Raw genomic sequence first — 57,138 nt, 5'->3', positions numbered from 1 at the left:
AGAATTTTAAGAGATGCAATTAAATTCCATTTGATGTTTTGGAATTTTAAAATATGCAATTCCATTCCATTTGATGTTTTGGAATTTTAAATGATGCAACACATGCAATTCCATTCCATTTGATGTTTTAGAATTTTAAAAGATGCAATTCCATTCCATTTGATGTTTTGGAATTTTAAAAGATGCAATTCCATTCCAATTGATGTTTTGGAATTTTAAAAGATGCAATTCCATTCCATTTGATGTTTTGGAATTTTAAAAGATGCAATTCCATTCCATTTGATGTTTTGGAATTTTAAAAGATGCAATTCCATTCCATTTGATGTTTTGGAATTTTAAAAGATGCAATTCCATTCCATTTGATGTTTTGGAATTTTAAAAGATGCAATTCCATTCCATTTGATGTTTTGGAATTTTAAAAGATGCAATTCCATTCCATTTGATGTTTTGGAATTTTAAAAGATGCAATTCCATTCCATTTGATGTTTTGGAATTTTAAAAGATGCAATTCCATTCCATTTGATGTTTTGGAATTTTAAAAGATGCAATTCCATTCCATTTGATGTTTTGGAATTTTAAAAGATGCAATTCCATTCCATTTGATGTTTTGGAATTTTAAAAGATGCAATTCCATTCCATTTGATGTTTTGGAATTTTAAAAGATGCAATTCCATTCCATTTGATGTTTTGGAATTTTAAAAGATGCAATTCCATTCCATTTGATGTTTTGGAATTTTAAAGATGCAATTCCATTCCATTTGATGTTTTGGAATTTTAAAAGATGCAATTCCATTCCCTTTGATGTTTTGGAATTTTAAAAGATGCAATTCCATTCCATTGATGTTTTGGAATTTTAAAAGATGCAATTCCATTCCATTTGATGTTTTGGAATTTTAAAGATGCAATTCCATTCCATTTGATGTTTTGGAATTTTAAAAGATGCAATTCCATTCCCTTTGATGTTTTGGAATTTTAAAAGATGCAATTCCATTCCATTTGATGTTTTGGAATTTTAAAAGATGCAATTCCATTCCATTTGATGTTTTGGAATTTTAAAAGATGCAATTCCATTCCATTTGATGTTTTGGAATTTTAAAAGATGCAATTCCATTCCCTTTGATGTTTTGGAATTTTAAAAGATGCAATTCCATTCCATTTGATGTTTTGGAATTTTAAAAGATGCAATTCCATTCCATTTGATGTTTTGGAATTTAAAAGAAGCAATTCCATTCCATTTGATGTTTTGGAATTTTAAAAGATGCAACAGATGTAATTCCATTCCATTTGATGTCTTGGAATTTTAAAAGATGCAATTCCATTCCATTTGATGTTTTGGCAATTTTAAAAGATGCAACAGATGCAATTCCATTCCATTTGATGTTTTGGAATTTTAAGAGATGCAATTCCATTCCATTTGATGTTTTTGAATTTTAAAAGATGCAATTCCTTTCCTTTTGATGTTTTGGTATTTGAAAATATACAATTCCATTCCAATTGATGTTTTGGAATTTTAGAGATGCAATTCCATTCCATTTGATGCTTTGGAATTTGAAAATATGCAATTCCATTCCATTTGATGTTTTGGAATTTTAAAAGATGCAATTCCATTCCATTTGATGTTTTGGAATTTTAAAAGATGCAATTCCATTCCATTTGATGGTTTGGAATTTTAAAAGATGCAGTTCCATTCCATTTGATGTTTTGGAATTTTATAAGATGCAATTCCATTCCATTTGATGTTTGGAATTTTAAAAGATGTAATTCCATTCCATTTGATGTTTTGGAATTTTAAAAGATGAAATTCTATTCCATTTGATGTTTTGGAATTTTAAAAGATGCAATTCCTTTCCCTTTGATGTTTTAGGAATTTTGAAAGATGCAATTCCATTCCAATTGATGTTTTGGAATTTTAAAAGATGCAATTCCATTCCAGTTGGTCTTTTGGAATTTTAAAAGATGCAATTCCATTCCCTTTGATGTTTTGGAATTTTAAAAGATGCAATTCCATTCCATTTGATGTTTCGGAATTTGAAAATATGCAATTCCATTCCAATTGATGTTTTGGAATTTTGAAAGATGCAATTACATTCCAATTGATGTTTTGGAATTTCAAAAGATGCAATTCCATTCCATTTGATGTTTTGGAATTTTAAAAGATGCAACAGATGTAATTCCATTCCATTTGATGTCTTGGAATTTTAAAAGATGCAATTCCATTCCATTTGATGTTTTGGAATTTAATCGATGCAACAGATGCAATTCCATTCCATTTGATGTTTTGGAATTTTAAAAGATGCAATTCCATTCCATTTGATGTTTTGGAATTTTAAAAGATGCAATTCCATTCCATTTGATGTTTTGGAATTTTGAAAGATGCAATTCCATTCCATTTGATGTTTTGGAATTTGAAAATATGCAATTCCATTCCAATTTGATGTTTTGGAATTTTAAAGATGCAATTCCATTCCATTTGATGTTTTGGAATTTTAAAAGATGCAATTCCATTCCATTTGATGTTTTGGAATTTTAAAAGATGCAATTCCATTCCATTTGATGTTTTGGAATTTTAAAGATGCAATTCCATTCCATTTGATGTTTTGGAATTTTAAAAGATGCAATTCCATTCCATTTGATGTTTTGGAATTTTATAAGATGCAATTCCATTCCCTTTGATGTTTTGGAATTTTAAAAGATGCAATTCCATTCCATTTGATGTTTTGGAATTTTAAAAGATGCAATTCTATTCCATTTGATGTTTTGGAATTTTTAAAGATGCAATTCCATTTCCATTTGATGTTTTGGAATTTTGAAAGATGCAATTCCATTCCAATTGATGTTTTGGAATTTTAAAAGATGCAATTCCATTCCATTTGATGTTTTGGAAGTTTTAAAAGATGCAATTCCATTCCATTTGATGTTTTGGAATTTTAAAAGATGCAATTCCATTCCCTTTGATGTTTTGGAATTTTAAAAGATGCAATTCCATTCCATTTGATGTTTTGGAATTTTAAAAGATGCAATTCCATTCCATTAGATGTTTTGGAATTTTAAAAGATGCAATTCCATTCCATTGATGTTTTGGAATTTTAAAAGATGCAATTCCATTCCATTTGATGTTTTGGAATTTGAAAAGATGCAATTCCATTCCATTTGATGTTTTGGAATTTGAAAAGATGCAATTCCATTCCATTTGATGTTTTGGAATTTTAAAAGATGCAATTCCATTCCATTTGATGTTTTGGAATTTTAAAAGATGCAATTCCATTCCAATTGATGTTTTGGAATTTTAAAAGATGCAATTCCATTCCATTTGATGTTTTGGAATTTTAAAAGATGCAATTCCATTCCAATTGATGTTTTGGAATTTTAAAAGATGCAATTCCTATTCCATTTGATGTTTTGGAATTTTGAAAGATGCAATTCCATTCCATTTGATGTTTTGGAATTTGAAAATATGCAATTCCATTCCATTTGATGTTTTGGAATTTTAAAAGATGCAATTCCATTCCATTTGATGTTTTGGAATTTTAAAAGATGCAATTCCATTCCATTTGATGTTTTGGAATTTTAAAAGATGCAATTCCATTCCATTTGATGTTTTGGAATTTTAAAAGATGCAATTCCATTCCATTTGATGTTTTGGAATTTTAAAAGATGCAATTCCATTCCATTTGATGTTTTGGAATTTTAAAAGATGCAATTCCATTCCCTTTGATGTTTTGGAATTTGAAAATATGCAATTCCATTCAATTGATGTTTTGGAATTTTAAAAGATGCAATTCCATTCAATTTGATGTTTTGGAATTTTAAAAGATTCAATTCTATTCCATTTGATGTTTTGGAATTTTAAAAGATGCAATTCCATTCTCTTTGATGTTTTGGAATTTTAAAAGATGCAATTCCATTCTCTTTGATGTTTTGGAATTTTAAAAGATGCAATTCCATTCCCTTTGATGTTTTGGAATTTTAAAAGATGCAATTCCATTCCCTTTGATGTTTTGGAATTTTAAAAGAGGCAATTGAATTCCATTTGATGTTTTAGAATTTTAAAAGATGCAACTACATTTCAATTGATGTTTTGGAATTTTAAATGATGCAATTCCATTCTCTTTGATGTTTTGGAATTTTAAAAGATGGAATTCCATTCCCTTTAATGTTTTGGAAATTTAAAAGATGCAATTCCATTCCATTTGATGTTTTGGAATTTTAAAAGATGCAATTCCATTCCAATTGAATTCATTGGAATTTTAAAAAAGGCAATACCATTCCATTTGATGTTTTGGAATTTTAAAAGATAAAATTCCATTCCCTTTAATGTTTTCGAAATTTAAAAGATGCAAGTCCATTCCATTTGATGTTTTGGAATTTTAAAAGATGCAATTCCATTCCATTTGATGTTTTGGAATTTTAAAAGATGCAATTCCATTCCATTTGATGTTTTGGAATTTTAAAAGATGCAAATCCATTCCATTTGATGATTTGGAATTTTAAAAGATGCAATTAAATTCCATTTGATATTTTGGAATTTAAAAAGATGCAATTCCATTCCAATTGATGTTTTGGAATTTTAAAAGATGCAATTCCATTCCATTTCATGTTTTGAAATTTTAAAAGATGCAACACATGCAAACCTATTCCATTTGATGTTTTACAATTTTAAAAGATGCAATTAAATTCCATTTGATGTTTTGGAATTTTAAAATATGCAATTCCATTGAAATTGATGTTTTGTAATTTTAAAAGATGCAACAGATGCAATTCCATTCCATTTTATGTTTTGGAATTTTAAACAAATACATCATACACACTCTCACTGCAGATTCGTCACACTGACTGCAGACACAAATACATCACACACACTCTCACTGCAGATTCATCACACTGACTGCAGACAGAAACACATCACACACACTCTCACTGCAGATTCATCACACTGACTGCAGACAGAAACACATCACACACACTCTCACTGCAGATTCATCACACTGACTGCAGACACAAACACATCACACACACTCTCACTGCAGATTCATCACACTGACTGCAGACACAAACACATCACACACACTCTCACTGCAGATTCATCACACTGACTGAAGACACAAACACATCACACACACTCTCACTGCAGATTCATCACACTGACTGCAGACACAAATACATCACACACACTCTCACTGCAGATTCGTCACACTGACTGCAGACACAAACACATCACACACACTCTCACTGCAGATTCATGACACTGACTGCAGACACAAACACATCACACACACTCTCACTGCAGATTCATCACACTGACTGAAGACACAAACACATCACACACACTCTCACTGCAGATTCGTCACACTGACTGCAGACACATACACATCACACACACTCTCACTGCAAATTCATCACACTGACTGCAGACACAAACACATCACACACACTCTCACTGCAGATTCATCACACTGACTGCAGACAGAAACACATCATACACACTCTCACTGCAGATTCATCACACTGACTGCAGACACAAACACATCACACACACTCTCACTGAAAATTCATCACACTGACTGCAGACACAAATACATCACACACACTCTCACTGCAGATTCATCACACTGACTGCAGACACATACACATCACACACACTCTCACTGCAGATTCATCACACTGACTGCAGACAGAAACACATCACACACACTCTCACTGCAGATTCATCACACTGACTCCAGACACAAACACATCACACACACTCTCACGGCAGATTCATCACACTGACTGCAGACACAAACACATCACACACACTCTCACTGCAGATTCATCACACTGACTGCAGACACAAACACATCACACACACTCTCACTGACGATTCATCACACTGACTGCAGACAGTAACACATCACACACACTCTCACTGCAGATTCAACACACTGACTGAAGGCACAAACACATCACATACACTCTCACTGCAGATTCATCACACTGACTGCAGACACAAATACATCATACACACTCTCACTGTAGATTCGTCACACTGACTGCAGACACAAATACATCACACACACTCTCACTGCAGATTCATCACACTGACTGCAGACAGAAACACATCACATACACTCTCACTGCAGATTCATCACACTGACTGAAGACACAAACACATCACATACACTCTCACTGCAGATTCGTCACACTGACTGCAGACACAAACACATCACACACACTCTCACTGCAGATTCATCACACTGACTGCAGACACAAACACATCACACACACTCTCACTGCAGATTCGTCACACTGACTGCAGACACATACACATCACACACACTCTCACTGCAAATTCATCACACTGACTGCAGACACAAACACATCACACACACTCTCACTGCAGATTCATCACACTGACTGCAGACAGAAACACATCATACACACTCTCACTGCAGATTCATCACACTGACTGCAGACACAAACACATCACACACACTCTCACTGAAAATTCATCACACTGACTGCAGACACAAATACATCACACACACTCTCACTGCAGATTCATCACACTGACTGCAGACACATACACATCACACACACTCTCACTGCAGATTCATCACACTGACTGCAGACAGAAACACATCACACACACTCTCACTGCAGATTCATCACACTGACTCCAGACACAAACACATCACACACACTCTCACGGCAGATTCATCACACTGACTGCAGACACAAACACATCACACACACTCTCACTGCAGATTCATCACACTGACTGCAGACACAAACACATCACACACACTCTCACTGACGATTCATCACACTGACTGCAGACAGAAACACATCACACACACTCTCACTGCAGATTCAACACACTGACTGAAGGCACAAACACATCACATACACTCTCACTGCAGATTCATCACACTGACTGCAGACACAAATACATCATACACACTCTCACTGTAGATTCGTCACACTGACTGCAGACACAAATACATCACACACACTCTCACTGCAGATTCATCACACTGACTGCAGACAGAAACACATCACATACACTCTCACTGCAGATTCATCACACTGACTGAAGACACAAACACATCACATACACTCTCACTGCAGATTCGTCACACTGACTGCAGACACAAACACATCACACACACTCTCACTGCAGATTCATCACACTGACTGCAGACACAAACACATCACACACACTCTCACTGCAGATTCATCACACTGACTGCAGACACAAACACATCACACACACTCTCACTGCAGATTCATCACACTGACTGCAGACACAAACACATCACACACACACTCTCACTGCCGATTCAACACACTGACTGAAGGCACAAACACATCACATACACTCTCACTGCAGATTCATCACACTGACTGCAGACACAAATACATCATACACACTCTCACTGCAGATTCGTCACACTGACTGCAGACACAAATACATCACACACACTCTCACTGCAGATTCATCACACTGACTGCAGACAGAAACACATCACACACACTCTCACTGCAGATTCATCACACTGACTGCAGACAGAAACACATCACACACACTCTCACTGCAGATTCATCACACTGACTGCAGACACAAACACATCACACACACTCTCACTGCAGATTCATCACACTGACTGAAGACACAAACACATCACACACACTCTCACTGCAGATTCATCACACTGACTGCAGACACAAATACATCACACACACTCTCACTGCAGATTCGTCACACTGACTGCAGACACAAACACATCACACACACTCTCACTGCAGATTCATGACACTGACTGCAGACACAAACACATCACACACACTCTCACTGCAGATTCATCACACTGACTGAAGACACAAACACATCACACACACTCTCACTGCAGATTCGTCACACTGACTGCAGACACATACACATCACACACACTCTCACTGCAAATTCATCACACTGACTGCAGACACAAACACATCACACACACTCTCACTGCAGATTCATCACACTGACTGCAGACAGAAACACATCATACACACTCTCACTGCAGATTCATCACACTGACTGCAGACACAAACACATCACACACACTCTCACTGAAAATTCATCACACTGACTGCAGACACAAAGACATCACACACACTCTCACTGCAGATTCATCACACTGACTGCAGACACATACACATCACACACACTCTCACTGCAGATTCATCACACTGACTGCAGACACAAACACATCACACACACTCTCACTGCAGATTCATCACACTGACTGCAGACACAAACACATCACACACACTCTCACTGCAGATTCGTCACACTGACTGCAGACACAAACACATCACACACACTCTCACTGCAGATTCGTCACACTGACTGCAGACACAAACACATCACACACACTCTCACTGCAGATTCGTCACACTGACTGCGGACAGAAACACATCACACACACTCTCACTGCAGATTCATCACACTGACTGCAGACACAAACACATCACACACACTCTCACTGCAGATTCATCACACTGACTGCAGACAGAAACACATCACACACACTCTCACTGCAGATTCATCACACTGACTGCAGACACAAACACATCACACACACTCTCACTGCAGATTCGTCACACTGACTGCAGACACAAACACATCACACACACTCTCACTGCAGATTCATCACACTGACTGCAGACACATACACATCACACACACTCTCACTGCAGATTCATCACACTGACTGCAGACACAAACACATCACACACACTCTCACTGCAGATTCATCACACTGACTGCAGACAGAAACACATCACACACACTCTCACTGCAGATTCATCACACTGACTGAAGACACAAACACATCACACACACTCTCACTGCAGATTCATCACACTGACTGCAGACACAAATACATCACACACACTCTCACTGCAGTTTCGTCACACTGACTGCAGACACAAACACATCACACACACTCTCACTGCAGATTCATCACACTGACTGCAGACACAAACACATCACACACACTCTCACTGCAGATTCATCACACTGACTGCAGACACAAACACATCACACACACTCTCACTGCAGATTCATCACACTGACTGCAGACACAAACACATCACACACACTCTCACTGCAGATTCATCACACTGACTGCAGACACAAACACATCACACACACTCTCACTGCAGATTTGTCACACTGACTGCAGACACAAACACATCACACACACTCTCACTGCAGATTCGTCACACTGACTGCGGACAGAAACACATCACACACACTCTCACTGCAGATTCATCACACTGACTGCAGACACAAACACATCACACACACTCTCACTGCAGATTCATCACACTGACTGCAGACAGAAACACATCACACACACTCTCACTGCAGATTCATCACACTGACTCCAGACACAAACACATCACACACACTCTCACTGCAGATTCATCACACTGACTCCAGACACAAACACATCACACACACTCTCACTGCAGATTCATCACACTGACTGCAGACACAAACACATCACACACATCTGATGCATTTTAGGATTCACCTCTTTAAAAACTACATCAGTCACCTGGACAAGGTTACTTCCCCAGAAAAGGAGTTCAGAGCAGAGGAAGCGACCGACTTAACTACATACTTTTACATTCCTGCAGAGCAACATGTACAAACTCTGCAATGTGGCCACATCACCAGAGAAAAGAAGCCACAGATCAGATTTTACACATCAAACCTTTTAATTCTCAGCTGTGCAGCAGACTTGGACAGTAAACTGTCAACTAAAACATTCCTGTTTTTCTCAGGAATCTATTGTAGAGAAATGTCTGATTCTCTCATTACTGGGCACATTGTGACATGAACCTGATGAATTTAAAAGTGAGTCAGGTGACTTACCTGGACTTCCCTGCAGCTCGGACAGTCGCTCCCATTCCCAAAAGGACACGGACTCACGTTCTGCAACTAAACACACACATAAGAGACAAACTGTACATGAACAGTGAATGTGACTAATCTGAATTAGTCCTACAAGACCTGCTGTCCTGAAGTAAAGAAGTGACCTTCTAAGTGAATCTAAGTGAGATATTAATCATGTCTGATGTTATTGTGTTTTATTGCTTTATACTGTATGAAAGGTCTGTTTTGGATTCAAGCTTAAGTATGTCTGACGTGTAGTGAAGGCTGTAGTGCAGAGTAAACACAGATATACTGAAATACAGCTGATTTATGTCTGTGTTCAGTAAACACACTTCTACATTCTCTATCATCTGAATTATATTCTGTTTAGATTGGTAAAAAAAAGTCTAGCAACATGTAGGGTGAATGTTAGTTTAGCATTTAGATACGTTTTAGAAGCAGAATATTTTTCATTAATAAAAACATGACCTTAAAAAAAACACTTTTTGTTGTCATTGTTTAACGTGAAACTTCCAGCTTAACAAATTTATTTAAAATGTACAAACATATATGATGAACTGAAATATTCATCCAGCTTCAATCACTTATCCAAGGTGGGGTTATGAGGGAGGCAGCTCAAGCAGAGAAGCCCAGACTTCCCATCTCCCGGACAATTCTTCTTCCTCCTTCCACCTCACTTCCTCAGTGAGCCATATCCAGTATTAAAAGTTTATTTTAATGCCGAAACAGTAAAGCAGCAACATTCGTTTTCATGACTGGGAATTGGGCTATTTAACTGCTCGGTAGACTGATAATTATAATACATTGATAACTGCTGGCTTCTCTTTTGGCTCTCCTGACTCAAATGGGATAGTTTAATGTTCATTCTTTGAATATGGACTATTTTGTCTGCGCTCCACAGCAGCAGCGTCATCTGACCGCAGTAACGTGCCGTCTATCAGCTGTCATGTCAGCTACACCTGCGAGGCGAACCGTAATAGCTACCAAAGAAGAGACAAACACAAAAGATGAATTAAGGGGGAAATAAAACTCAGAAAGTGGGCCCAACACACCGTCAACAGTGATGAGGAGGCGTTTATGCTCTCACATGGAACCCACCGGGCGGCAGGTAATCTAGCGGATGTCAGGTCCGTCAGGTTTCCCGGGAATAACAGCTGATGAACGACACGTTACAGCGGTCAGATGCTGTAACGTGTCACGTGAGGCAAAATGCAGATGAAATAGTCTAAATAAAGATTAAATTATCATTTTTGAACCATAATTACCCTAACGTCTACTTAATAATAAGCTGTAGCGGCCATGAAAATGAATGGAAATTGGAGTTTATTTAGGCCTAATAAATTACCAATAAATCATATCGATCTCACTTTACAGTCTAAATAAAAGCAACCAAAACAGTAAAGCTTGATACCATTTCTGATTACAGCAAACCTACTTGTCTGCACTTGTAATTAATCCGTTAAAGCAGGAGTTACAACAACACACTTCCTCTGTTAACGTGGAAATAACATGACAGACTACATGCCTAAAGAAACTTACCAAAACGGCTAACGCAAAAGTACAGCGTGCTAACGCAAAAGTACAGCGTGCTAACGCAAAAGTACTGCGTTAGCACGCAAACAAAAAACGTGACCCCTGGGGGGCTCCATGCCTAGTTGTTTACAACGAAGCAACCAACATGGCGATCGACCCACAATACACTGCGGCTATTTTGACTGTTACATCAACTGACAAAGAAATTATCATACCTTTCATTTTAGTTTTTAATTTTATTTGTATTTTGAACGTGTTGTTAACGTAACAACTGATTTTCCCTCCGGGTATTCATAAAGTATTCTGATAAGTCAACATATATTTGGTGAACTGAATTTGATTCTAAATAAACGCTGATTAGAGTGTCATGGTTTCGTTCATGCCCACTTTATTTGCAGTCTGGACACAGATGATTTCTCTGACTTGAAGAAGAATTTCAACGGTTTATCCGAATGTCAGCTGTTTCAAGTGCAGAAGCATTTAGGAAAACATTTTCTTTAGATATATTTAAAAATCCTTCTAACGTTTACAGACAAAATCTGAGTTTTGTTCATTAAAAACAGTTTTAATCAAACAAAAGGAGTTTAAGGAAAATAGTAACATTTTCTTAACTCTTACTACAGTTTTCTTATACTGAATCACTTATAAGCAGTTTTTTTTTAAATGTACAAAACTTAATACCAACAGGCCAAATTTAAAAATTTTAGTTGTCAAAGTCACATTTTCTCCTCCAAATGAGTTAAATTCAGACTTCTACACAACTTAATTCTCTTTAATTGACCATTTTACCTCATTAGTTGGTGTTAAAAGTTTTAAAGTATAATCTGGAGAATTTAAATGAACTCAAATCTTACATTTTCCATGTTTGACGCTGTACTTTCCAACTTGACAGACTCAAGATGCAACAACTTGTCTTCAACGAGGACTTGTTGAGATAAAATAGAACATTTCAAAAAACATATTTATCCGTAGAAGCTTTGTTTATTTTTAAATTATGATGCACCTATGGAGGAACCATAGCGACCATAAAATCCAGGTCAGCCGTTTTGTTCACTACTTTTATGCACATGTGGACAAAAGGGTGTCTCATGAAAGTAAAGAAATGATTTCTGGACTGCTCTGGTTTCAGTTTTTGCTGCAACATTTTTACATTTAACAGTGTTGAGTAAATTAAAAAGTTGAATAAGTGAAAAACACATGTTGATGTTAATTTGGCTGATGGTTAGTTTAATATGACTAACTACAATTATTGTTCTAAAATATAAAATTTAGTAGATGTAGCTAAAGTCCAAATTCAAAACAACAGTACACTCATGTTAAAACCATAAAATCACATTTGAAAGGGCTGCACGGTGGTGTGGTGGTTAGCACCACAGCCTCACAGCAAGAAGGTTGTTGGTTTGGGGGGGGTTCAGACCTTTAGGGCGGTGGCCTTTCAGTGTGGAGTTTGCATGTTCTCCCCGCGTATAGGTGGAACAGAGTGACAGCCAATCAAATGGCAGCATTTATGTCGCTGTCCAAGGTGCTGAACCTGAATGTGTTTTTACCCTATTTTACAAGTTAGAATCCCATGTATGACAACCTTCTACTTGTTTATTAAAGCAGATGTTTTGACTCTGTAAATGAAAATTCTAGATGTTAAATTAATTTTTCATCGTTTATATTTTTATTTACTAGTATCCATCAGGCAAATGAATAAGTATTAGTTAAAAGTTAAAATATTAGTTAATAGTTATGAAAAAAGACTTCAAACATGTTTAATGTTATTTTACAAGTAACAAACTTAAAACAAACATTCCTTTCATCAGTTATTATGAAGTACGAATACAAATGACTAAAGATAAATAAGACTTAAGATGTAACAAAAAATATTGTAATATTTTGCTGGTAGTACAGTTTGTCACTCATTAAGTCCAGGCCTTCTGCTTAAATATTGAGTACCCATAATGAAATGATTGTATCTCAGTAGCCCCAAGGTCTATTTGAATACATTAGGAAAAGGAATATTTGTTAGACAAGGCAAGGCAGTTTATTTGTATATTTATTTGTTTATTTGTGACTGAGGGAAAGGTTGTCAATGACTGAATGATTGAGAAAGGGTGTAAAGAGGATAAATCAACATCAACATGTATTCATATTAATAAAAAAATAAAACAAGTGTGTAAACACAATGTTGTAGTAAAAATAAACACATTTCCAGATATTTACAATAAAAAAATATTAGATAATGAAAGAAAGCAAATGGTTGTAAGCAAAAGAAAACTTAAAACTTATGTAGAGCACTCTATGTAATTGAACATGTATGTAAATATAAACATGTTCAAGACGAAATAACTCGATTACCTTCAATAACTCTACAATAACTTAATACTACGCAACATCTTTTACATGAACAGAAAACACCCTTAAATGAGAATAAAATATCTACAGTCTGATTATTTTCTTTCTTCCACCCATCTCTTTTTCTCGAGGTCATAAAATGGAGACTTCTGGAATTCTTTCCAGGTCATTTCTTTTTCCATGCCCTGGCCACGATGCAAGGCATGCACCTTGGAGGGGCAGTATATATATTTCCACACCAGGAAAGCCCGTGTGGATGTGTGGGCTGTTTGGTCCTTGCTTAAGCTCATTGTGGCAGAACCTGCAAAGTCGGCCAGGCCGTTGACTTGTCTCGGGCCACTTCCTCTTCTTCTCTAACCGCTCCTCCCCCCGCTGCTTTGTGGTGTCCAGCTCCCTCTGAAAGAACTCGGTCTGAGCAAACTTCTCAAAGGGCAGCTTGGAGTCTGAAAGGCCCTCAGCAGCAAACAGCTGATGGACTTTCTGGGAACAGTAGAAATAGCAGACTGGCCCCTGTTGATAAAAAAAGTGGATGGATGATCCATCTGTCTTATAACGAGACTTGGGCTGTCCACAGGCGAGACAGGTCTTAGTTTGCCTTTTCTTCTGTTCCTGCTCCTGCTGCTGACGATACTGCTGCTGCCTCACCAAGATGCCCTCCACAATCCTCTCTACGGACTCCTCTGTCAAAGGGATGGGTGGATTAAACACAGCTGGCTCCATGGTGACTACAGGAACGCTATATGTTATATCTACTTACCCATCGCAGCTGGAATCTTCTGAGGCGACTCTGGTGTGTCCTCTTGTTTCTGGACGGCAACACGAGGAGACAACATTTGAGAGGGTGGAGCCCAGCTGGAAGAGGGAGCCGTGACTCTAGCTAATGGAGCAGGAGCTGGACGGGTTGGAGCTGGACGGGTTGGAGCAGGATCTGGACCTGTGAATGGCACACGGACAGGAAGTACTGCTTCCTCATCTCTCTTCCTAGTCCAGTGCTTGTCCCAATCCAGAGGGACTGGACGGCAGCCTGGCTCATGGTAATCTAGGCCGAACCTCTCGCCCGTGTCCCTGTCTGAGGCGAAGCGCAGGATATTTTGCTTGTCCAGTCACTCGTCTGGAAGCAGAGTTTATCTCAGCAATGAGAGCTGGATCAAACACAGCCGGCAGGACCAGGGATGGCTGCTTGAGGTCTACCAACCGCTGGTAGTTCCGTCGGGCTACACCAGTCATACCCTGTGCCTGGAAAAGCTCGGTGGATACCTGTGTGCCGGTGATCCACTGGGTTTGGTGAAAGTGATAGTCCTCCTGCTGTGAGGTGCCTCGGACCGGGATCCAGATTGGCACTTTGGCACCCTCACCAGGCACATGGTTGAGCTGGATCATTCCACCGTTCCTGTACATGATTCCCTCTGACAGCTCTGGGTCACTCAGGCAGCAGCGGAGCATACGGACTCTCTGGATACACCAGGTCTTCAGCATTGATGACTTGAACAAAGGGACATTGTCTGGGTCTGTGGCCAGATGAAAGTGTCTCAGGACTTTTTCCACTCTGTCGAGAAGCTCAGTGGGTGGTGGGATCCGTGTCCTACAGTGCTCACGGATGTGTTGCTTTGTTGGAGTGGCTGGATGGATCCCACAGAACTTGTAGGCGTCCTGAAGCCTTTTCAAATCCTCCTGGTCCACAATGCTGAAGGCCGCAGAAAGCATCTGGCAGAAGGAACTGTACAGGGGATGATGCTCCGAGATGCAGGCACGGGAAAATCACCTCATGCAGTGAAAAAGGTCCAGCTTCATGACAATGTTGCTGTTGTAATGGGAGCGGGAGGCACAGGTGTTGTGAGGTGGTCCAGAAGTGGCCCAGGCCACAATTCAGATATTGTGTTTGCATTGCATTATACTGTACAGTATGGCAAAACATTGCAAGGTCACATTTCATGTACAAGACAATCCAAAAAGCTTTATATAAAATATTAAATGCATTACAAATGGTGCAGAAGACGCATTGAAAAGTAAAAGAATGAAAAACACAGTTTAAAATTAAAAACAAAAATCAAAAAGAGAACAGAGACACAGTGCAGATTTGGACTTTTAAAAAGGACTTTGTGATGCCCTTAATGTGGTTTTCAAATTTTAGGTCTGAGTCCATCACTACATTCAGATTTCTGGTCTGGTTGGTGGTTTTTCTACTGTGCTACTTGTATGTCAGTGTGAATGCATGAAGGAAACAGTCTCACCTGTCCACCCATTGGTGACCAGCCTTGTCCACGCCAGAATCTGCGTACCACTTGGCCAAACCCTGATACATGGGCTGCAAGGACTTATCTGTCTTAGACTGAACCATTACCCAGCACACTATCATCCAGTTCTCATTCATGATGGCGTAGCTGGACATAACCCCAGAGGCCAGTGTGACTTTCCGTGCCACTTTGCTCGTGTGGTCTGATCTGAAGACCTGCCCAAATGTGCCCTGGAGGAGCTTTGAGATAGAATAGAATAGAATAGAAATACTTTATTAATCCCTTTGTAGAGTCCTCAGGGAAATTTGGGTACCAGCAGCAATACAACACCAACAGTAAAGCAGGACAAGCACGAGACACAATATATACAGGTACAAAGCAAAATAGAGGCAAATAGAATGCAATAAATATAACAATAATAACAATAAGATAAGTTAAATAAAACAATATAAACAAGCATTGATAAACAAGGTGGTTGGCTCCTGACGTTTAAACTCATCAAGCAGACAGTCTGTCAGGTAGTAGCTGGACACAGAGACGCCGCGCCAACCATTGGGGTCATCAAAAGGCCAGAAGTTCCGTGGTGTGTTGTCCTTCCTGACAAACTGGCTGATAGTCCTCTGCTGCCCATACCTGCCTGCCTCTGCGTCTTTTTCAATAGCATGCAAGTAGGCCAGGTGAGCTCGTTCATACTTGAGATGTATGAGCTCATTTATCTGATTTGCTATGTCTGCAGGAGACTTGCCGGTTCACCGCAGCTCGTCCATGACAGACCTACAGATGGCCTTTTTGTAGGTCACAAAAGCAGGCAGAATGTTGGTGAAGCGCTGAGGCAACTTCTCCAGCCAGCACGGGTTTGTCTGCAAACCAGCACCTCTGACAGACCCTGCAACGGAGCCGTGAAGCCAGGATGTAGTACTGCCCGCTGGTGCCAACAATTACTCGTGGTCTGCCCACACCAGATGACACCACCTGTGGATGGGTACAGCCATAGAGGCAGGGCAGGATGTAGTTGTTCCGTAGCCTCACCATGATATCACTCTCTGGCTTCCAAAGGAAAAACGGATGCAGCTGGAAAAAGTTTGGTGAAGGCAGGTCAGCCATGAGCTCTGGTTGCGGAGGGAGACGCCACAGTGAGATGGTGTTTCCTGGTTTACGCACTGGGCCTGACCCAGGCCACAGCCCAAAGTCTTTAAGCTCCATCTTCATCCACAGCTTTTGTTGTGGAGAACAGTTCCAGCTGCCCATGTCATGGTCAGGCGGGGGAACAACAGCTTGTGGCTGTGCTGATGGAGTTATTATATAAAAACAATAAAGATATAACACAAGAAAGGTATTAGACTCAAAAGATCTAAATATGTTTCAAAGACAGAGTGGAAAATACTCAGTTCTTACCATCTTCACTGGTATCCTCTATAACAAGTTCTCTCTTTGCAGAGGAGGCAGCAGTGCTTGTGCTGGGACCTGAAAAAACAAATGCAACCCTTCTGTTATGTATATGGGACGAGAACATCAGTCAAGAAAATTGTACTGGCTTCTAAAAACTGTGTGTTGATCAGATGTGTCAGTAGAGGTACCTGTGACTGACTCAGGTTCTGACTGACTAGTTCAACTCTTCCTTTGTAAGGAACACCAGCTGTGGTGGTAGAGGCACAGCGGCTCTTTGCTTTACAGTTGTTGAGGCTAGAACCAAAATAAGGTAAATAAATAATCATATTTCACTTTATATCACAATACTGACCCTACGTTTGATTACACAAGGAAGAAATGAGCTTTTACCACCAGCTGTTGATGCCCGTGGTTCGGTTACTGTGACGCAGGAGGTCTGGACAGCAGTGCAGCTAAAGAGAAAAATAAGTCATCCAGCATTCAGTGTGTCCAAATGTTGGTGTTAGTAGGAACTCAAACAGCAGAAATAGTCTTAGTTCTCCTGCTTGTCAGAGCTTCTCAGTTTTTGTTTTTTTAGGTCTAATTCCAGCAGATGCAAGGAAAAGATCATTTAACCTTTCTAATTAGTATCGGCTCTAAGCAGGAGAAACAATATGACTTCATGAACAAGCATTTCAGTGTTAGTACCTGACATTTATACAGAAAAGAAATGGTTTTACTTAAACTCGTGTTTGAAACCTGATCATCACTGCAGGGATCAATTCATAGCCTTTATGGCAATCAATTCACGGCCCGTAAGGGAATTAGGCCAAACTGAAACAGGAACTTGGCTGGAACGTAGCCAGAATGAAACCAGAACGCATAAACAACAAAAAGAAAACCACAACTTATGTCTCGGTTTAGGAGGGATATTCGTCATGTGAGGGAATCAAACTCCAGCCCTGAAACCTCTTATTTAAAAAAAAACCTGGTTCTGCTGCCGGTGACACAGCTGCTGGAGCTGGGGTTGCCAGAGGTGCTGCAGGTGCTTCTACTGCAAAACAGTGAGATAAATATGGGAAAATGTAATGCAAAACACACTAAGTAGGATTCAGTTCTATCATAATAACTTTCTACTCACTGCTCAGTAGTTTGGAGGGTGAGATGTTTAACGTGATGCTTTCCAGCTCCAAGGGCCTGCGAGCTGAATCCTCCTACTTCACAGTCATTCTGAACATGGTAGCATGTTGTGTAAACCTTTATAAAGCGACAGCAGCTTGTGTGCAGCTGTTCTGACCGTGGACACGACCACTCCGAGAGTGTTTGCAACCACGGTCAGAGAAGTTTCAACCGTTCCTGGCAGCGTTTACAACCACAGTCACCAAAGATCACGGAATCACTTCAAGCTAGTGTAGCAAAGTTAGCTTGATTCAGCGGGCAAGTTCACACGAGGACAAAGCCTGAGAGCTGATTGGTTGACACGGAGGTTAGAAACGCCCACCTCATTAGCATACACTCAAGGGAATAACACGCGAGGAAAAGTAAAAATGTGGAGTGTGTGCATTAGGAAAAGTGGAAATGTAGGAAGGTAAAAATAAATGCATAAATAAATTAAGGAGGGAATAAAGTTAATGGGGGAAGAATTGAATAAAACGGACATAGGAAAAAAGAAATAAATGTGGAAATAAAAAAGTGTAAAAATAATAATTTGCTGTGGAAATAAATAAAAATATGGGAATAAAAATAAAGTTGGCTAAATAAAATAGATGAATAAATGGATAAACTAATAAAAATTAAATTTAATTATTTCCTCATTTATTTATTTATGTATTTATTTATTTCCTCGTTTATTTATTTATTTTTGATTATGGCAGTTTCGGCCCTCTATAATCATTAACAAAGAGTGATCAGTGATGAACACACCTTCAGCTTTGCTTAGCAAGAGGCGTCATGTATCTATGCCGGACTCGTTTGTGACGTAATCTTTCTGCGCCGTAGAGAGAAACGTGGAAAGCCAGTGAGGCAGAGACTCCACGTGAAGCTGGTGAGATGGCGTCTGTTCAGGAGCCAGAGGTCCAGCTGGCTCAGAGATTAGCCTCCAACGAGAAGTCCGTCCGGACCAGAGCAATAAAGAAACTACGGAAGTACATCGGTGTGCGTTCAGAGGCAGAAGCAGGTCAGTTAGCATGCTAACAGTAGATGTCACGAGACGTTGTTGGTCATTACCGATGTTTACTTGTTAACTCAATGCGACGATTTGGTACAGGAGAACAGATAAATGGTCATTTGAGAGGACAAACATTTGAAAATATGTGATGGAAGTAAACCCAGCCGGTATTGAACCCTGATGAAGTCCCTTTGTGGGACTCGGTGATGTCTTTTCTTCCAGGTGGATTCACTGGCGATGAACTGCTGAAGTTGTGGAAAGGTCTTTTCTACTGCTTGTGGATGCAGGACAAACCACAGCTCCAGGTCTGTCTACATATTATATTGGGACTTGAGGTGGGATGGTGGGATCGTGAAAGTCTGAGGAACATTTTTCTGAAATTGTTCCAGTTTTAGATCCAGTTTGTCTCAGATTGGTGAAGCTCTGTCCATCTTTCCATCTGAGAGACTCTGCCTCTCTGAAATGCTCCTTTTATACCCAGTTAGGGATGTTATGCTCGAGCCGATCTGCTCGATCACGTGTCGAGCATGTGACACGGAAGTGTTTCGAGCATTGTCTCTGAGCATTGATTCAGTATGCCAAAAGTGACTTCCGGCTGAAATGTCCGCCTGAGAAGACGCATGCAGAGACGCTCTGCACCAACTTCTGCTGAAAACTGTGCTTAAGTATCTGTAACATAAGTCAATCTTATCTTTTTGCAAGTTTATGTGATTTTAACACTTTGGTGAACTTTACTACGCTTGAAATGGGGAAAAAAAGAGAGCATTCTTCCCACTCTACCGAGCTAGCTAAAACTAGTCCGACATGTGCGTTAGCTTCTGGAGGCCACGATTACTCTTTGAATATTGGGGCCGTCGAGGAGTTCGTCAGTATCGAGGAGGATTTCCCCCCTCTGCAGACAACACCAATTAATTCGCCTGCGGCAAAGAAAAAACCACAAGATCCAACTAATCCTCCATTGTTGAGTGATATCCACTCGCAGTTAGCTAACTTAACAAAGCTCATCAACAACAGATCTGATGTGATTGAGAGCAAAATCATGGATCTGAATGAGAAAGTCAACCGTGCTTTTGCTGACTTGAAGGAAATCTCTGCAAAAATGACCAAACTTGAGGAACGAGTTGACAATGTAGAGGCACCCATTAAAACTTTACAAAGGCGAATGGATGAGTTGGAGTCCTACACAAGAAGATGGAATCTAAAGTTGGCAGGAGTCCCTGAGTCTGTCCATGAAAATATCCGTAATGAAGTAATCAAAATCTGCCAGGAAGTTGCTCCAGATATCAAAGGAAAACTTGCTGATGTGGTTGACTCGGTTCATCGTCTGGGGAGAAAGCAACAGGATCCGAGAGATGACAGGAGACCCAGGGAAATCATTCTTCAGTTTTCCTCAGGCATCTGTAGGGACGCTGTCTGGAAGGCAGCAAAAAAGTCTCCCTTTTTGACCAACAATGGACTACGATTCAAGGAGGACTTTTCCAAAGGGGACAGAGACAGGAGACAGAAGCTGTGGCCTGAGGTGCAGAAGGCACGCGCTGCAGGGAAAATTGCGTTTTTTGCTGGTGCAAGAGCTTTCATCGCAGGAGAAGGTGAAATAAAACTTTTGGACTAATTTTCCTATGGTAGTATACATATGGATGCTCACTTAAGTGTTCTACTGATTTGTTCTTGACTTCAAACTTATTTTTTCACAGTTCACTAATAGTTTGGGATACTTTTAGCACTATTTATACTGGTTTAGGTGCTGCGTTTCACATCCGACCTATTCTCTTTAAAGTTCTAAAGGGTCAAGTAGTTGTTTAATAAGGTTATTCCTTATCTTTGTTCATTCGAACATTCCTTTTTTCTTACTTGTTCAAATATATGTCTTTTTCTTTCTTTTCCTTAAATACCAGGGGGTTAAGAAATACTCTAAAACGCAAAGCTTTATTTTTATTTGCAAAACAGTTTAGAAATGATTTTGTCCTTTTTCAAGAATCACATTCTCTCGCTAAAGATTACAACTTTTGGAGATCACAATGGGGCAACGACATGTGGCTCACATGGCTCTGAACACTCTGCAGGGGTTGCTTGCTTGAAAAACAGTTTTAGGGGAGAAGTGCTGCTTTCCGATTGTGAAAAAAATGGCCACTTTGTTTGTTTAGTTTTAAAGATGTATAACAAGATTCTTATTATTGTTAATTTCTACGGCTACAATTTAAGATCGGAAAATGATTTGTTATTAGATTTGTTAGATGAGAAAATTCACTTCTACCTATCCAAGTTCCCAGATGCATATTTAGCGATTTCAAGGGCGATTTCAATGTTGTTTTGGATGAAGTTATGGACAGATGGCCACCCGGAAGACCCTCTCATTCAAACTCAAACCTTAAAAATTTAGTGAACAAATATGATTTAACTGATATCTGGAGAGATAAGTTTCCAGTTGATAGAGTGTATACCTGGAGTAATAAAGATTTTTCTAGATGCTCGCGTTTAGATTATTGGCTTGTTCCTCGTTCACTTGATAAAAGCAGTGTCACCATTCAGATTTTACCAACGCCTTTAACCGATCATAAGGCGATAGTACTCAATATTAACTTATTACCAGGTGAAACACTTTCCAAAGGTTTCTCATTTTGGAAAATGAATAGCTCCCTTCTGAGCCATAACGACGTAAAAGAAAATTTAACCCAACTCATTTCTTTTTATTGGGAAAAAGCAAAAAAAGAAAATTCTTTTGGATCTAATTGGGAATTTTTAAAATACGAGATAGGTAAATATTTAAGGAATTATGGTAGTTTATTGGCTAAATCTAGGTCACTTGATCAAGAAAAGGTTGTTAGGGAAATTGCGAGTCTTTCTAATAAAAATACAGTAGACTTAAATGATGTAGAGAAACTGAAGCTCTCGGAACTGCAGGAAAAGCTGGATGAACTTTATAAATACAAAGCAGAAGGGGCATTTATAAGGTCGAGACAAAAATGGCTTGAACACGGAGAACAAATGTCATCTTATTTCTTTAAATTGGAGAGATCACGAGCTAAACAAAATACAGTACAACAATTGTTGATTGATAATACGGTTACTAATAACAAGGAGGATATCGCGAAATTCTGTTTTGAGTACTTCTCCTTGTTGTATAAAACTCAGTTTAACAACGACTCCCTCTTAAAGTTTTCACAGCGTCTGGGAAACATGAAATCAATTAGTAAGGAAGAGAAATTATTCTGTGATTCTACTATTACTGAAAAAGAGATTGCTGAGGCTATAAAATGCCTTAAAAACAACAAATCACCGGGCAGTGATGGAATCACAGCTGAATTTTATAAATTATTCTCTAATACTCTTACCCCTTTTCTTTTAGAAGTTTTTTCTGAAAGCCTCAGTAACGCCACACTCCCTGTTACCATGACCCAGGGTGTCATCAGTTTGATCCCTAAACCAAACAAAGAAATTACTAACATTGATAATTGGAGACCAATAACCTTGCTTAATAATGACTATAAGTTGTTTGCTACTATCTTTGCTCAGAGATTTAAATTGATATTGGATAGTATTATAGATGAAAATCAATCCGGGTTCATGATTAATAGACACATCTTCAATAACATAAGACTAGTTCTTGATCTGGTTAATTATTCTGACCTTATTGATGAAGATAGTTTCATACTCTTCCAAGACTTCTATAAGGCTTTTGCTTCTGTTGAGCATCCCTTTATTTTTTTTTGTCTAGAAAAACTAGGATTTGGGAGGTTTTTCTGTTCCGCTATGTCAACCCTTTATGCTAATGGTAATAGTTGTATTAAATTAAGTACCGGTACAACTCATAGATTCCAGTTAGAGAGAGGTATTCGGCAAGGTTGCCCTGTCTCTGTGTACCTTTTCCTTATTGTGGGGCAGGTCTTTTGCCATTACCTGAAGTCAAGCAATATTGAAGGAATTTCTGTTGCGGATAGGGTTTTACTATTGAGCCAATTGGCGGAAGACACTTGTTTATTCCTGAAAGATGCTACCCAGGTACAGCGGGCTGTTGATACCATCTCTGCTTTTTCCAAAGCTTCAGGCCTTTGTTTAAACCTTAATAAGTGTGTTCTTTTTCCCTTAAAGACGTGTGCCGTAACCTCTATTAGCAATATTTTGGTCAAGGACCAGTTGAATTATTTAGGTGTCACTATTGCTAAACTCCAAAAGGACAGAGTTAATCTTAACTTTGCACCTCTGATTAAGAAAGCTGAGAACAAATTCAATCTCTGGTTGCAAAGGGACCTGTCTTTAAAAGGACGTGTTCTTTTGTCCAAAGCTGAAGGTCTTTCTAGACTTATTTATGCTGCATCATCACTGTCCTTGGACAATAGAACCTCCCAAAAAATTGATCAGTTATTATACAATTTTCTATGGAAAAACCGTCCGTACATTAGAAAATCAGTTGTCGCCAATTCCTGTGAAAACGGTGGCATTAATTTTTTGGACTTCTCTACCTTAAACTATGTCTTTAAAGTCAAGTGGTTAAAACAGTTTTTAATGAATGACTCTTCCATGTGGAATTTCATTCCTAAATTTGTTTTTGATAAAATTGGAGGTTTGCCCTTTATTCTAATGTGCAATTACAAAATTAGCAAACTCCCTGTTAAACTGTCCAATTTTCATATGCAAGCCTTACAAGCCTGGAAACTAATTTACAAGCACAACTTTTCACCGCATAGATACTACATTTGGAACAATGGGGACATTTTACTTAAAAATAAAAGTATTTTTTTAAAACAGTGGTTTGATAAAGGTATTTTGTCTGTTATGCAATTGATGTCTCCTAACGGCCAACTTATGAGTTTTGCTGATTTTATTTCTCGTTTCAATATTCAAACTCTGATAAAGAATATGCCATGGTCATCAAAGCTATCCCGACAGGGTCAGTCTTGCTCCTGAGAAATGTACCACTTCAAGCCGATCCTGTCTTGATTCGTCCCTCCGAGACCTTATGTGGGAAAATTTGTTTTTCCTCAGGCCTTAAGAACTGTAACGAGGCTATCCGTAGTAGGGTTGGGCGATTGAACGAATGTATCGACCATCGACGATAGGCTGAGCCATTCGACGATCGTTTATATAAGAGCGATATTAAGAGAGATATATATATGTATGTATGTACATGAGCCAACACGTTTAGTTAGCTACAATGCAGGCGCACGCTGTGGCTCGTGCAGCAGGTGTCGGGAGTTTGTTTTTTTTTTTTTTCCATCATCCAGCCTCTCTCCATACCTGGTGCTGCCTTCTTTCAGAAGTCTCGTGCACACGCGCACACACTAAAGGACCGTGCATAACCTCCCACCCCGCCTGTGACCTGCCTCCACCAATTTAGGCTACTCAAACTTAACAGAAAGAAAAAATGACAGAAGTAGGCTACTCGGAAATTAATTACGTTTATTTAATCAATAACCACAATGGTGGGAATCAAAGACCAACTTCTTTATTTTCACCTATAACTGTAGCCTATTTATGGGGTCTTTACAGTGATTCAATTTTTCAAACTCGGCCAAGTGAATGAAACAATAGATTAACCTAAAACAATAGAAAATAAAATTAACTCCTTGGGCTGGGAGCATGTGCGCTTCCATTAAAACAATAAATAACCACAGTGGTGCAAAAAAGATTCTGGCTTCTTTTTTCGTTTAACCTAGTAGCCAACTGCATTTACAAGATTTCTGTCTTAAACTCAGTCCAATGAATTTTTGTCTTCTAAATTGCTTCAACAGGTGTTCAGCGCGCAAAAAAGTTCTGACGTCACGTCCGCGAATATATCGCCTATCGCCATTTGCTGGACTGGCGATAGGCGATTGAAAAAAATTTACATATCGCCCAACCCTAATCCGTAGCTTATTTTTCTCTGATACTGTCACCAAACCTAATATTGTTACGTACTGGAATAGTGTTGCCAAAGATATTCCGTGGGCCCAAGTTTGGATATTGACTAACAATTATATTCTAAATAATAAGATCAAGGAGGTCTCGTTTAAAATTCTACACAAAGTTTATCCTGTCAAACACTTCCTCAAGAAATTCATTAACAATGCTGATATCAACTGCTCCTTTTGTCATACTCACCCTGAATCTGTTCCCCATTTATTTTAGTTTTGTGAATACAGTAAAAAATTTTGGTTTGATGTTTCCAAGTTTATTAATGACAACTTGCTTATTGACTTTTCTGTGTCCTTTGAACATGTGATTTTTGGTTTCTTTAAGCATGATAGAAATTTTATTAAAAAAGCCTATGTGATTAATCTACTGATTATTATGGCCAAATTCTTTCTACATAAGTGTAAGTTCTCACAGCATAAACCTCTTTTCTTATTGTTTCACAGAATGTTCATGTCTTATGTTAAATCTTTGAAAGCAATTAACAACAGTAAGGCAAGAAAGACTATTGCTACTTGTACTGCATTTAACTTGTGTACGCCCTGAGCTGTAATTTGTAATTTGTAGTCTTTTCTGTATCTTTGTTTTTGGTACTGGTTACCCCTGTTTATGTTCTTTTTTTTTTTTTTTTCTTCTTTTTTTCTTCTCTCCTCTCTTTATTTTATTTGTATCCTTTTAGCTCTCGTTGTATACTGTCTTATCTTTCCACACCATTACGCCTTTGTAATCCTCGTCCTTACTGTTCAATTCTTGCATTGTACAAGATTTGTATTTTTTTCTTGGATCCAATAAATGAAGGAAAAAAAAAACACAAAGAGACACTGCGGAAGTTTTTATAACGAAAACTTTGAAGCCAGTAAGCTGTAATCGATTCTGTGCAAATTTGTTTTGTTTCTCAAAATAAAACAGAACCAATACGGACAAAAAAAAAAAAAAAGTATGCCAAAAGTCACGTGATAGACCAAACGAGGCCTCGTTACGTCATCAGCGCGTATCGAGCAGCAAGCGGGATCTTCGAAGGAACCGGGCTTGTCAATCTCTCAGATTCCAAACGCTGAGGAGATCGCGGGTTTTTGAGAGGAGATTCTGTAGCGATTGTGCGACATTACATTTTGAAAACAAATTTAGGAAAAGCATCACATCAGCATGAGCTTATATTGAATCACATTTAGCTTTTAGAGATTTGGGGAAACAAACGTCTGCGCGAGACGCCGTTGCCATGGTAACTGCTGAAGGAGCTCGGAGTATGAGAGAAGGACGGAGCAGGCGGTGCCTTCAACATCACAGGTAAGCTTAATTCCCCTTTCTTTATATATGTTTTTAAATAGCCTTGTAAAGAGCAGACTTTAAAGTTAATCATAAACTTCAACCAGAAGCATCAGAGGAAACGTCTCAGTCTACAGCTGCAGAGAAAAACCACCACCTGCAGGACCTTAGACACCAAGCTGGTTTCTGATCACCATCAGCAGAGAATTTAATGATTTTAAACTTGGTTAATTACAATTTTGTTCTTGTGTTTCTTTCAGGTGCAACCTCTCCAAAGCTGGAGAGGTAGTGTACCAGAAGAGGAGCAGATTGAAGCCTAACAGAAAATACGTTTTTAAATAAAAATCTATGACACATCACAAAGTTACCAAAGTTTTTTTTCTCATAATACATTTCAAGATTCAAAGTGTTTATTGTCATTTGCACAGTAAGGAAACAAGTTTCCCTGAACAATGAAAATCTTACTTTGCCGTCCAACCTGAATGCCATAAATTATAAAATAAAAAATAAACAATAAAAAAACTAGATAGAAGATAAACAAAAAAACTGAGTAAATAATCTGTGTACATAAATGTGCAGTGTGCTATAAACTGTTGTTCCACATTTAACAACGATCAGCTATGCAAAAGAAAACAACTCATGAGCTAGACGATAACACGCATTTGCAATATCTATTATAAATAATTAGACACATAAAACAGTAAACAATTTTATTACAACTGTATAAAATAACACAGTCACTACCCTCGTTACACAAACACTCCTTCCCTCATGCCTTCCTACTGAGTAACTACTATCATTACAGATTGGTTTACTTAAGTTACACCACAATTCTGTTACCTAAACAAATGTTACCTAACACCCCTCCTTGTTATTTATATGAACAACAGAAAATAAATATTCACTCGGGTGGTAGATTACGTATCGTTTAATAACACGTATTCAAAGTTGAGAAAGGGATGACAGATGTGAGGTGTCAACGCCGTCCTTCTGATGCATCAGACTCCCACAGCCAGCAGATGGAGCTCTTTGGTTTGGTCAAATGATTCAAAACACTAAGCCATTTTCAAGCATTTGGTTCAAAGTTGGCTCGATGATTCATGAGGCCTCGCTTTCACCATCCCTATACCCAGTCATGTTACTGACCTGTTGCCAGGTAACCTGGTTAGTTGTCCAATGCTCCTCCAGGTGTTTCTGGTTTGTACCAGGTACTTTTCCAGCCGTGTAGCTGCATCAGATTCACTATCAGCTCATGTTGTGACACAATGGATTGATTGTCTGATCGAGAAACGCAGATTAAGTCTTGTAGTGTGAACGTACATGAATGAGCTTCACCCTAAAAAATTATAATTATTTACAAAAATGTCAAAAAATCAGATTTAATTGAAGGGCTGAATTTTGTTTATTTTAAGGAGGCTTTGTCAAACCAGATCTCCACACTGATCCACAGCTTCCATGGAGTCGATGGACGTAAGTTTGTTCCTTCAGGACTGTACGTTTGCATGAGTAAATCCTGTGTTTGGTAACCACGGATCTCCCATCAGAGCTGCTGTACCTGGAGAGCTTCCTGCAGACCTTCAAGAGAGAGTGGACCGGCATCGACCGGCTGCGGATGGACAAATTCTTCCAGGTGTGTGAGGAGAACATGGACTTCATTTTCCTGCTTCAATCAGCTGTTGGAGTAAATAACAGAAGGTCTAAACTGTCTGGAGGTTTGAGGTCCTTCATGGGTTGAGAAATCAAAAGTTTGACAAAAATCTGCATTTTCTAAAGTAAAGTATGAGTTTATAACCAACGGGTCACATGTAGTCTGTTCTGGATTCAGTCCTCCACTCTGAGCTCCAGATTCTTTGTTTTGCAGCTGATTCGCTTCATGTTCAGACAGACGTTCGTGATGCTGGAGAGGAAAGACTGGGACAGCGGGTAAGCTTTGACTTTTCTACCAGTCTTTGACTTTTCTACTTTGGCTGAGTTTGAGATGAAAACCTGTTTCCTTTTTGGTCTTTAGTGCTGTCAGCAAGTTTCTGGAGCTGCTGAGTCTCCATCTCCTGCAGAGCGGCGCCGAGGCGCCCATCGGATTGCAGCTCCACGTCCTCGACGTCTACATGACCGAACTGGCAGCTGTGGGTTCCGCACAGGTACAAACGTCTCATTACGCTCCCTCATTGAAAGACTGGACTCTTTTTTTTCACTCGGTCACTGGGGCTGATTTGTGTTTGTCCATCACATGAAATCTGAAAAGACGTTGGCTGGTTGAAACACCAAAAAACATGCTGAAAGATCATCTGTCCACCCACCCCAGGGTTTCTCAATCCAGGTCCTCAGCACCCTGCATGTTTTAGATGTTCCATCACTTTGACCACTGGCTGAAGTGAATGAGTCATTAACAGGCTTGTAAAGAACTTGAGGAGAAGGTCCATTAATCTGAATAAGAAAACATCTCAAGCATGCAGGGCAGCGGGTCTTGAGGACCCTATTTTCTTCCTTTTAGATTTCATTTGTTTAATTTGTCTGACTGTTTAAATTGTGGCAGATTTTTTCCACGTACTGCCCAGAACCCAGAGCAGCTTTCTGCAGAGAGACATCCATGGTCCCGTCGGTCAAACTTCTGGTCCAGTCCATCCAGTCCAGTCGAACCTCTGTGGTCCCACTGAATCCTCATGGTCTTGTCAAGAACCCACCATCCCATTAAACCCCCACGTTCCCATTAAACAGCCGTTATTTGGTAGCTGCTTACTGATGCAGTTTGCTGTTAGCTGCTAAGATTGAGGTAAAAATTGTATATTTCACACGGCTTTGAGAAATTCCTTGAAACAAGGTGGGTCAAACCAACACCGTCCCCCACATCCCCACATCTTCGTCCAGCTGAAGGAAGTGAATATTAACTTTGAAGACAGGAAGCAGAATGACCGTCTTCCTGTTGGTTCCCACTGGAATGTTTCAACATCAGAATTAATAACCTTTTAAAAATAGATCTTCATGTAAAACTTGGTCTTTTTCTTGTGTTGATAGATTCTGGCAGGGATGATATGAATTAATTCCCTCTGTCAGATACCTGTAGGACTATTAAAGGTCACTTTAAGTGATGAAGACTGAATCTGGTGCTGATTAACTGTTTACCACCTTTAGATTAAAGTTAAAGTAAAAATCTGCTTGGCTGTAAACAGATTTAATGTTAGGCAGATGTTTAAATAAAGTGTGAAGCTGAATGATGGTTGACTTATGCAGGAGCTGCTTGACGTCCAGATGACGGTGAAGTTTCTGCCGTAAACTTCCTCTTGCTGTAATCTCTTCTGTACGTTCCTGACACGAGTCTTTGCTTTCTGCCAGCTCACAGCGGATCAGAACCTCGTGTTCATCGAACCGTTCTGCAGAACAGCAGCCAAGACGAAGAAGTAAGTCGTCATCATTGCATCATGAGGTGTGTCCCAATTCAGGGTCTGCACACTTCGAAGTGCGGATTCGTTGGCCACAGACGTCATCACGCTGCGCAAAGTTCTGTAATTTGAAGGAGCCTCCGAATCCAGCCTTCAGATCCGCACTTCGTTTAGCCTCAAACGAAGCTGGTGATGCTTCCTTTGCGGCCTCTTTTCTCCCAGAATTCATTGCACACAGGACGGTGGCGAATCAGCAACCGAGCTCAGAAAAGTCGTATTAATTTTAAATGAAGTTTTGTTTAAAAAAAAGAAGCTTTTTTTAACTATGCTTTAGTATAAACGTTACAAAAACAAGTACATTTAAAGCATGTTTGTTCAGTGGTCAGGTTTTTATCTTTTTATTTGGACGTGAGATCAAACTTAGATTTTTAATGTCCAACACACCAGTGCTGATGCTGCAGGAGTGAAGCAGCTCTCACTTGGATCGTTTTCATGTTAACTCCTCCATCTTCTCTGTCCCTGCAGTCAGACTCTTTTCAGATCCATCTGCACCAGCATCTTCAGCACCATCATAGACCAGGCTCCCTTTGCCATCAAAGATTTGATGGAAGAGTTGGAAGCAGCTGAAGACATGGACTCAGATTCAGGTCGGGCGTCTGAGGAGGACGACAAACTGGACGGAGAGAAAACAAGCAGCAGAGCATCCAACAAGAAAGCAGGGAAAAAGCAGATTAATGGCAAGTTTCCGCTCAGCAGTATGAAAACTCTGACCTGTGAAGGTGAACTGTGGACTGTATATGTAGTAGGAGGCTTGTTGGTATTCAGAGAAAACCTCAACTTGTTGGTGCATTAACTTGATTTCCTGCTTCCAGGCAAAACATCACACAAAGAAGAAGACGATGATGAAGATGACGAGCTTCTTGGCTTGGAGGACTCGGATACAGAGCCGCTCGATGATGATGATGATGTGGGACCAGTCCTACAGGTGAAGCAGCACCTGGTCGATGAGCTTTTGAATAAAACTATATGCATTCACATATGGTCTTTATTCAAAAGCTCAAGCAATTTCTACAGTTGTTGTCCTCGTCTTCACTCTTCTGCTGTTATGTTCCCGTCCTGATCCTCCTCTTCTTCTCTGGATTGGTTCTATCGCTGGTCATTCTGCTCAGCACTGCCCCCGTGTTTTCCGGTGGTGTTGCTCCTCCTTCTGCATCAAGCGATGAATAGCTGTGCTGTAGCGTTCGGGGTTTTGGGGAGGATTCGTCCCTCCGTCGGTCCTGTGTCCACTGATGTTAAGTCCAGTTCTTGGGTCATGTGACCTACCTCAGCCTTTCCTCCCTGTTCCTTCCTTACAGCCATGTTTTCATAGAGACCATTTCAGCCAACAGTGTGGATCAACTGAAGGTCCAGATGCGTGTCTCAGGTCCTTGTTCAGGTCTTTGCTGGATTTGTTTCTTCAGGAACCTGTTCTTCTGCTGTAGATAGCTTATTAGTCCTGACTCCTTTTGTCCTTCCCTGTTTCCCGTAGTATTTTGGGGCACACTGCACACCGTGCTGATGGGAAATGTAGAAAGTAGATGATGATAGTAGCGGTGTGGCTCAGTGGGTAGAGTGGTCATTGCCGGTTCGATCCTCAGCTTGTCGAGCTCATGTCGAGGTGTCCCTGAGAGCAAGACCCCGAGCCTTGCATGGCAGCTTCTGCCATCAGTGTGTGAATGTGTGTGTGAATGTATGATTGTGATGTATAATTTAAATGCTTTGGGTATCGTTCCAGGTGGACTAAAGCGCTGTATAAATACGGACTATTTACCATGTCAGAGTGAAACTGTCCAGCATGAACTTTAAACCTCTTCTGTCCTCTGAATCCAGCCAACTTTACTTATAAAGCACTTCACAGCAGCAGGAACTGAACATAAAATAAGCTCAAGCTTTCAGGTAAAATACCGACGCGTCTGGGCCGTGCGGTTCTGCAGGTGAAGGTGAACTGGACTACAGCGTGGTGTTAAACCCAGTTATCTGTGTGGTCATCAAACACGTCTCTGCTGCTCATTGAAACAAATCATCTGAAAACCGCTGCAGTTTGGTCACATGGTCACATCTCTGCTCCACATGGAACCAGTTTAATCACTTCTGTGTGTGTGTGTGTTTCAGTTTAATTATGCTGCTCTGGCAGATAAGCTGTTTGAGTTTGCGAGCCGGACTCGTACACCAGGTCAGAACCGAAAGAGACTCTACAAAATCATCAAAGTGTGAGTACAACTTTACATCTGTAGTGTGTGTGTTTGTGTGTGTTTTTGAGCCTGACTGGTCTTCAACTGGTCCGGGCTGACTGGACTTAGTCTGCTGGTCTGGGCCAGCTGGTCTGGTCATACTCGTCATACTTTTTTGCCATCTCCATGACGACGTGCGTGTTGTGATGATGAAACTAATGTTTCCTGTTTCCTCTGTGTGGACCTCCAGGCTGCGGGACCTCAGTGAAGGTAAACAATCTTTTCTCGAGCTCTGATGTTCAGATGAAACACGGGCCCAGTCTTGGCTCACTTCGGCTACTCGTTCTGTTCCTTCCTCAGGAATTTTTCCTCAGGATGATTATCCGGAGGAGGTCTCCACTGACGAGGAGGACGACATGTTTGGCAGCAGAAAGAGGATGAAGAGAAGACAACAAACAGAGGATGAAGAGGCTCCAACAGGAAAGAAGCGCAAAGCTAACTCAGGTTTGCCATGTGTCCTGCAGCTGGGTTCTAATGGTCTGTCAGTAACATGGTGAATAACTGATGTTTTTCTGCTTCTTCAGGAAAGAAGGAGGATCTCAACATTCAGAACCAGACCACCAAAGTCTCTGATGTACCAGCTAATAAAAACAAGGAGAAGAAGAAAGCTAAGGAAAACCAGGAGAACCTGGACCAGGGACAGACTGAATCTGCACAAGATGTAGGAGCAGGGGTCCTTTATCAGATCTCCACATCTGTGAACGAGATGGAAGCAGCCAATCCAACTCAGCCTCCAGTCAGAACCACAGAGGACAAGTCCAAGAAGAAGAGGAGGAGGAAGAAGAAGAAGAAGAAGGGGAATATCAGTGAGTCTGAGATCACCCAGCAGAAGCAGCAGGACATCAGATGTGAAGGGGATGCTCCAGTGATTGAGGAGGTGAGAGGTGAGGCTGAAGTCTCAGCAGGAAGCTGTGAAGCATCGACAGAAGTCTGTCCTGGAGCTCCTATGAGCAGCAAGGAGAAGGTCTGCAGAGCTAAAACAGCCCATGATGAGGGCTGTTCAGGAGACCATTATCCAGCTCCAGGGCTGGAGAAGGCGTCTCATGATACAGTCTCTGTAAAAGATACGTCCAAGAAGAAGAAGAAGAAAAAGGCTGGTGAGGTGCAGACAGCTGACTCGGACCCAGCTCAGAGAGAGGTGGTGTGCAGCGATGCTGAAAGGACATCTGGAACTTTACAAACTACTGGAGCGAAAAGCGAGAAGACAAATCAGAAAGACTCCTCCACTCCTGATCAGAGCAGACTGATGAAAAGGAAGAGGAAAAAGAATCTGAAAGATGAGGCAGGAGCAGTGGAAACTGAGATCACCAAGGCAACACCAACGAAGAAGAAGACACTCACAGCAGCTCAGGTGGAGGAGACCGGAGATGAAACTCCAGAACTTCCACCACTCCGGAGTGAGACGGCTGGGTCATCTGGGAAAGCAGCCAAGAAGAAGAAAAAGATCCCCGTAGAGTTCGAGTTTGAGGCCGATGAGCTGGTGGCCATGATACCGACCAATGGCAGCACAGAGGAAACTAAACCAGCTGATGTGAGTACTTGAGTCTTTTCTGTTTCACAATGTCCTCCATGTTTGAGAGAAATGTTAGTGTTAGTGTTTTCCACTTCCTGTATAGTGATGACATCATCATCCAGTCTGCCAATAAGATCAGCCCAGAAATTATGGGCAAATTTAATTTTAATGGAGTTAAAAGTCTGGTATAATTCCGTTTCTACATCAGCCCGGTGTTGGCTTGTTCTGCGATAAACAGATGCTTTTCAGACAAGAGGAACAACGACAGCCAGCACAGATGGTCCAGTCCAGCCTGTGTCGTCCTCCCTGTCAGGGACAGTTCTCTTTCATAATATTCCGCTCGATGTCTCACTATGGGATGCAAGCCTCTCTGCAGCCCTCAGAAGCATTAATCTCATTACGCCAACCCTGATTGGCTGATGAACGTGTGAACGTATCCGTCCACATCACGTAGTGCCATCTGCCTTAAATAGCTCATGCGGATGGACCAACTCATTCAAAAACCTCTTCTCACTCGGAGCATATCTTGCGTCCACGGCTAGCTAGCTCAACTGCTCACAGGCTGATCCTTCGGCTTCGGTCGCCGAGCGCTACCTAGCTTGGACTCTTGGCTCTTGGGTCACACCAGACCATAGTGCTTCCTTGCCCCTCCACGGTTCGGTCGCACTATCCTTGTCGCCCCACCATGGCGTCTCGAGCACCGAGTGTTAGCACACCAGCTAATTTCTCGGTCTCCCCACGGTTAGCACACCAGCTAGCTGCCTCTACTCCCTGCCTGCACACCAGCTCGCGAGGAATGGAGGCTAAAACCCCACACACCAGAGGGCTTGGAGACTCTGGGGCTCGTCCCTGTCGTTGCGGGAACAAGATATCGAGCAGAGACCCACACCAGGTCTGCTCGAGTTGCCTGGGGCTGGAACATGCCCGACTGGCTATCAATGTTCCCGGTTCGTGTCAACACTGCTCGGTGTTCACCACGAAGAGTTTCCTCAGACGGCTAGCCCGCCAGGTTAGCCTGTCTGGGCAGGACCCCTATCTCCCCTCCGCCGGTGCTGAGGTCGAAGAGGAGGAGGAGGAAAAGGGAGCTGCCACAGTGGTGGTACCGCAGGCTGGCGCCAGCTGGGGCTCCCAGCTCAACGTAGCCGCGGATTCCCCGCCGGAGGAAGACGTCCTGGATTTGGACTACGGGGAAGACGAAGATGTCGCCTCAAACCTCCTCATTTCCGAGGATGAAGAGGAGGACGACGTCTTCATCACTCCTACCCATGCTGCACAGCATGCGGCCTCCGTTGCTTCTCGGGATGGAGACGAGAGTGGCACACCAGCTTCTCCCCTCCCCAGCTCGGACATGCTCAACGTGTGTAAACGCGCGGCCGCCCGACTGGCCGTCCCCTGGCCCGCAGTTGTAGCTGAGACCACCAGATCCCGCTACGAAGGGAAGAGATTGCCCTTGGCCAAAAGTGCAATGAAGCAACTTCTCCCCGTCTTCCCAGAGCTGCTGGATGAAGTTACACGTTCATGGAAGGACCGTCCTTACAGCAGCAGGAGCCCGATTCCCGGGGCCTCGTCCCTCAATTGTGAGGCGATGGAGAGCCTGGGCTTGCTCCGCATGCCTCTGATGGAGCCACTTGTTGCATCCCACCTCCACCCCCGGCTGTCTGCAGTGTCCTCCAGGAGTCCCAGCCTGCTGTCTAAATCTGACCGTTTTCAGTCGGCCCTGACTGAGAAGGCTTATAAGGCAGTGGCGCTTTCGGCCCGGGCGCTTAATGTCCTCTCCCTGCTCACTGCTTACCAAGCCGAATTGTGCGACGATTTTGGACAAACACAGGACCCAGCAACGTGGGAGGAGATTCCGGTCATCACCGACCTATGTCTCCGCGTCCAATGCTGTGCGTTCAGGCCACAGGCAGAGCGTTGGGAATTATGGTGCTGCAGGAACGGGCGCGGTGGCTGAACCTCGCCAACCTGTCAGATAGGGGGAAGGATGACATGCTGGACATGCCCATTGTCCCGGAGGGGATTTTTGGCTCTACATTGGCTTCGATGCAACGGCGTTGTGAAGCCAAGAAGAAGGATGAAGCTCTCCAGCTCTGCCTCCCTCGGAAACCTCCTACTCCCTCTCCACCTGTGCAGTGCAAAACCTTAACGCCGGCTGTTTCTCAGGTTTCACATTTCAAAATACCCAAACAGCCAAGGCCCCAGCCCGCCCCGCCTCCTCCACCCGGTCGGGCCGGCTGGTCTAAGAAGCCCTCTGCCTCTGTTGCAGCCCCGCCGGCTCCGCCCGCGCAAGCTGCTAACTTCCAGGCCAGGAAGAAGAAACGGGCGGCCTGACCGCCCTGCATCTCGCCAGTGCAGCTAGATGTTCCTCGTTCTCTAGCTCCACCTGTTTGGCTTCCAAGCGTGCTCCCGGTGATATCTCTCGCCCCCGTCTCCCAGCTGCCACGGACCGTGCCAGAGCATGGGGGGAGGAACGGACATTTGTCAGCAGAGGTTTTGGCGGTTGCCCCTCTCAAACGTCCACAAGCACGCACACACACATTATGTTTGAAAAAATTAAAATGTGTCCCCCCGCTGCAGCATCTAGGCCAAAGGCCGAGGGCGCAGCTAATAAAAAAAAAGCCAAAATCATGAACAGCGCGGTGGCGGCGCCTGCCGCTTCCCGGTGGCGGGCGGTTGCCCCTCCCGGGACAGCGGCAGCGGTGCACCCATCGCTGCGCTGTCATCTCGGACGTGGATGCACGACGCAGTCCCGGAATCATTTCGCTGTTTCGGCGAGGGAGGGCGCTACCGCATCACGGATAGAGCCTCCTATGGTGGTCGGGCTGCAGGGTGCGCCTCCTCCCTCCCTCAGGTGGGAGAGGTGGGTCGCACACGCAGCCCCACCCTGGGTGTTTCGAGGGGATACAGGTTGCAGTTCGCCACCGTTCCCCCTCGTTTCGCCGGCATTTTGCATTCCCAGGCTCGAGGGGAGTCAGCCCACGTTTTACAGGGGGAAATCAGCTCCTTGTTAAACAAGGGAGCGATTTGTGTTGTACCTCCTGCACAGTGTCAGAGTGGGTTTTACTCCAGGTATTTTCTGGTCCCCAAACGGGGGGGGAACGGGATTCGCCCTATCCTGGATCTTCGTGCTCTGAACAGATATCTCTGGAAATACAAATTCAGGATGCTCACACACGCATCCCTGTTGCGTCTTGTGTGACTGAACGATTGGTTCACTTCTGTCGACCTGAAGGACGCATCCCTATCTACCCTCCCCACAGAAAATTCCTGAGGTTCGCTTTCCAGGGGATTTGCTACGAGTACCAAGTGCTTCCTTTCAGTCTCTCTCTGAGTCCGCGGGTGTTCGTGCGGTGCACGGAAGCGGCAATAGCTCCGCTGAGGCGCCAGGGCATCCGCTTGGCCACATACCTGGACGACTGGCTGCTGTTGGCAGTCGGAGCAGGAGGCCAGGGCGCACACGCATGTTCTCGTGGAGCACCTGTCCGATCTGGGTTTTGTGATAAACACAGAAAAAAGCGTGCTGTCCCCAGCGCAGAACATAATTTTTCTGGGCCTGTCTCTGGACTCGCTGTCTTTCACAGTGCGCCTCTCGGCGGACCGCGTGAGGGTTTTCAGGACGTGTCTCGGGTTTTTTCGTCCGGGAAAATCGGTCCAATTCAGGCTGTGTCTTCGATTGCTTGGACTGATGGCGTCCGCCATTCTCGTTGTCCGGCTCGGTCGCCTCCACATGAGGGATTTTCAGCTTTGGGTGGCCTCATGCGGACTGGACCCTGCCCGTCATGGCGCACGCAGGGTGCGGATCACTGCTGCGTGTGCCAGGACACTGCGTCACTGGCGGATCCCGGCCTTTCTGACGCAGGGAGTCCCTATGGGCTCCATCCTGTCCAGGAAGGTGGTCACTACGGATGCGAGCCTGACGGGGTGGGGTCCATGAGGGCCGAACTGTGAGGGGCCGATGGAGCGTCGGTCTCCAGCGGTCCCACATAAACTTTCTGGAGCTTTCGGCGGTTTTCCTCTCCCTGAAGCATTTCCTTCCGTCCCTTGTGGGTCATCATGTCCTGGTAAGGACGGACAATACAACGACGGTGGCTTACATCAACCGTCAAGGGGGTTTGCGCTCCCGCCAGTTACACATGCTGAAACGCAGACTGATCCTCTGGAGCAGCGATCGCCTCCTCTCTCTGAGGGCAACGCACGTCCTGGGAGTCCTGAATACGGGCGCGGACCTGCTGTCCAGAGGCGCGCCTGTATACGGGGAATGGACTCTGCACCCAGAGTTTGTGGGACAGATTTGGACCCGTTACGGTCGGGCCACAGTGGATCTGTTCGCATCAAGAGAAAATGCTCACTGCGCTCTGTTTTATTCTCTGCGCAGCATGGATGCTCCTCTGGGCGTAGACGCACTAGCGCACGTCTGGCCGCCTAGGCTTCTTTATGCATTCCCTCCCCTGGCGTTGATACCCCCCACTCTGGCCAGAGTGAGGGAGTACGGCCACACACTGATATTGATAGCTCCGCTTTGGCCTGCCATGTATTGGCTGGCAGAGATATATCAGTTGCTGCGTGCTCAGCCTTGGCAACTCCCGCTACGCAGGGACCTGTTACTTCAGGGGAGGGGGACTGTCTTCCACCCACACCCAGAACGCCTGGTACTGTGGGCTTGGCCCCTGAGTGGCTCAGTCTGTTAGCTGTGGGACTCCCACAGCGGGTGATTTCCGTGGAGTGGTGCAATAGACACGGCCACGTTCCTCTTCAGTGCCCGGTGGGGGTGATTTTGTCATTTTTGCAGGACCTGATTGACAAGAAGAAAGCCTTCTCCACGGTAAAAGTGTATTTGGCAGCTATTGCTGCCTGTCACGTGGGGTTTGAGAAGCACACGGCGAGTCAGCACCCATTGGTCTGCCGCTTTATGAAGGGCACACGCAGGCTCCTTCCTGTGTCCAGACCGCTGGTACCACCGTGGGATCTGGCTGTGGTTCTGGAGGTGCTTAAGAGCCCTCCCTTTGAGCCACTGGAGGGGGCAGATTTAAAACACGTCTCCCTCAAGACGGTGTTGTTGCTAGCTCTGGCGTCAGCTAAGCGGGTCAGCGACATCCATGCGCTTTCGGTGCACCCGACATGCGCCCAGTTTTTCCCGGGCGGTGTGAGAATGATTTTGAGGCCCAACCCGGCTTTTGTGCCTAAGGTGGTGGGCTCATGTTCTCCTATTGATCTTGTGGCTTTCCCTGCCTCGTCAGGGGAATCGCGGTCACATGCCTTGTGTCCAATGTGCGCGGTGCACGCTTACATGGATAGGACTGGGGGTTTCAGGCGGAGCGATCAGTTGTTCGTCTCCCGGTCTGGTCCTCATACGGGAAAACCTGTCACAAAGCAGCACCTGTCACACTGGGTGGTGGAGGCGATTGCTTTGGCCTATACGGGTCAGGGTTTGCAGCCTCCTGGGGGCTTGTGGGCACATTCGACTCGGGGCATGGCCGCCTCCTGGGCCCTATTCAGAGGGGTCTCTGTGATGCGGACGGATACGTTCACACGTTCATCAGCCAATCAGGGTTGGCGTAATGAGATTAATGCTTCTGAGGGCTGCAGAGAGGCTTGCATCCCATAGTGAGACATCTTGCTCATATTACTCAGAGAACCGGGTATATGTAAAGAACCTAAAGTTTTTGTCCCCACCAGCTCCCCATCCGTTCCACACCAACTCCCCATCAGCTTCACACCAGCTCCCCATCCGTTCCACACCAGCTCCCCATCAGCTTCACACCAGCTCCCCATCAGTTCCACAGTTTGGTTCCACACCAGTTCCTCATGCAGATACTAGATGGAAACCATGTCCTGTATAGGCCCACGGTGCTCATGTTTATGGCAGTAAGATGGTGTTAAATCTGTCCGTCGTGTGATGATCGGGCCATCCAGACATGAAATATGTCAGCTGGAAGCTGTGACCTTGCAGGTTTCAGTCGGATGGATGACGTTCATGTAAACAAAGCTACTCTGATCTAACCAATGAGATCGTCTCTCTGAAGACTCATTGTGGGGCTCCGAGCCTGGTCAGACCGGTCTGGTAACCAGTTAGATGATCCTGTTGGGTCTCCTCATGTCACCATCCTCACTGGATCGTTCCACTACACCAGCTGGGCTGTACCATCTACACTTTCACAGGGGACAGAACCCACCATCACTAAGAACCCACCATCACTAAGTCCTGATCAGCTGGTCCTCACCTGGTCCACATGTTGCTTCTTCTGGGAGACGACATGCTGACTTAGCTGTTAGTTACCAGCAATCAGAGTGAGAGCTCTGAGTTCAGCTCAGGTTTAAATGGACCAGATTCCAGTTCAGAGTTCTTCTGGACCCTGTTCACCAACCCAGAATGAACTTGCTCACATCTGAGCGTTTATGCTGATGCTGGCTGATGGGACCAGTGTTCCCAGTTTCTGAATGTATGTTTTCTGACTGGAATCAGGTTTTTGTCTTCCAGCTGTGGAACAAGTCTGTCAATAAAAGCAGAGAATCTAACAACATATGAGTTCAGTTTCTGTGGTTCTGTACCAGGACCGCTCACATCAAGGCCCAACAAAACCAGCTGGCTTTATGTTGTAGGAAGTGAGCGAGCGGTCCGTTCCTCTGGGCTTCACCACGCTGCAGAAGAAGAAGAAGACATCTGGAGGATCTGGGTGTGACTTCATCAGTTTTCAGAACAAAGCTGTGGTCCCGACGCCGCTCTTCTGCAGAACCAAAGGAGGCCCAGGTCCCTCGGTCCACAGCAAGGAGGTAAACACAACCGGGTCCATTTAGAGAAATCAGAACCACCACGGATTCTCTGAGACTAGAGTTTATAGGGAATAAAATGCCTGCAGCACTACAGTAGGACCTTGATTCTGTCTCCACTGGAAAGTTTTGGGTTTGATGGAGGTTTTCCTTGCTGGTTCTGGACGTGTCCTCCAGCTGCAGGTGGAACCAGCAGCTGCTAATGGTTATCTGTAAGGACCTGTCCTGAACCCGCCTGGACCAGGCTGAGTGAGCGGGTATGATTTAATGCAGGCCATCGTATGTCTGGTTTCATGGTCTAATCAGTAATAGGAAAATATTTACCTGAGCGTTGAGGTGTGATAGACAGGTGTGCTCGTCTGATTAGTCATTTTACTCAACAGGAAACAGTCAGTTTGTGGGTTTTCTATTCAGATTATGTTTGAGTCTGTTTTTGAACCCAATATGTTTATAACGTAGAAGAAATAATTGTTCGCAGCGTCAAACATGGGTGAGGTTAACATGGTCTTTGTCGTGGTAAAAAGCAATTAAATCATAAGTTTCAGACTCTTCTGGGTTCTCAGGATTTTACCGAGTTCTAAGTGATGCTTAAAAACAGCTTTTACACAGCTGCTGCCACCACCCAGTCGATGTGTCCACGCTGCAGTCTCATGGAGGCTGGAGCGGTTCCTACTGACCTCATCCATCTGACACGTCACAGCTGCTCCCACCCAGCCCACTGTCCCCAGACCGGTCTTCAGACCAGCCCACTGTCCCCAGACCGGTCCTCAGAGCATCCCACTGTCCCCAGACCGGTCTTCAGACCAGCCCACTGTCCTCAGACTGGTCCTCAGACCAACCCACAGCCCACTGTCCTCAGACGAGTCCTCAGACCAACCCACAGCCCACTGTCCTCAGACTGGTCCTCAGACCAACCCACAGCCCACTGTCCTCAGACTGGTCCTCAGACCAACCCACAGCCCACTGTCCTCAGACTGGCAGTTTCTCAAACAAGTCCTCAGACTGGTCAACAGCTGGATCATCATCTAGCATCAGCTACAGGGAATTCTGGGACGGCAGAGTCTCTTTTCTTTTTATCTGATACTTCCGGGTCTTTCCTCTCAGTCAGGAAGGTTCTGGAGGGACTGGACCCATCATTACTGGTCTCCACAGTTTCCAGTTACTGACCATCATGAGGCGTCCAGCTGTGGTCTGGGGTTGGCTGTTGGTCAGACTACATCATGTGATCATCTGTGTGTTTATTCTGCAGAGGGATGGAACTGCCCGGTCGGAGCTGAAGAAGGTGACCTTCGGTCTGAAGAATAATCAGACGGCTGGTATGGAAACCTTGTCTCATCGCCTCGTTGATGGCGAACGTGAGTGTAGATGACGTCATGTTGCCTCTTGTTTTCTCAGAGTTTAGGAGAACTGATCGCAGCATGCTGCTGAGTCCAGATGGGTCCTCACGTGTACCGTTTGACCCACAGCAGAAACCAAAGTTTGGGGTCCTGAAGTCTACCGTCTTGAGAAAGAACCCAGTCCACACCAAGAAGACCAGCTCCGGTCGTCAGAACAGTTCGTGGAAACGCCGGCCGCTGGCAGCAGACTTCTTCTGACGCCAACCGACTGGTTTCATCCAGTTCTGATGTCACATCTGCATTTGTTTCTGACTCAGTGTTTTAATAAAGTTATTCATTCCAGTTTTTCAACTTCTAATAAAGTTTCCTGTGGGATAAGTTCACGTAAAGCTGAAGGTCCCACTGGTGGTCTGTTCCAGTTGGACAGTCCTGGTGACCCGCAGGAAGGAAAACCTCCATCAGGACCAGGAAGGAAAACCACCTTCCAAGGACCAGTTCCGGTCTTTTACAACATTATTAACCCAGCTTTTCACACACCTCTGTTAGAACCACGTCCCAGTGAGAAATCTGAAACTTCTCTGTCCCTCCCCTCATGGATCAGGAGGGGATGCTTGGATTACTTCATTATCAAACATTTTGCAGGAAATTAGACTTTAATTGTCCAATCAGGAATAGAACCAGATAATTAAAATAATTCATAATCAGTCATCAGATCACAGTGCACGTGGAGACGTGGGATCCATCGGTTTGCTGTTTACTAATGAAATCATTTTAAAGATCGTGTTAACCGAACCAGCTGAAAGTTAAGAACATTATTATAGATTACAGCTAAAAAGCTCAGAATGACATTTTTCCATCTAACAGCTTGACGAAAGATTTCACCCAAACAAGTCGTGTAGATTCTGAAGGGAAACGTAAAATCGTGCTGGAGTGTGTTCATATATTATCAGTAAGAGATGGTGTAAAATTAGAGGATAACTTGAAAATTCTTTTAAATAATTCAGTTGGATAAACGTCATTCATCTGGATGGAAGAACAGACTCAAACTGTCGGCATCGGCTCTTCGTTACAGGAAGAGTAAACTTTTCACTGGAAAAAAGGTCTTTGGTTATTAGTCTCATTTTATTATATTTTATTAATTTTAATCCCTCTTACCTGTTATTCTGGCGCAGCCTGAACATTTAAAACTATCGGGGCTGGGACCTGCTGCTATGTTGACAAAGACCACTAAACTTTAGAAATAAAACAACTTTTTTTGGGGGCAATTTTTCATTTTTAGGGCCTTTGCACTTCTTCTCAGGCAAACAGACGGTTGCCCGAAAGGACAACAGTGCAGTATAAAGAGGGGCATGCTGCAGATCTGGACTGGTTCCCTGTCAAAGCAGCACCGCTCCTCTGGTGGTAGGACTAACACGGCTGTTTGGGCCAGAAATGGAGCTTAGACAAAACTATCCAACAGACAAATGTGTCATCGACTACAGGAGACAAACCTAAAGCAAGACGTGTGACTAACGAAGCGAAGCAGCATGGAGAGAGTTAAAACCGAGGACGCCTGAAAACACAAGCAGATGATGGAACCTGTCCTCTGAGGCGTCGCTAGAACCAGTTTACTGGGCACGTGCCCCAGTCTAAATGAGCTGTGTCCCAGTATAAATGAGTTGTGTCCCAGTATAAATGAGCTGTGTCCCAGTATAAATGAGATGTGTCCCAGTATAAATGAGCTGTGTCCCAGTATAAATGAGTTGTGTCCCAGTATAAATGAGATGTGTCCCAGTATAAATGAGATGTGTCCCAGTATAAATGAGTTCTGTCCCAGTATAAATGTGCCACGTCCCTGTATAAATGATATGTGTCCCACTATAAATGAGTTGTGTCCCAGTGTAAATGAGCTGTGTCCCAGTATAAATGAGTTGTGCCCCAGTATAAATGAGATGTGTCCCAGTATGAATGAGCTGTGTCCCAGTATAAATGAGTTGTGCCCCAGTATAAATGAGATGTGCCCCAGTGTAAATGAGCTGTGTCCCAGTATAAATGAGTTGTGTCCCAGTATAAATGAGCCGTGTCCCTGTATAAATGAGATGTGTCCCACTATAAATGAGATGTGTCCCAGTGTAAATGAGCTGTGTCCCAGTATAAATGAGATGTGTCCCAGTATAAATGAGTTGTGTCCCAGTATAAATGAGATGTGTCCCAGTGTAAATGAGCTGTGTCCCAGTATAAATGAGTGTGTCCCAGTATAAATGAGCTGTGTCCCAGTATAAATGAGTTGTGTCCCAGTCTAAATAAGCCGAAGTCCCTATATAAATGAGCCATGTCCCTGTATAAATGAGATGTGTCCCAGTGTAAATGAGCTGTGTCCCAGTATAAATGAGATGTGTCCCAGTATAAATGAATTGTGCCCCAGTGTAAATGAGCTGTGTCCCAGTATAAATGAGTTGTGCCCCAGTATAAATGAGTTGTGTCCCAGTATAAATGAGTTGTTTCCCAGTATAAATGTGCCACGTCCCTGTATAAATGAGCCGTGTCCCTGTATAAATGAGCCGTGTCCCTGTATAAATGAGCCGTGTCCCTGTATAAATGAGATGTGTCACACTATAAATGAGATGTGTCCCAGTGTAAATGAGCTGTGTCCCAGTATAAATGAGTTGTGTCTCAGTATAAATGAGTTGTGCCCCAGTATAAATGAGTTGTGTCCCAGTATAAATGAGATGTGTCCCAGTATGAATGAGCTGTGTCCCAGTATAAATGAGTTGTGTCCCAGTATAAATGAGTTGTGCCCCAGTGTAAATGAGCTGTGTCCCAGTATAAATAAGTTGTGCCCAGTATAAATGAGATGTGTCCCAGTATAAATGAGGTGTGTCCCACTATAAATGAGATGTGTCCCAGTGTAAATGAGCTGTGTCCCAGTATAAATGAGTTGTGTCCCAGTATAAATGAGTTGTGCCCCAGTATAAATGAGTTGTGTCCCAGTATAAATGAGATGTGTCCCAGTATGAATGAGCTGTGTTCCAATATAAATGAGTTGTGTCCCAGTATAAATGAGTTGTGCCCCAGTGTAAATGAGCTGTGTCCCAGTATAAGTGAGTTGTGCCACAGTATAAATGAGTTGTGTCCCAGTATAAATGAGTTGTGTCCCAGTATAAATGAGATGTGTCCCAGTGTAAATGAACTGTGTCCCAGTATAAATGAGTTGTGTCCCAGTATAAATGAGTTGTGCCCCAGTATAAATGAGTTGTGCCCCAGTATAAATGAGTTGTGTCCCAGTATAAATGAGTTGTGTCCCAGTATAAATGTGCCACGTCCCTGTATAAATGAGCCGTGTCCCTGTATAAATGAGATGTGTCCCAGTGTAAATGAGCTGTGTCCCACTATAATTGAGTTGTGTCCCAGTATAAATGAATTGTGCCCCAGTATAAATTAGTTGTGTCCCAGTATAAATGAGATGTGTCCCAGTATGAATGAGCTGTGTCCCAGTATAAATGAGTTGTGTCCCAGTATAAATGAGTTGTGTCCCAGTATAAATGAGATGTGTCCCAGTATAAATGAGTTGTGTCCCACTATAAATGAGTTGTGCCCCAGTATAAATGAGTTGTGTCCCAGTATAAATGAGTTGTGCCCCAGTATAAATGAGTTGTGTCCCAGTATAAATGAGATGTGTCCCAGTGTAAATGAGTTGTGTCCCAGTATAAATGAGATGTGTCCCAGTATAAATGAGCTGTGTCCCAGTATAAATGTGTTGTGTCCCAGTATAAATGAGCCACGTCCCTGTATAAATGAGCCATGTCCCTGTATAAATGAGATGTGTCCCAGTATAAAGGAGTTGTGTCCCAGTAAAAATGAGATGTGTCCCAGTATAAATGAGTTGTGTCCCACTATAAATGAGATGTGTCCCGGTGTAAATGAGCTGTGTCCCAGTATAAATGAGTTGTGTCCCAGTATAAATGAGTTGCGCCCCAGTATAAATGAGTTGTGTCACAGTACAAATGAGATGTGTCCCAGTATAAATGAGCTGTGTCCCAGTATAAATGAGTTGTGTCCCAGTATAAATCAGTTGTGCCCCAGTATAAATGAGTTGTGCCCCAGTGTAAATGAGCTGTGTCCCAGTATAAATGAGTTGTGCCCCAGTATAAATGAGTTGTGTCCCAGTATAAATGAGTTGTGCCCCAGTATAAATGAGTTGTGTCCCAGTATAAATAAGCCGAAGTCCCTATATAAATGAGCCATGTCCCTGTATAAATGAGATGTGTCCCAGTGTAAATGAGCTGTGTCCCAGTATAAATGAGTTGTGTCCCAGTATAAATGAGTTGTGTCCCAGTATAAATGAGTTGTGCCCCAGTATAAATGAGTTGTGTCCCAGTATAAATGAGTTGTGCCCCAGTATAAATGAGATGTGTCCCAGTGTAAATGAGTTGTGTCCCAGTATAAATGAGTTGTGTCCCAGTATAAATGAGTTGTGTCCCAGTATAAATGAGATGTGTCCCAGTATAAATGAGCTGTGTCCCAGTATAAATGAGTTGTGTCCCAGTATAAATGAGCCACGTCCCTGTATAAATGAGCCATGTCCCTGTATAAATGAGATGTGTCCCAGTATAAAGGAGTTGTGTCCCAGTAAAAATGAGATGTGTCCCAGTATAAATGAGTTGTGTCCCACTATAAATGAGATGTGTCCCAGTGTAAATGAGCTGTGTCCCAGTATAAATGAGTTGTGTCCCAGTATAAATGAGTTGTGCCCCAGTATAAATGAGTTGTGTCACAGTACAAATGAGATGTGTCCCAGTATAAATGAGCTGTGTCCCAGTATAAATGAGTTGTGTCCCAGTATAAATGAGTTGTGCCCCAGTATAAATGAGTTGTGCCCCAGTGTAAATGAGCTGTGTCCCAGTATAAATGAGTTGTGTCCCAGTATAAATGAGTTGTGCCCCGGTATAAATGAGTTGTGTCCCAGTGTAAATGAGTTGTGCCCCAGTATAAATGAGTTGTGTCCCGATATAAATTAGCCATGTCCCAGTATAAATGAGCCACGTCCCAGTATAAATGAGTCGTGTCCCAGTATAAATGAGCTGTGTCCCAGTATAAATGAGTTGTGTCCCAGTATAAATGAGTTGTGTCCCAGTATAAATGAGCCGTGTCCCAGTATAAATGAGTTGTGTCCCAGTATAAATGAGTTGTGCCCCAGTATAAATGAGATTTGTCCCAGTATAAATGAGCCGTGTCCCAGTATAAATGAGCCGTGTCCCAGTATAAATGAGTTGTGTCCCAGTATAAATGAGCCGTGTCCCAGTATAAATGAGTTGTGTCCCAGTGTAAATGAGCTGTGTCCCAGTGTAAATGAGCTGTGTCCCAGTATAAATGAGTTGTGTCCCAGTATAAATGAGATGTGTCCCAGTATAAATGAGCTGTGTCCCAGTATAATTGAGTTGTGTCCCAGTATAAATGAGCCACGTCCCTGTATAAATGAGCCATGTCCCTGTATAAATGAGATGTGTCCCAGTATAAATGAGTTGTGTCCCAGTATAAATGAGATGTGTCCCAGTGTAAATGAGCTGTGTCCCAGTATAAATGAGCTGTGTCCCAGTATAAATGAGTTGTGTCCCAGTATAAATGAGTTGTGTCCCAGTTTAAATGAGTTGTGTCCCAGTATAAATGAGATGTGTCCCAGTGTAAATGAGATGTGTCCCAGTATAAATGAGCTGTGTCCCAGTATAAATGAGTTGTGTCCCAGAATAAATGAGTTGTGTCCCAGTATAAATGAGCAGTGTCCCAGTATAAATGAGCTGTGTCCCAGTATAAATGAGTTGTGTCCCAGTATAAAAGAGATGTGTCCCAGTATAACTGAGCTGTATCCCAGTATAAATGAGCTGTGTTCCAGTATAAATGAGCCACGTCCCTGTATAAATGAGTTGTGTCCCAGCATAAAAAGATGTGTCCCAGTATAAATGAGTTGTGTCCCAGTATAAATGAGCTGTGTTCCAGTGTAAATGAGATGTGTCCCAGTATAAATGAGATGTGTCCCAGTATAAATGAGCCGTGTCCCAGTATAAATGAGCTGTGTTCCAGTATAAATGAGTTGTGTCCCAGTATAAATGAGTTGTGTTCCAGTATAAATGAGTTGTGTCCCAGTATAAATGAGATTTGTCCCAGTATAAGTGAGCTGTGTCCCAGTATAAATGAGTTGTGTCCCAGTATAAATGAGTTGTACCCCAGTGTAAATGAGTTGTGTCCCAGTGTAAATGAGCTGTGTCCCAGTATAAATGAGTTGTGTCCCAGTATAAATGAGATGTGTCCTAGTATAAATCAGCTGTTTTCCAGTATAAATGAGTTGTGTCCCAGTATAAATGAGCCACGTCCCTGTATAAATGAGCCACGTCCCTGTATAAATGAGCCGTGTCCCTGTATAAATGAGATGTGTCCCAGTATAAATGAGTTGTGTCCCAGTATAAATGAGATGTGTCCCAGTGTAAATGAGTTGTGTCCCAGTATAAATGAGTTGTGCCCCAGTATAAATGAGTTGTGCCCCAGTATAAATGAGTTGTGTGCCAGTATAAATGAGATGTGTCCCAGTATAAATGAGCTGTGTCCCAGTATAAATGAGTTGTGTCCCAGTATAAATGAGATGTGTCCCAGTATAAATGAGTTGTGTCCCAGTATAAATGAGTGGTGTCCCAGTATAAATGAGCTGTGTCCCAGTATAAATGAGATGTGTCCCAGTATAAATGAGCTGTATCCCAGTATAAATGAGCTGTGTTCCAGTATAAATGAGCCACGTCTCTGTATAAATGAGTTGTGTCCCAGTATAAAAAGATGTATCCCAGTGTAAATGAGTTGTGTCCCAGTATAAATGAGCTGTGTTCCAGTATAAATGAGATGTGTCCCAGTATAAATGAGATGTTTCCCAGTATGAATGAGCCGTGTCCCAGTATAAATGAGATGTGTCCCAGTGTAAATGAGTTGTGTCCCAGTATAAATGAGTTGTGTCCCAGTATAAATGAGTTGTGTCCCAGTATAAATGAGATGTGTCCCAGTATAAATGAGCTGTGTCCCAGTATAAATGAGTTGTGTCCCAGTATAAATGAGCCACGTCCCTGTATAAATGAGCCATGTCCCTGTATAAATGAGATGTGTCCCAGTATAAAGGAGTTGTGTCCCAGTAAAAATGAGATGTGTCCCAGTATAAATGAGTTGTGTCCCACTATAAATGAGATGTGTCCCAGTGTAAATGAGCTGTGTCCCAGTATAAATGAGTTGTGTCCCAGTATAAATGAGTTGTGCCCCAGTATAAATGAGTTGTGTCACAGTACAAATGAGATGTGTCCCAGTATAAATGAGCTGTGTCCCAGTATAAATGAGTTGTGTCCCAGTATAAATGAGTTGTGCCCCAGTATAAATGAGTTGTGCCCCAGTGTAAATGAGCTGTGTCCCAGTATAAATGAGTTGTGTCCCAGTATAAATGAGTTGTGCCCCGGTATAAATGAGTTGTGTCCCAGTGTAAATGAGTTGTGCCCCAGTATAAATGAGTTGTGTCCCGATATAAATTAGCCATGTCCCTGTATAAATGAGATGTGTCCCAGTATAAATGAGTGGTGTCCCAGTATAAATGAGCTGTGTCCCAGTATAAATGAGATGTGTCCCAGTATAAATGAGCTGTATCCCAGTATAAATGAGCTGTGTTCCAGTATAAATGAGCCACGTCTCTGTATAAATGAGTTGTGTCCCAGTATAAAAAGATGTGTCCCAGTATAAATGAGTTGTGTCCCAGTATAAATGAGTTGTGTCCCAGTATAAATGAGATGTGTCCCAGTATAAATGAGTTGTGTCCCAGTATAAATGAGATGTGTCCCAGTGTAAATGAACTGTGTCCCAGTATAAATGAGTTGTGTCCCAGTATAAATGAGTTGTGTCCCATTATAAATGAGATGTGTCCCAGTATAAATGAGATGTGTCCCAGTGTAAATGAGCTGTGTCCCAGTATAAATGAGTTGTGTCCCAGTATAAATGAGTTGTGTCCCAGTATAAATGAGTCGTGTCCCAGTATAAATGAGCTGTGTCCCAGTATAAATGAGTTGTGTCCCAGTATAAATGAGATGTGTCCCAGTATAAATGAGTTGTGTCCCAGTGTAAATGAGTGGTGTCCCAGTATAAATGAGCTGTGTCCCAGTATAAATGAGATGTGTCCCAGTATAAATGAGCTGTATCCCAGTATAAATGAGCTGTGTTCCAGTATAAATGAGCCACGTCTCTGTATAAATGAGTTGTGTCCCAGTATAAAAAGATGTGTCCCAGTATAAATGAGTTGTGTCCCAGTATAAATGAGCTGTGTTCCAGTATAAATGAGATGTGTCCCAGTATAAATGAGATGTTTCCCAGTATGAATGAGCCGTGTCCCAGTATAAATGAGCCGTGTCCCAGTGTAAATGAGCTGTGTTCCAGTATAAATGAGTTGTGTTCCGGTATAAATGAGTTGTGTCCCAGTATAAATGAGATGTGTCCCAGTATAAATGAGCCGTGTCCCAGTATAAATGAGCCGTGTCCCAGTATAAATGAGTTGTGTCCCAGTATAAATGAGCCGTGTCCCAGTATAAATGAGTTGTGTCCCAGTATAAATGAGTTGTGTCCCAGTATAAATGAGTTGTGCCCCAGTATAAATGAGATTTGTCCCAGTATAAATGAGCCGTGTCCCAGTATAAATGAGCCATGTCCCAGTATAAATGAGTTGTGTCCCACTATAAATGAGCCGTGTCCCAGTATAAATGAGTTGTGTCCCAGTATAAATGAGCTGTGTCCCAGTGTAAATGAGCTGTGTCCCAGTATAAATGAGTTGTGTCCCAGTATAAATGAGATGTGTCCCAGTATAAATGAGCTGTGTCCCAGTATAATTGAGTTGTGTCCCTGTATAAATGAGCCGTGTCCCTGTATAAATGAGCCGTGTCCCTGTATAAATGAGATGTGTCACACTATAAATGAGATGTGTCCCAGTGTAAATGAGCTGTGTCCCAGTATAAATGAGTTGTGTCTCAGTATAAATGAGTTGTGCCCCAGTATAAATGAGTTGTGTCCCAGTATAAATGAGATGTGTCCCAGTATGAATGAGCTGTGTCCCAGTATAAATGAGTTGTGTCCCAGTATAAATGAGTTGTGCCCCAGTGTAAATGAGCTGTGTCCCAGTATAAATAAGTTGTGCCCAGTATAAATGAGATGTGTCCCAGTATAAATGAGTTGTGTCCCACTATAAATGAGATGTGTCCCAGTGTAAATGAGCTGTGTCCCAGTATAAATGAGTTGTGTCCCAGTATAAATGAGTTGTGCCCCAGTATAAATGAGTTGTGTCCCAGTATAAATGAGATGTGTCCCAGTATGAATGAGCTGTGTTCCAATATAAATGAGTTGTGTCCCAGTATAAATGAGTTGTGCCCCAGTGTAAATGAGCTGTGTCCCAGTATAAGTGAGTTGTGCCACAGTATAAATGAGTTGTGTCCCAGTATAAATGAGTTGTGTCCCAGTATAAATGAGATGTGTCCCAGTGTAAATGAACTGTGTCCCAGTATAAATGAGTTGTGTCCCAGTATAAATGAGTTGTGCCCCAGTATAAATGAGTTGTGCCCCAGTATAAATGAGTTGTGTCCCAGTATAAATGAGTTGTGTCCCAGTATAAATGTGCCACGTCCCTGTATAAATGAGCCGTGTCCCTGTATAAATGAGATGTGTCCCAGTGTAAATGAGCTGTGTCCCACTATAATTGAGTTGTGTCCCAGTATAAATGAATTGTGCCCCAGTATAAATTAGTTGTGTCCCAGTATAAATGAGATGTGTCCCAGTATGAATGAGCTGTGTCCCAGTATAAATGAGTTGTGTCCCAGTATAAATGAGTTGTGTCCCAGTATAAATGAGTTGTGTCCCACTATAAATGAGTTGTGCCCCAGTATAAATGAGTTGTGTCCCAGTATAAATGAGTTGTGCCCCAGTATAAATGAGTTGTGTCCCAGTATAAATGAGATGTGTCCCAGTGTAAATGAGTTGTGTCCCAGTATAAATGAGATGTGTCCCAGTATAAATGAGCTGTGTCCCAGTATAAATGTGTTGTGTCCCAGTATAAATGAGCCACGTCCCTGTATAAATGAGCCATGTCCCTGTATAAATGAGATGTGTCCCAGTATAAAGGAGTTGTGTCCCAGTAAAAATGAGATGTGTCCCAGTATAAATGAGTTGTGTCCCACTATAAATGAGATGTGTCCCGGTGTAAATGAGCTGTGTCCCAGTATAAATGAGTTGTGTCCCAGTATAAATGAGTTGCGCCCCAGTATAAATGAGTTGTGTCACAGTACAAATGAGATGTGTCCCAGTATAAATGAGCTGTGTCCCAGTATAAATGAGTTGTGTCCCAGTATAAATCAGTTGTGCCCCAGTATAAATGAGTTGTGCCCCAGTGTAAATGAGCTGTGTCCCAGTATAAATGAGTTGTGTCCCAGTATAAATGAGTTGTGCCCCAGTATAAATGAGTTGTGTCCCAGTATAAATGAGTTGTGCCCCAGTATAAATGAGTTGTGTCCCAGTATAAATAAGCCGAAGTCCCTATATAAATGAGCCATGTCCCTGTATAAATGAGATGTGTCCCAGTGTAAATGATCTGTGTCCCAGTATAAATGAGTTGTGTCCCAGTATAAATGAGTTGTGTCCCACTATAAATGAGTTGTGCCCCAGTATAAATGAGTTGTGTCCCAGTATAAATGAGTTGTGCCCCAGTATAAATGAGATGTGTCCCAGTGTAAATGAGTTGTGTCCCAGTATAAATGAGTTGTGTCCCAGTATAAATGAGTTGTGTCCCAGTATAAATGAGATGTGTCCCAGTATAAATGAGCTGTGTCCCAGTATAAATGAGTTGTGTCCCAGTATAAATGAGCCACGTCCCTGTATAAATGAGCCATGTCCCTGTATAAATGAGATGTGTCCCAGTATAAAGGAGTTGTGTCCCAGTAAAAATGAGATGTGTCCCAGTATAAATGAGTTGTGTCCCACTATAAATGAGATGTGTCCCAGTGTAAATGAGCTGTGTCCCAGTATAAATGAGTTGTGTCCCAGTATAAATGAGTTGTGCCCCAGTATAAATGAGTTGTGTCACAGTACAAATGAGATGTGTCCCAGTATAAATGAGCTGTGTCCCAGTATAAATGAGTTGTGTCCCAGTATAAATGAGTTGTGCCCCAGTATAAATGAGTTGTGCCCCAGTGTAAATGAGCTGTGTCCCAGTATAAATGAGTTGTGTCCCAGTATAAATGAGTTGTGCCCCGGTATAAATGAGTTGTGTCCCAGTGTAAATGAGTTGTGCCCCAGTATAAATGAGTTGTGTCCCGATATAAATTAGCCATGTCCCAGTATAAATGAGCCACGTCCCAGTATAAATGAGTCGTGTCCCAGTATAAATGAGCTGTGTCCCAGTATAAATGAGTTGTGTCCCAGTATAAATGAGTTGTGTCCCAGTATAAATGAGCCGTGTCCCAGTATAAATGAGTTGTGTCCCAGTATAAATGAGTTGTGCCCCAGTATAAATGAGATTTGTCCCAGTATAAATGAGCCGTGTCCCAGTATAAATGAGCCGTGTCCCAGTATAAATGAGTTGTGTCCCAGTATAAATGAGCCGTGTCCCAGTATAAATGAGTTGTGTCCCAGTGTAAATGAGCTGTGTCCCAGTGTAAATGAGCTGTGTCCCAGTATAAATGAGTTGTGTCCCAGTATAATGAGATTGTGTCCCAGTGATAAATGAGCTGTGTCCAGTATAATTGAGATTGTGTCCCAGTATAAATGAGCTATGTCCCAGTATAAATGAGCTGTGTCCCATGTATAAATGAGTTGTGTCCCAGTATAATGAGTTTGTACCCCAGTATAAATGAGTTGTGTCCCAGTATAAATGAGCTGTGTCCCAGTATAAATGAGCTGTGCCCAGTATAAATGAGTGGTGTCCAGTATAAATGAGTTGTGTCCCAGTATAAATGAGATGTTGTCCCAGTATAAATGAGATGTGTTCCCAGTATAAATGAGATGTGTTCCAGTATAAATGAGCCACGTCCCCTGTATAAATGAGTTGTGTCCCAGCATAAAATGATGTGTCCCAGTATAAATGAGTTGTGTCCCAGTATAAATGAGCTGTGTTCCAGTATAAATGAGATGTGTCCCAGTATAAATGAGATGTGTCCCAGTATAAATGAGCTGTATCCCAGTATAAATGAGCTGTGTTCCCAGTATAAATGAGTTGTGTCCCAGTATAAATGAGTTGTGTCCCAGTATAAATGAGTTGTGTCCCAGTATAAATGAGATGTGTCCCAGTATAAATGAGCTGTGTCCCAGTATAAATGAGTTGTGTCCCAGTATAAATGAGTTGTGTCCCAGTATAAATGAGTTGTGTCCCAGTATAAATGAGTTGTGTCCCAGTATAAATGAGTTGTGTCCCAGTATAAATGAGTTGTGTCCCAGTATAAATGAGCTGTGTCCCAGTATAAATGAGTTGTGTCCCAGTATAAATGAGCTGTGTCCCAGTATAAATGAGTTGTGTCCCAGTATAAATGAGCTGTGTCCCAGTATAAATGAGTTGTGCCCAGTATAAATGAGCTGTGTCCCAGTATAAATGAGCTGTGTCCCAGTATAAATGAGTTGTGTCCCAGTATAAATGAGTTGTGTCCCAGTATAAATGAGTTGTGTCCCAGTATAAATGAGCTGTGTCCCAGTATAAATGAGCTGTGTCCCAGTATAAATGAGATGTGTCCCAGTATAAATGAGTTGTGTCCCAGTATAAATGAGTTGTGTCCCAGTATAAATGAGTTGTGTCCCAGTATAAATGAGTAGTGCCCCAGTATAAATGAGCTGTGTCCCAGTATAAATGAGGTTGTGTCCCAGTATAAATGAGATGTGTCCCAGTATAAATGAGCTGTATCCCACAGTGTAAATGAGTTGTGTCCCAGTATAAATGAGATGTGTCCCAGTATAAATGAGTTGTGTCCCAGTATAAATGAGATGTGTCCCAGTATAAATGAGCTGTGTCCCCAGTATAAATGAGATTGTGTCCCCAGTATAAATGAGCTGTAGTCCCATGTATAAATGAGCCTGTGTCCCAGTATAAATGAGATGTGTCCCAGTTATAAATGAGTTGTGTCCCCAGTATAAATGAGATGTGTCCCAGTGTAAATGAGCTGTGTCCCAGTATAAATGAGTTGTGTCCCAGTATAAATGAGTTGTGCCCCAGTATAAATGAGTTGTGTCCCAGTATAAATGAGTTGTGTCCCAGTATAAATGAGTGTGTCCCAGTGTAAATGAGTTGTGTCCCAGTATAAATGAGATGTGTCCCAGTATAAATGAGCTGTGTCCCAGTATAAATGAGCTGTGTTCCAGTATAAATGAGTTGTGTCCCAGTATAAATGAGTTGTGTCCCAGTATAAATGAGATGTGTTCCAGTGTAAATGAGCTGTGTCCCAGTATAAATGAGATGTGTCCCAGTATAAATGAGCTGTGTCCCAGTATAAATGAGCTGTGTCCAGTATAAATGAGTTGTGTCCCAGTATAAATGAGTTGTGTTCCAGTATAAATGAGTTGTGTCCCAGTATAAATGAGATTTGTCCCAGTATAAATGAGCTGTGTCCCAGTATAAATGAGTTGTGTCCCAGTATAAATGAGATGTGTCCCAGTATAAATGAGTTGTGTCCCAGTATAAATGAGCCACGTTCCTGTATAAATGAGCCGTGTCCCTGTATAAATGAGATGTGTCCCAGTATAAATGAGCTTGGTGTCCCAGTACTAAATGAGATGTGTCCCAGTGCTAATGAGTTGTGTCCCAGTATAAATGAGTTTGTGCCCCAGTATAAATGAGTTGTGTCCCAAGTATAAATGAGATGTGTCCAGTATAAATGAGCTGTGTCCCAGTATAAATTGAGTTGTGTCCAGTATAAATGAGCCACGTCCCTGTATAAATGAGCCATGTCCCTGTATAAATGAGATGTGTCCAGTATAAAGGAGTTGTGTCCCAGGTAAAATGAGATGTGTCCCAGTATAAATGAGTTGTGTCCACTATAATGAGATGTGTCCCAGTTAAATGAGCTGTGTCCCAGTATAAATGAGTATGTGTCCCAGTATAAAAAGATGTGCCCCAGTATAAATGAGTTGTGTCACAGTACAAATGAGATGTGTCCCAGTATAAATGAGCTGTGTCCCAGTATAAATGAGTTGTGTCCCAGTATAAATGAGTTGTGCCCCAGTGTAAATGAGCTGTGTCCCAGTATAAATGAGTTGTGTCCCAGTATAAATGAGTTGTGCCCCGGTATAAATGAGTTGTGTCCCAGTGTAAATGAGTTGTGCCCCAGTATAAATGAGTTGTGTCCCGATATAAATTAGCCATGTCCCTGTATAAATGAGATGTGTCCCAGTGTAAATGATCTGTGTCCCAGTATAAATGAGTTGTGTCCCAGTATAAATGAGATGTGTCCCAGTATAAATGAGTTGTGTCCCAGTATAAATGAGTGGTGTCCCAGTATAAATAAGCTGTGTCCCAGTATAATGAGTTGTGTCCCAGTATAAATGAGATGTGTCCCAGTATAAATGAGCTGTGTCCCAGTTTAAATGAGTTGTGTCCCAGTATAACTGAGTTGTGTCCCAGTATAACTGAGTTGTGTCCCAGTATAAATGAGCTGTGTCCCAGTATAAATGAGTTGTGTCCCAGTATAAATGAGCCACGTCCCTGTATAAATGAGCCATGTCCCTGTATAAATGAGATGTGTCCCAGTATAAATGAGTTGTGTCCCAGTAAAAATGAGTTGTGTCCCAGTATAAATGAGTTGTGTCCACACTTATAATGAGATGTGTCCCAGTATAAATGAGCTGTGTCCCAGTATAAATGAGTTGTGTCCCAGTATAAATGAGTTGTGCCCCAGTATAATGAGTTGTGTCACAGTACAAATGAGATGTGTCCCAGTATAAATGAGCTGTGTCCCAGTATAAATGAGTTGTGTCCCAGTATAAATGAGTTGTGCCCCAGTATAAATGAGTTGTGCCCCAGTGTAAATGAGCTGTGTCCCAGTATAAATGAGTTGTGTCCCAGTATAAATGAGTTGTGCCCCGGTATAAATGAGTTGTGTCCCAGTGTAAATGAGTTGTGCCCCAGTATATAATGAGT

General features: G+C 42.4%; 1 protein-coding gene and 1 long non-coding RNA gene across 4 annotated transcripts; one reads left to right on the top strand and one right to left on the bottom strand.

Moving 5' to 3' along the window:
* Window positions 1–16,389: 16,389 nt before the first annotated feature.
* LOC121650064 lies at window positions 16,390–18,853 on the bottom strand. Of its 2 annotated transcripts, XR_006012202.1 has the most exons (6): window positions 18,545–18,853; window positions 18,392–18,457; window positions 17,815–17,876; window positions 17,613–17,718; window positions 17,431–17,499; window positions 16,390–17,321 (listed from the first exon to the last, which is right to left on the bottom strand). It is a non-coding gene; the product is annotated as an uncharacterized LOC121650064 (long non-coding RNA). The 2 variants fall into 2 exon arrangements; XR_006012201.1 differs by having other exon boundaries at window positions 17,815–18,457.
* A 532-nt stretch (window positions 18,854–19,385) lies between these two features.
* LOC121650062 (ribosomal RNA processing protein 1 homolog A-like) lies at window positions 19,386–42,335 on the top strand. 2 transcript variants are annotated; one of them, XM_042001350.1, is made up of 16 exons: window positions 19,386–19,579; window positions 19,793–19,875; window positions 28,138–28,195; window positions 28,270–28,355; window positions 28,587–28,648; window positions 28,734–28,863; window positions 30,056–30,120; window positions 30,628–30,839; window positions 30,975–31,087; window positions 32,254–32,351; window positions 32,563–32,582; window positions 32,673–32,816; window positions 32,897–33,903; window positions 40,486–40,656; window positions 41,903–41,969; window positions 42,049–42,335. In XM_042001350.1, the coding sequence occupies exons 1-16, from the start codon at window positions 19,453–19,455 to the stop codon at window positions 42,246–42,248; spliced, it is 2,643 nt and encodes an 880-aa protein (XP_041857284.1). In that variant the 5' UTR covers window positions 19,386–19,452; the 3' UTR covers window positions 42,249–42,335. The 2 variants fall into 2 exon arrangements, with proteins under 2 accessions (XP_041857284.1, XP_041857285.1); XM_042001351.1 differs by lacking the exon at window positions 40,486–40,656.
* The last annotated feature ends 14,803 nt before the right edge of the window (window positions 42,336–57,138 follow it).

This window comes from Melanotaenia boesemani, chromosome 12, assembly GCF_017639745.1.
Source record: "Melanotaenia boesemani isolate fMelBoe1 chromosome 12, fMelBoe1.pri, whole genome shotgun sequence".
NCBI lineage: Eukaryota > Metazoa > Chordata > Actinopteri > Atheriniformes > Melanotaeniidae > Melanotaenia > Melanotaenia boesemani.
The sequence above is the reverse complement of the archived record's forward strand: the minus strand, read 5'-3'. Positions and strand labels throughout refer to the sequence as shown.

What these genes read in the sequence shown, in the direction of transcription:
- LOC121650062 (XM_042001350.1), top strand. Translation starts at nt 19,453, where the DNA reads ATGGCGTCTGTTCAGGAGCCAGAGGTCCAGCTGGCTCAGAGATTAGCC. An exon ending in GGATGGACAAATTCTTCCAG is followed by an intron (nt 28,356 to 28,586) that starts GTGTGTGAGGAG and finishes TTTGTTTTGCAG; the next exon opens with CTGATTCGCTTCATGTTCAG. An exon ending in ACAGCAGCCAAGACGAAGAA is followed by an intron (nt 30,121 to 30,627) that starts GTAAGTCGTCAT and finishes CTGTCCCTGCAG; the next exon opens with TCAGACTCTTTTCAGATCCA.